General features: G+C 34.7%; 1 protein-coding gene across 1 annotated transcript; it reads right to left on the bottom strand.

Moving 5' to 3' along the window:
- Window positions 1-24,484: 24,484 nt before the first annotated feature.
- On the bottom strand, window positions 24,485-71,553 carry RAB27A_1 (Ras- protein Rab-27A; the record flags this gene model as incomplete). Its single annotated transcript, XM_051212366.1, has 3 exons — window positions 24,485-24,736; window positions 66,713-67,852; window positions 71,149-71,553. The coding sequence occupies 3 exons, from the start codon at window positions 71,551-71,553 to the stop codon at window positions 24,650-24,652; spliced, it is 1,632 nt and encodes a 543-aa protein (XP_051072543.1). The 3' UTR covers window positions 24,485-24,649.
- Between the last annotated feature and the right edge of the window lie 536 nt (window positions 71,554-72,089).

Raw genomic sequence — 72,089 nt, 5'->3', positions numbered from 1 at the left:
GTACAAGTATTTATAAATAGTTCTCTACGCAAGATACTCAACATCCATTGGCCGGATATCATCAGCGACAGTCACCTGTGGGAGAGAACAAACAAGGTTCCAGCTGACGAAGAAATTCGGAATACACGATGGAAATGGATAGGATATACATTAAGCAAATCATGAAACTGCCTCACGACTGAAGCCCTAACTTGGAATGGTGAAGGGAAGAGGAAAAGAGGAATGCCAAACTGCACATTACGTGGGGCAATAGAATCAGATATAAAAAGGATGGATGAGAAATGGGAAGTGTTGGAAAGTATTGTCGAGGGCGGGGTTGTATGGAGAATGCTGGTGAGCAGCCTATGCTTCTCAACGAGGACTAACGGGTGTAAGTAAGCATTAACAGATTTATCTTATTGTATCTTTGATGAAAAAAGGTATATAATCAGACAGCTGAACTTTTGATGTCATATCTCGTTGTTTCCATCATATTTACTGGAAAACCTAAGGGTCTTTAAAACAAAGTTATTGTTGAACTACTGAAGGTAGTCAATAGAAATCCATCTTGAAATTTTTGGGAACTAATGTTCAATATAGAATATGAAACAGTATCTACAATACTTGCAGTTACCAGTGCAGTATACTAATCAAAACAGATGAATATGCATGCATCAGATGTTTATTTATCAGTAACTGTTAACTTTTAATATTGTATGTGTGCTTAATTGACAAACACAGACTAGTGTAGTAAACCACTTAATCAATATACATTGTGATGTCAAGCCACTTAGGATAGTGACTTCAGTAAACTTGAATTTGATCAATACTAGGAAATAAACACCAAGATTCTGAGTACTACACTATGATAAAGCGAGAGTCTAAACTATATTCTTCAAAATTGTGAGAAACAGTGGAAAGTATAGAACTGTAGTAAACAATATAAATTTGTTCCCAGATGTAAGTATTTGTTTTGGGTCTCTCCCGGTCACCCACATTGTACGAACATTCCATGTACCTAAATTAATGGTTGCTCTGGTTGTCAGAATGGAACATCAACCAAGTGACTTCCGAAAGAACTCGGCTTTCATTATGAAACGTCATTACTCTTCTAAATGACGAACTTCTAACTTCCGAGGCAGAGTTTAAATGTTATGAATTATATTTTTTTCTGGTTAGCGTGTTAGATTTTTAATCGGATATGGTCGCTAACCTCGTGCCAAACCCTCATCTTGGGACTGGTAGAAGCACCAGAGGGGCTCCAGACGGAGTAACAGGCGTAATTAAGTTAAGTATTTGTTATAAATTCAAGAAATAAGTAAATGATATCCATGATTATGATTATAAGAGCTCAGCTTCATCAGAAAAGGAATATTGCGTTCAAGTCAATTAATGTTTCAACAACAAAAAATACTAAATCAAATTATATGGTCCTAATGATTAGAAAGATTGTATTTCTAAAGTTTTGTAACTTAATGCAAGCCACTTCTTCAGAGTAAATAAATAACCGAAGTTAAATGGACACAAGTTTAAATATATTGACTATTAACTCTCTACCCAATACTCAATTTATTTGATATTGTGTTGTGTGCTACTAATGTCAACAGATATAAGTCGTATGGTACATCAATCGAAAGCGAATTGCCTGGAGGCAGAAGGTTAAGAATATCGAAAAAAGGAGCAGATAATGAACGGTGTGAAAACGAAGGAACAATGAAGTCTGAGACGATTGATTGATATTTTGAAAATGAAGTATTTATTGTTTGAGATTATGTAATATTCAAATATATTCAATTGTCCCCACTAGTATTCTCATTCACTGCAATACCTATACGCTCTGCTAATATAATCTTGAAACATAGCAACTAGCTATGAGCCAATAAGTGATATAAATTTACTAATCAATTTATTCGATTCAATATAATTAATTAAATGAAGACATTTTAGGCAAATTGATAGCTTATGTCCATTTAATGTATGAATATTTAAGAAAAATATATGATCAACTCTATTCCAACAGTTGTATATTTTAGTCTACTTATGTTTTCAGTCAGTTATTACTACTGTCATGTTTTTTTTCTTCATTTGATAATGTTTATGATGCACGGATTTTAATCTAACCGCAAATCAGTGCTCTAGAGAACAGAAAAGTAGTGAAATATATCTATGAGGGCATTGTTTCCATTTGAATCTTTACATTATGCAGCTTCATTACTAAATAACTTACGCCTTTTACTACCAATCGGGCATAAGCCATCGACTAGCGTCCTCCGAAACACTGTCCTAGGCAATCGTTTATAGTTCTATCAAATTCTTGTTCATTCTTCTCATGTCTGTGTCAATTCGGTCAATCTCTTCTCCTTTGTTTAGCCTTGAGGATTCCATGTAAGGGCATACCTTGTGAGGCAGTTCGGTGCTTTCCTCAATGTGTGTCCTATCTACTTCCAGTGCTTCTTCATCATTCCTTCCTCCACTGGCATCTGGTTTGTTCTCTCCCATAGTAGCTTGTTGCTGGTAGTGTCTGGCCAACGGATGCGAAGTATTTTGTGTAGACAACTGTTAACGTACACTTGTATCTTCTGGTTGATGGCTTTCCTAGTTGTTCAAGTTTCCACCCCACACACAGTATAACAGTCTTGACATTTCTATTGAAAATTCTGATTTTGGTGTTGCTTGACACACAGTTGTTTTGAGTTCCAGATATGCTTGAATTGTTGATATTCTGCTCCTGATTTGCCGATACTCACCTTCACATCTGCATCAGATCCACCGTGTTCATCAATGATGCTGCCCAAATATGTAAATGTTTTTACATCTTCGAAATCTTCCCCGTCAAGTGTGCTTCGAATGTTGCATGCTGTGTTGTATCGGAGAATCTTGCTTTGTGTATATTGAGACCTACTGCTCCACTGGAAACTTATCAAAGAACCTTCGATCTGGCACTTGAACCCTTAAACTTTAAATAAATGGGCCAAGATTCAAATGTGTATAAGTCTTAGTCCCTGGTCTTCAATAATTTCGTGATCTTAGTAAAATTCAGAACAAACACACATACTCTCTCTCCAATGTCTTTTTTCTCAACTAATTAATCTTTTCATTTTAATGTCTCAATGGATGATTTTCATATTGAAAACATGAATGAAATTACATTTAAAAGAAAAGAAAAGGAAAGAAAAAAACGAAGACAAACCACAGAACAATAAACACTCAAGTATTTCATTTTAGACTTCAAATGATAAAATTTATAATTCTATATTGTTTATAAATGACTATCGAATTCCGCCTACAATTATAGTGTGTGTTTAGTCGTTGTTGCTCCTGCTGTTGTTGTTGTTGGTTGTGGTAAAACATTTACTGTCTCAGAAAATTAATAGTTCATTTTGATTTGTTTAGTGTTTACAATAAATAGAATCGAAAGTTTTAATATTTTAATATGATTTTTTAAGAGAATATATTACTGAAATACATATATATATGAGAAAGGGTTTTTTAAACCAGTGATTCCAGGTTTTCCATTTGATTTGTGTGAAGGTTGGGTTACTGTCCGGGTATCCAAACCAAACCAAGTAGTTTTCTTGGGGGGGCCACACCTGGAACCTTCGACCTAAAAGTCTATTCTACATGGCAGTGGAGCAACGTCAAAGGATGTAGTCACATAGTAGCCGGTGAGAGATAATTGTTGCATACATCATTTATTCACTCAGGATCCTGCAGCCCATGTGTACCTTTGGCGTGGAATCAGGGTTTTCCAATTCCCCTAGGTGGATCTTCAATAACCACCAACCCGGTTTAAGTGCCGAACATTCTCTTTTTGTCCACCCGATTTTGTAAACAATACTCTCGCCTCACTGAAGACAATGTAGTACTCATTAGTTGAAGAGTTTATTCCACAAATATAAATCGATTCGCTAATTTACTCTCACATGATAAAAGGGTTTGATTATGTGATTTAATGAGAGTATGTTATTTTATCCTATGTATAAAACTACTTATGCTTCATCTTTATCTATGTAAACCGAAATCCATTGGAGGAAGAAATGAGGAAAAAGCACTGGAAGTGGATAGAACACACACTGAATAAAGCACCGAACTGAGTAACCATCCAAGCACTCACATGGAATCGTCGAGGCTAAATAAAAGAGAAGAGGAAAACCAAAGAACATATTTCACCGAGAAATGGAGCCAACAGACATGAGAAAAATGAACAAGAATTGGATAGAAGTAGAAAGAATGAGCAGTCTAGAATGGGTTGGTGAAGGCTGGTCGGTGTCCTATGCTCGATTGGGAGTAACAGGCATAAGTAGTAAGTAACATAGTATAGATTAGTCATAATTTATGTTTAAATACAATATTGAAATTGTCAATTTTTCATGTGTGAATAAGTGAGCTAAAACATACGAATAAAATTGAACAGCAATGAAATTTCTAAAAACGTGTTATGGTGTACGCTACTGATGTCGATAGATATAAGTAGTATATATCATCAATGAAAGGCCGAATATCTGGAGGTAGAAGGTTTAGAAGATCAATGAAAAGAAAATGATTGGTGTGGAAACGAAGGAACAACGAAACCTGAGACGATTGATTGACATTTTGCAGAAGAAACATTCAAGTTTAAAACAATTAACTGGTATTTTACAAATGAAAAATTTACTGTATAGTTCTCAGGCCTTACTATGTATGTTCTGTAATTTTTTTACACAAATACATTTATTTGTAATAGTTGAGATCGTGAGTCAATTGAAACTAGACCATCATGGAGAACTTAGAACCACTGGACGGCCGTTCCGTCCTAGTGTGAGACTCCTCGACAGTGCGCATCCACCATCCGATCTCGCGAAATTCGAACACAAGATCTATCAGTCTCTCACACGAGTGGTTTGGCATTACATCATTGAGCCGGCCGGCATCAAATGGTGTTAATGTCTAACGTGACGTATCCACCATTGTGTTCAGTGAGTTACTATCTCACAACAGACTCAGTTGAACTCCACTGATCACTGCTTCTCACTATAACTCCAGGAAATACCTCTTGAAACCAGTCAATTCCAGGTTTTCGATGGTGGTCTAGCTTCAATTGACTCATGTTTTAAACTATTTAAGTTACTACAGTCTTCACAAATCCCTTTCTGATACATTCAGTTTGTCTCTCTATGTGATCTCGTTCACTGCAGTATAAATCTGCTCTCATTAGCTAATTGAAAACACAGCTCAGATGGATAAAAGTTTGCCATCACAACTAAATCATCATTACTTAATTACATAAGTTTTATGATTTATGATAACAATAATCAATTAAATGTTTATATATTGACTGTAAATAAAAATAAAACAAAACACGAAGAGTTATGCATGATAAAAAGAAACAGTTTACAAGAATAGAATTGAATTATTTGGGTGGGAACTATAAGTTAAGCAAACAAGTTTAATCAATGTTTGTATGACATTGTTCTCATTAGTTCTCACCTCTGCTGAAACATCAAATGACCTGCTTTACATTATTAATTACACTATTCATCCCAATTGTTGTATTACATTTTATAATTATTTCCATGAATAACATGTAGGTTGTAAATACAATTCGTTGATTGATTAGTTTTATGTAACCATAGATTACTCCTAAACAATCATGATAAATAATCAATAAATTGAATGATAAATGATAAAACATACTTTAGTTAAATTTTAAGAATAAATGATTGATTGGTGTCATGAATCGACATATTATTAGACCAGCATGGAAAACCTGAAAGCACTAGATGGACGTTGTCTTCTAGAGTGAAACTCTTCAACAGTGTACATCCATGATTCCGAACACAGGATTCGAACTCAGGATTTCTAGTGAGAAGTAGTAATCAGTGGAGTCCTGCTGTGAGATAGTAACTCATTGAACATAATGATGGATGTGTCGCTCAATTTCGTGGATGAGTCGAAGTTAGGCATTAACACCATTGTTCTATTGGTTAGGCATTCGCGCGAGAGACTGATAGGTGCTGGGTTCGATCTAATGAGACGGGATCGTGTATGCGCACTGCTGAGGAGTCCCACATTAGGACGAAACGTTCATCCAGTGGTTCCAGGTTTTCCATAGTGATCTAGCTTCAACTGACTCATGATCTCAACTATTAAAATTACTATAATATCCACATGATCCCTTCTGATCTAAAGTTTGATCGAAAATAACTCGGTCAAAAGTATGCTGTTTATTAGTGTGTTGCTTGATATTTTGTGAGATCTTAGCTTTACTGAGATGATAAGCTGGTTAACCGATTGATAATTGAAAATCACTACATAAATCATCTATTTGCTTGATCTTTTTTTAAGCTATACAGGCTAGCCAAGTTGCAGTGATTCGTAGTTAAGTCTCGAATACTATTTAAAATATAATACCAACAAGAGAATAGATAGATAAACATAGTGTAATGATTTTGTTGGGGACGTTAGATCTCCAAGAACTCACTTGGAAAATATCCTAATTTTGTAAAAGCGCTCTTCTCACCTTCATGTCGTATTTCTCACTTGGGAGAATCTAAATGCTATTGGTCCGTTATATATTTTAGTATGCTATTTTGTAACGCTTCCCAAGGACGGTTTTGTGCTGTATATAAACACTTTTTATTTGTTTGTGCTTCTGGCTTTTTGCGGAATATACTTAACCATTTGGAATTCGACTTCTCTCTGTAGTTAGTGGGGCTGGGAAGCAATAGAATAGCTAGTTTATTGATCTTTGGTCACAAGTCTTTGTTCCGTGCTCAGTGTAACTGAACTCGTAATTGCTTCAAACCTAGCAGATTTTCTCCTTCGGTAACGTTATTTCACGATTATTGATATTGGGTTGATCTTGCAATTATGTAACATATAACGAAGATCATAAAATTTGTGTGACTTTAAGTACTGAAATTAGATTAAAGCATTATTTGACGTTTCTCGTGAAAATACAAATTAACTATTCATAACAATTATGATCTCAATCCATATTTCATTAGATGTCAGTCAAAGTAAGTAAGATTGATCTCAACTCGGCTTTTGTGGTGTTGTATAAAATTGTAAAAGAGTGCATATTAAGGTTTTATTGAAGCATCAGTCATACGAAAATTCAAACCCTCTTTATGTATTCAAAAACAGATTGATCTCATTCATAAACATACCCTGGTAGCTTATTATCCAGAGTGATAAGGTTTCACAGTATTTTCTTTATTATCCTTGTCACCTCTTACTCTCCAAGTGAAATGTTATCTAGCTCAAGCTATAGCAACTATCCTACAACCAATTTCGACTATGGTTCATTTCGGTTAAGCCATTTTATTAACTTAACAGACAATGTTATTTGAATAGTAACAATTCACATATTTCTTTATACTGTTATGATCACTAGGGCACATGACAGACTATAGCTAAAATGTTGATTGCTTAAACAACATTTGATGATTCATTGAGATGGTGGAGAAGATTTGTAGCTCAGGTGGATGATTTTGGTGGAGTTTTGTTCAGAGAACAAAACTCCACCAAGATGATTCATTCTCCTCCCCATGTATATATGTACTCAAATCCTATTATTAGTCCCTTCCTTTGCCTTGCTGCGCCGTTATGTAATTTGACTCTAAATTTGCCTATATAATAGCTCATATATACTTATTCTCCTCTCCGCTTCAAATAGGATTGATGTGCTTATAGCTTTGTGATCTACTCTATCCGCTTCTTATTGCCTTCTGATTTCAAACACCGTTAAATTTTATATTATACAATGGTTATCGAGATGATCGATTAACGAAGCAAAACCACTACAAATGAATAACCCATTCGATGATTAAAAGAAAGGTCATTGTGTCTGAATGAATATTAACACGATTATCTTAGATTCCACTGTTAACCACTATGAAACTCTTCTATAAAAATATGAATACTCATGAATAATGTCATTACAATAAAGCTGCAGCACATTATATTATGTTTAATGTAAAAAAATATTAGGTTAACAAGGTTCTTCCTAGTCATTATTTACTTACATGGATCCCGATAGATGAACTTTATATATATATATAGAAAGAGAGAGGGGGGAGGGAGGGAGAGGGAGAGAAAGAGAGAGAGGGAGTTAGGGGGAGAGTGAAAGAAAGCAAAAGTGAGAAAATTATGTCACGCATCAATTTTTTTAAACATTTCCGTTCCAACAATTAATTTCTTTAATAGTCGTGTTAGTTCTAAACGTTTCCCAAGCCAGATCATTTTTATGTAAGGTATAATACATATTAATCAATAAAATGATTGGTGATTACTCATGAAGTATATTGTTGAATGAAGTGAATAATGGTGGAATAGAGATGAATCAAATGTGTAGTGAGACAAGATTGAATCTGATCTCATTCGATTAATATTCAGTAAAGAAATTATCTTTCTCATTTACTAATGAAACTATACATTAACATTGCGTGAATTGTTTATTCAATAAAACATAAATTTCTCTATCGGTCTCGCGTGTGAGCGTTTAACTAATGAGTCGGAATCTAACGGTGTTAAAGTCTAACTTTAACGAATCCACAAAGTTGCGCCACCATCCACTATTGATATCAGTGAGTTATTATTTCACAGCAGACGCGCGGATTGGTTAAAGTTAGAGCTTAACAATTTTGAATGCCGGCCAAGTCAGTGGTCTAGAGGTTAAACGCTCGCATGCGAGACTGATAGGTTCTGTGTTCAAATCTCGCGAGGTGGGATGCACAATGCTAAGGAGTTTCACATTAGGACGAAATGGCAGTTCAGTGGTTCCAGGTTTTCCATGGTGATCAAGCTTCAATTGATTTAAACCAATACATTTACAAATAAATGAGAGGATTGAGTGTATAAAGACAGGGAATGAAAAATATCATATATATGTCTTAATAGTTCGCTGCTCCCAACGCTTTTCCTACTCTTCATGTCCCAGCTTACTAAAGAAAATCATTATAACGAAATTACCATAAACAAACTTAAAGGGGAGAAGTTCTTGTCTAATCAATATATTATCAGAATGGGGGTTTGTGGAGATTGTAATAATTTAATAGTTGGATTTATAAATCAAATTAAGCTGAACTACAATGGAAAATCGTGAAGCACTGAATAGCTGTTTCCTCCTAGTATGGGTGATATGCTTGAATGCTATTACGGGTTCACCTTACTCGGTAAACGGAACGAAGGTGATACGAAAGGCTATTCTGTTCCGTTGTCCCCAGCTCTGCTAACTAGATTAAGAGACTTGATGAGGCGAACAGAATGTATTCTAAAAGCACCCAGAGAATACGAGGTCACTAGCACACAAATCAAGCTTATTTATACAATGATAAAAACGCCTTTGAGAGAGCCACAAAATAGCGTAATGAAAAATCGGTCAACCAATGACAGTCAAAGATTTCCGATTGCGAAATGTAAGCTGGAGGTTAGCTAAGCGCCTCTTGGCTCGAGAACATAAAGTTCGAATTTTCAGAATAAAATTACAAAATTAGGACGTTTTCCAAGTGAGTTCTGAGGATCTAATGTCCTCAACAATGGGACTCCTCAAAAGTGCGCATCCACGATCCCCTGGTTTCCGACTCAGTAATCTAGAGGTTAAGCGTTCGTGTGCCAGACTGTATTTCATAGGTTCGAGTTTGGAATGTATAATCGTGGATACGCTCTGTTTAGCAGTCTAATACTAGGACGAAAAGGCCATCCAGTGCTTCCAGGATTTTAGTGGCGGTCTAACATTGACAGATTTATGATCTTAATCAAAAAAATTAAATATTCGTTAATAAACAAGTTCTACAGTTGGTTACAAACTTTAATGTTAAATTACAAATTTCAGTCCACTGTGATTTTGAAGTGGATTCCAAATATATATTTATGAACTAAAAATGAGATCATATGGGTTGTTTCGTAAAACTGTATCATTATGCTAGATGGTTTTAAAGTTAACAAATCCGACTTATAACGACCAAATAGGTTCTCTACTGTGATACAACACAGCATGCAGCAATCTAATCACACTTGACAGAGATTTCAGTCAGTCAGTCAGCTACAACGTAGGACCAGGCACATATGTGCATCCGTCCAGGTTGCCATACCGCATCAGCACAACAAGATGAACACCGGATTCATAGCAGTGGTTAGGTCAAAGGTAGTAATATGTAAGAGAAAGATTGCATATAGAGATATAGTACAAGAAGAAAGAATTGGTTCGTAGAAAGAAAGATATGAAGCGATTTTAATCTCTTAGTTTAAGGGAAGATAGAGAGTGTATACACCGACGCCATTGTGATCGATTCTGAGCCATGTCACCAAGAGTCTCCAACCATTGGTTACGGTAGTCACGCAGACCCCAACCAAGTAGTCTGCATCTACCAACATGGCTCAGACTAGAAGTTAGTGACTTCAAGCACTGATGCCACGTTTTGGTTTGGCCGCCACTAACTTTCTTCCAACCATTTCCAATACCGGATAGCATTGCACGTCGTGGTAATCGGTGTTCAGGCATACGTAACACGTGGCCCAACCATCTCAGTCGATGAAGATTCATAACCTCATCAACTGATTTACCATCATTCCCTAATACCCTGCGTCTAACCTCACTATTACTTACCCGGTGATCCCAGCAGACGCCAGCAATATTTCTAAGGCATCTGTGGTCAAATACTAGTAGCTTACGAGTGTCTTCTACTCTTAATGGCCATGTTTCGCTGCCGTAAATTAAGACAGAACGGACTGCCGCGCAGTATACTCGTCCTTTTATTGATAGACGGATATCTCGCCTTCGCCATAGGTGACGCAAGTTGGCAAAAGCCAAGCGAGCTTTTCGAATCCGTGCTGAGATTTTGTCCGATACCAACCCATTAGGGCTGATCAGACTTCCAAGATAAGTGAAGTTGTCAACGCGTTCGACTACTTCATTCCCTATCCTTAGTTCAGGTGTTAACGCAGACCAGTCCTGAAGCAACAACTTGCATTTAGAGGGAGAGAAGCGCATTCCAAACATCCTGGCATTGTTGCTCAGTGCTACCAGAAGACTCTGTATTTTGTCAGCGTCTTCACCAAACAGGACTATGTCATCTGCGTATTCTAAGTCGATAAGTGGACCTCCTGGATGGAGATCAATACCCGAGAACTCAGTCGACGAGAAAGTTATTTCCATCAGTAGATCTATGATGAAGTTAAACAAAAATGGGAAAGTGGACAGTCTTGACGGACACCACTTGAGGTTGCAAAAGTAGATGACAGTTCGCCATAAGCTCTGACTTGACTAGTAGTGTTCGAGTAAAGAGCCTTCACAAGGTTTATGTACTTCTGTGGTACGCCTTTCAATGACAGACACTGCCACAGAATCTCGCGGTCTACTGAGTCAAATGCTGCTTTTAAGTCGAGAAAGACCACCATTGTCGGACGCCGATAAGTATGCCTGTGTTCTAAAATCTGACGAATGGTGAATATGTGGTCGATGCAGCCACGACCAGGTCTAAAGCCAGCTTGGTTCTCTCGTGTTTGCAGTTCACGAGTCTTAGTTAGGCGTCTGATAATTATCGAAGCTAGTATTTTAGATATTATATTAGTTAAACTAATCCCTCTGTGGTTGTCACAGGATGATTTTGACCCTTTCTTATATATTGGGACGATAAGTGATTGTGACCAGTTAGATGGAATAACGTCTAACACCCAGATCCTAGCTAAAATATTAGTCAACCTAATCGCTAAAATTGGACCACCATCCTTAAAGACCTCTGGAGCCAATCCATCTGGACCAGCTGCCCTTCCTCGTTTCAGATTAACTATAGCCTTTTGAACTTCAGCAAGAGTTGGGGGACCTACTTCAATGTTCCATTCACACTGTCTGGGAATGGAGGGTAGTTGTAGAGTAGCTGAAGGCCAGCTGAACTGTTCTCTGAAATGTTCCGCCCATCGTTCTAAACGCCTAGACTGGGAGCAGATGAGTGTATCGTCTTTTTCCGATATAATCTCACTCACACTTGACTTATTAATTCTAGTTTCTTTTATTAGTCTGTAAAGTTGTCTTGTGTTCCCTATAGTCGCCGCCTTTTCCATCTCTTTTGCTTTCGTTGCCCACCACTACTCACGGTCGTTTCTTAGACTTTTTCTTAACCTAGATCTGATTCGTTGTCGCTCTTCATCATGTTCAGAACCTGATGGGACGAGTTTGCGAGAATCCATCAGTGTGATAGACTTTGAAGAAATCCACTGGTTCTTTGAAACTCTGTGGTCTAAGTCGCTAATAGATGTCACTGCTGCTTCCACAGCTGCTTGTACTTCATTCCAAGGAACATCTGGGTCAGCCTCGTCTTCAGAACTACCTAATCGTGACCTCAGTTGTTCTTGGAACCTATTTTTGGTTTTCTCGTTACTCAACTCAGTTCTAATGGGCATTTTTACTGTGGCTTTTTTGCGTCCAGTGAGGCGCAAGCAGATGCGTGCCCGTATTAGGGCGTGGTCGGAGTCCAAGCAGGTACTCCAGAATGAGCGATAATCTCCAATGATGACTGATGGCAATATGGTCTATTTGAGTCCATCGTTGGTTTGGTGCAGGCGGTCACCACGTTAGACGATGTCTCTCCTTATGCTTAAAATTTGTGTTTGCTAAAAATAAACGATTGTCTCAGCACAGTTGCAGCAGACAGGTCACCATTATCTGTTCGCTGTGCTGGAATGCTAAAATATCCACCTAAATGCCTTTCTGTTTGGTTTAAGCTACCTATCTGAGCATTAAAGTCACCCCCCACGAGTACTATGTCTGAGCGTTTAGCTTTCTGAAGAAGTTCGGACAGCTTTCTGTAAAATTCATCTTTCACATCATCTGAGCTGCAGTCAGTGGGAGCGTAGGCAGAAACGACGAAAAGGCAACGACGTGTATCCCTATCCTTCCGAGTTCTTACGAAGCCGTTTAACCGAACAGCACATAGACGACTGTTGACGGGGATCCACTCTAGCAGTGCTTGTTCCGCCCTCATGCTTAGTGCTATGCCTACACCTGCCAGTCCACGAGAACTGGCCATCGGGTCACCAGATACACGTAGGGTGTATCTCATTGGCTCTCCGTTTTGCCGAGGTGAGGTCAAGTGAATGACCACACTGGAATCCTGTATGCGTGTTTCGGAGACACAGTATACATCAGTGGAAAGAGACTCTAGGGTTTTAGCCAAGGAAGCCTGCTGACCGATTTGACATAGAGTGCGTACATTGAAAGCTCCAATGTGTAGTTTGGAGCGAGGTTTCAGTAGACCTGGTACAGAGTTTTGAGCACTAGAATCGTTGGCTATGGTGACACTTGAGGAGGAAGCCGAAGGAGGAAGTTTAGGGTTGAAAGTCGATGTAGGAGGAATAATAGGAATTGAAGAGGAAGGTTGATTATGAATACAGTGGTCTCAAGTGCTGTTAGAGGTATGAGGGCGGTTATCACTTCCCGGTTGCCCACACCGTGGAAGGGTTGTTCTGGAGATACCTGAAAAGGAAATTGGATTAGAGGCGGTCTCAGTGACCTGAGAGCGTGACCGCAGTGCCCAAGGGACAACTGCTTGAGGCCGATCGCGCACGGCCTTTTCGTGGGAGGTTTTTGACGTGTTAGTTCCGTTCTTCACAGGGCCTTACCGCCGGAGACGGGAATCCGTGAGGTAAGGTGAGGCGCGCATTTTTAGGGTCGATCTTTTCTAACCTCACCCCTGCTTGTGGGAAGGCAGCATCGCTGTCATGCTGGTTGTCTGAAGGAAACACCCTACTGCTGTCACACCTCTGTACAGTCAGCAGTACGACTTCGCCTTAGGACCTTGGGTTTGTTGCTTTTATTCTTACCTCTCTTCAACCGACCTGTCTGACATGGTAGGACCTTGAGGAACGGTTGTTCCAGCCAGTATAGCTCGGTTGCTTCATCACGATAGGCAAGCCCGACCACCAAGTCAAGGTAGCAACAACGGTCGGGCGACAAAGATTTAGGAGAAGTAAAAACATTTACATATTTGGGCAGCATCATTGATGAACACGGTGGATCTGATGCAGATGTGAAGGTGAGTATCGGCAAATCAGGAGCAGAATATCAACAATTCAAGCATATCTGGAACTCAAAACAACTGTGTGTCAAGCAACACCAAAATCAGAATTTTCAATAGAAATGTCAAGACTGTTATACTGTGTGTGGGGTGGAAACTTGAACAACTAGGAAAGCCATCAACCAGAAGATACAAGTGTACGTTAACAGTTGTCTACACAAAATACTTCGCATCCGTTGGCCAGACACTACCAGCAACAAGCTACTATGGGAGAGAACAAACCAGATGCCAGTGGAGGAAGGAATGATGAAGAAGCACTGGAAGTAGATAGGACACACATTGAGGAAAGCACCGAACTGCCTCACAAGGTATGCCCTTACATGGAATCCTCAAGGCTAAACAAAAGAGAAGAGGAAGATCAAAGAACACATTACGTCGAAAAACGGAGACAGACATGAGAAGAATGAACAAGAATTGAATAGAACTAGAAAGGGAGGCCCAGTCTGGAGTCGGTTGAAGAATTCTGATCGGTGGCCTATGCTGGATTGGAAGTAGCAGGCGTAAGTATGTAAGTAAGTTAGTTCTAAATATTGAGTTATAATGTATTCACCTATTTGGAGATAAACATTAATTAATGATCATTCATTCCATATACCAATTATATTATAATATAAAATAGTCTTTTCCTACATGGTTACAATAGACTATACCATTTACATGAAACATTCAACAATAGAACTTTTTTTATTTTCAACTAATGATTCTTTGTTATTGAATAATTATAAAGAGAACGGTAATACTTATCTATATACTTTAAGAGATAATTAGTTCATTACCATATACAAAGACAATTAAGAAGAAAATAGATATGGAAACAATAAGTAACTTAGTTAACTAATTCCCATAACATACATTGAATATTCAAATATTGTAATCATTAGTTTTTTTTTTCACCACATTATCTCTTTACTATTTGTTATAATTTGTAGATTTGTGCCCCCCTATCAATGATACCTCCAATTAGAGAACAGTGAATTATCAACCGGATCAGTGATGCATAAAACCTTTACGAGCAGTCTAGGGTCTTTATCGGTCCTGCTTCTCGCCTACTCCTGTCTATTAAGTCCAGAACACCAATCTCAGCCTCTGTAATATGAATCATTCATTTCAAACATACTAGGTTTATATACCAGCCAGACAGACGACATCGTACCATCGAATAGGAAACAATATTTGTACAAGATTTAGTCAAAAGTGGTTGTGAATGTAGGAGGTAGTAATTGACAGACTGGGTATAACTCAAGAATGGTAAATCGTCTAATAATAGTCCATGGGTCAAAATAAAGTTCATGATAAAAGGAACATGAATATGATTGGATTCCGGCCGATTCAGTGGGCTAGAGGTTAAGTGTTCACGCGCGAAACTGAAAAGTCCTGGGTTCAGCTGCTGCTGTTCTACTGTAGGTCTTCTCTTCTATGTGTTATTGTGTGTGACATAGAAGAGCTAGATCATCTTCGAAGTCTTGATCGTCTAGCTGCATTCTAGCTGTTCACTGTATCTCATGCATTTCATCCTTAGGTGTTGACGTCTTTATGATCTAGTCGATCACCAGGCGAAGGAGAAATGGTGAGAGTAAGCAAACTTGCTTGACACCAGCCTATACTTCCAACGAGTCTGTGAGCTGTCCTCCATGCACGATTTTGCGGTTTTAATCCATCATAGGGATTCCTTATGATACACATTTAGATGATGATAAACAATTAATCCGACTCTGTTACTGTGATTGATTCTGAGCCTTATCAAAAACTTCTCCAACCACTGGTCGCGGTTATCATATAGATGTCAACTAGGTAGTCTGAATTGATTAATATGGCTCAGATTAACACTTTATGATTTTATAGATTAATGTTGCGTCTTAGTTTGCACACCAATAGCTTTCTTCCAATCTACTAAACAAATGGGCGAATATCTTTTAACAAGGTAGTGTATATTATTTTGTTATCATTTATTGCAACTCACCAACAAACTGTTGAGCATAACGTCATAGCTTACTATGCTTTAGTGTAGTATGAAAGATATCATTTGCCAGTTTAATCTGAGAAGGGTGTTCTGGAGATTGTAGGTGAATTCATGAGTCAATTGAAGCTAGACCACCTGGATGAATCCCCAATATTACTTTTCACTTATTAAGAAAAAGTCATAATTTCCTGTAATTTAATTGATTCACTGACAAATGAACTACTAATTTTGGTAATTTTCAGGACGTCCTTAGAGTCATTTTGTCTATTGTAACCTTATATACTTTTTCTAGTTTAACTAATAACCTCATGCTGAACACTCCTTTGTTATACGGACTCACGACCGTCAGTAACGCTAGAAGAGATTCAGGCAGAGCTTTGTAACCCTGTGAATACCATTCTAACTTCTATTCGCATCCAGCCTCTTTGAATTCTCGAGCTTCCGTTCTCCTTCAGCGTTGAAGTGTTGAAGGTTGAGTGTATTCTAGAAATGGGCTTAGAAGTTAATATTACAAACAATCTTCAAACTCCATTTATTAAAGTAAAACCTTATAGTAAAGTGAGAATTTTCATTCCAACAGTTAGTAAAGAGAGAAAGATAACGATGAAAGCTTACGCTCGATATCTCCATGTTAGTTAAAAATGAATGTCAAGAAAGAAATAGAGAAACTGAAAAATCTCTCAAATTGTCAATTTTCAATATCGTGATTTTGATAGATACCACTGTTGATCAGGTTGTATACGCATGACAACTAAATTCTTACAGGAAAGTAAGTGACAGTCGGTTGTCAAACACTTTCATTGGATGGAGTAAATACGAAATGTTAGGCATGATCCAGCTCTCCTTTTTACTGCTAAAGCACTTTCCACACGTAATCTTTTTTCTAAAATATGGTGTATAATCCAATTACCAGCTTTTTTACACTGATTTTGATTTCATGCTTACATCGAATATCACTCATTTGGCCAAAACTTCAGGTGAGCTGCGCTAAGGTGACTTTGAGAATGTCCACCTAATAACTAGGATCAAATGAGAATTATAAACCTGTGTGAAGAATTCGATTTATGATTTACAGTGGATGGTTAGGTTTGGGGATCAGATTTAGAGTTTTCGTCATGAACTGACATCAGCTAAAAGACCAAAACGCTATTTAGCCATATAGATGAATGAATTTCGCGCCGAAATCTAAGACCTGTTATCTTAAATCTGATTGGTTCGTCCATAAATTCTAGTCACGCCAGATTTATGGTTTGCAAATATGAATCTACTATAATTGAACGATGTAAATTTACACGTTGAATATATTCGTGGTGTCGCCCCCAAATGCACTGGTACGGCCGAGAGTGGGGAGAGTCCGCTTCCCCTCTCCAAATGCTCTCACATGGCCACGCGTATATAGCCTCTGCCAGGGAAGTCTTACTCACTGCCTTCTCGTGACGGAGGTGTTGTTTATGAAATTGAGAGGAAGAAAAGCGAATGTCCGACGCTTTAACCGGATTCCAAACCAATGGTGCACATGGGCTCCAGTATCCTTCGGGAACAAATGGCGCATGAACCAATTGTTGGTCACCGGCTTCCATTGGACTGCATCTCCTTACGATGCTCCACTGCCTTGTGGGTCAGATCTTTAGATCAAAGGCTCAGGGCGTGGCCCCCTAAGAAAACCACTTGCTTCGGTTTGGGCACCCGAGCAGTATCACAGCCCTCACACACGTCGAATGAGATTTCGGTGGTGCATATGTATTTGTGTCCTCTTTGTACCAATATATATGTGTTGAAATAAAAAAAATAATAAATAATTCGTGGTGTCAACAAATATGTATCAAGTAAACATGATAGTAATAGTGGCTATTAATAGGACATTTTAATAGACAAAGCTGCAATTAGCATTCATCAATTTATTTTTTATATCTATTGAGAAAAATCTCCTATATCTCGTACATCCAATATACATCTACAAGTTTACTTGTTTTTTTGAACTAAGGTAAACAGACCATAGTTAGCACTTGCTTACAACTCAAATACAAGAACTTCACTCCATTGCACAAGTAAATGGCTATTAGGACCCAGTAGCGAAGTGAATAACACGATGGTGTTCAAAGCGAACGGTACTGGGTTCAAGTCCCAGAGTGAACATCAACTCTGAGATACAAATACATCAAACTGACAAATCCCAAATAAGACGAAACGCGCGTCCTTAATTTCACTGCTAGCCACTATTCAACCCTATGTCAGTACGGTTCTATAAAAAAATGAGGAGAAATAGGTCAAGTATTCTCTTTTTTGAAGATTTGATAAATTTTATTCATTTTTATACCAAAAATTGAAAACATTAACATACAACTACCCCCACCTTTTTTTTTACTTTTTAATGGAAAATAATGTTTCTAATTAAAATTTGTTTATTTTCATTGATTTTTGTTGTTGTTGATTAACTGATTAGTCAATTTGATAATTATGCAATGAATAATGATAAATAATGATTCAATTGATTATTGATTAATTAAATAATTTCTACAATTGATTCATTATGTTAGAATTGAAGGTTCATGGAGATTGTAGTGATTATAATAGCTGAACTCAATATATTGAAAACCTGGAAACACAAGGCGGATATTTCATCTTAGTATGGAACTTATCAATAGTGCACATCTATAATTTCATATGCGGGACTCGAACCTAGAGTTTACATGCGAGATCAATGTTTCTGGTTTCAAGTGCTTATATTGAGTTATGAATTCGATTCAGATCCTATAATAACTCAAAGAGTGATATTTACTTATAAGAATTTTTAATGACTATTCCGCCTGAAGTCCCTCCGGGGTCTACTGCCGGTCCCATGGCCGGATAAAGGAGGAGGCCTGAGCATGGGGTTAGGGACCCCATCCAATAGAAAACTAACTCGCTAAAAAACGCTAACCAGGAAAAATTATTTAAACCTTTTAAAAACGCTAACCATTCAGTTGTAGCAATCAGAAAAATATTAGAAATCTATATGTTTAGTTGAATTGAAACGGTAAAGTATTTTAATCAATATTGATTCATAACAATGAGATCTGTTTGAAAGAATTAGGAAGTTGAACTATTCTAACTTAATGTTATCAACTTCTGATACAAATAAACAATGATTATTGTATTAACCGTTTGAAATAGAACGAAACATGTGTCCTGGATACCATTGCTAGTCACCAATCATCTATGTGGCTCAAGTGGATGATTTTGAAAACAAAACTACATCAAAATTCATCTCTGCTTATAATTTATTATTATTCCTATGATATATATATATATACGTTTTACGGAAATTGTCTTCACATGTAACTTCCTTTTTTTAAATAAAAAGGACTTTTTTTCAATTTATAGACAAATCAACATATACTAACTAGTGTCTGAATTCCAGAGGTATTTCCTGGAGTTCTAGTGAGAAGCAATGATCAGTGGAGTTTAACTAGGTCTGTTGTGAGATAGTAACTCACTGAACACAATTGAGGATGTGTCACTCAATTTTTTTGGTTTCGTTAAATTTAGACATTAACACCATTGGACGCCAGCCGACTGAGTGGTGTAGAGGTTAATCGTTCACGTAAGAGACATAAGTTCTGAGTTGGAATCTCGTGTGACATGATCGTGGTTGTACACCACGGAGGAGACCCGCAATAGGATGAAATGGCCGTCCAGTGCTCCTAAGTTTTCAATGATGGTCTATAATCAATCGATTCATGATCCCAATCAAAAGCTTAATAATCTTCACAATCCCGTACTGATAATTCTACTATATAGTTAATATGATCCAGTGCATGAGAACAAGACTTACATTGTATGTATATCTTGTAACTTACGAAATATAGTTTTCAATGTTTTCAGTTCAGTTGTTACTTTTAAGTCATACTAATTCGACAAACTTGAAATAATGAAAAACGTTTGTGTTTCTAAACGTTTAGTGTTTTGTTAAATCTTAATATAGAATAATTTAGGCCTTTGATTCATTCATTATAAGCAAAGATAGATAGTGGCTAACAGTAGAATCAAGGACGCGTGTCTCGTCCTTATTGGGGACTTGTCAGTTAGATGTACCTGTATCATAAAGTTGATGTACACTCCGAGACTCGAACTTAGTACCGTTCGCTACAAATGCCAGTGCTTTATCCATTTAGCTACTGATTTCTGATAACCAACAACAATCGGAAAATACAAACAAACAACACCAAGTGAATTCATTTGAATTCCAAGAGTTTGTGTAATATTTATGAGAATGTAGGCGATTTTCAACCTAGACAAAGGATATGTGCAATGGTAGGGAACTTTTTCTAGGAGTTCTAACTATGAATACGTAACCACACTATCAAAGACATTGTGATTGAGCTGCTTAAATAAGGGCTTCTAATATTTTCAATTAACCAAAAGTTATATAAGGAACGTATATGGTAATGTAAAATGAAGGGGACTAATGTCCTTCATAACTGTTGTAATAAGTCAGAAGTTTGTGCTAATGATGTCGTACAGAAAAACGATCAAAGGTCCACAATTAAACCATCCAGCTCACAGAATAAAACTCCATCAAAGTCAGTTATTTATTTGACCCTGATTGTTTGATAATGATTGTTTTAAATATTTACATAAATATTCACTTGTGGTTCAGTTGTATGAAGGACAATAGTTTTAGTAAAGGCCATACCATCAACATACTTTAGTCGTATCCAATTAGTACATTAAATAGATTCAGTGGATTTTAACTTGCAAAACAGATTGTCAATAGTGTTTTACAGTTCATCTGACCTAAATTACTGCCATGATGACATTCGGGTTTGAACTACATTTGATGACTTATAATAATGAATAATAATACGGAAAAACTAACATAATACGGTGAGACTATAATTTATGAACGACCTTTGAGCGACGCTAGAGTGACTTTCAGAGTGTCCACCTACTAACTAGGATCAAATGACGGTTATAAACCTGTGTGAGGAATTAGAATTATGATTTACAGTTGATGGTTAAGGTTAGGAATTACATCTATGGTTTTAATCACGAATTGACATAAGCTAAAATGCCAAAACTCTATTTAGCCAAGTGGATGAATGAATTTTGCGCCAAAATCCGAGGTTTGTTATCTTATACGTGATTGGTTCGTCCATAAATTCTAGTCTCGTCCATATTATTAACTGGAGAAACCGAAGTCCCTTCTGATCTTAAATCTCTTCTCTCATGTAAATTCATATTGTTTTTTGAAAAATATTTTTGTTTAAAAGGAGCAATACTTGATTTCTGAGTAGTTTTATAGCCAATTGTTTTGCTTTACAAAATTCGTTCTCTTAAGAACTCAAAATAATTAGTCAACTTGTCTGGTTTTGAATCATTTCAGTCAATTAACAGTTAACTAGACAAAAAATATTTTAAATAGAGCATTTTTCATGTTAGTTTTGTAGACCAAACCTATTTAATTTTCTGACTGTGCAAAACTAATATCGGTTCATCATCAAGTGATCATAGCCCGCCCATTGCATACACACCAACAAATGCAGATAAACACAGCCAAGGTAGCAGCAGTCTCTGCATCAGTAGGCCTCAATATACACAAGGAGAAAACTAACGTCCTCAAATATAACACGGAGAACAGCAATCCAATCATACATGATGGTGAAACTCTGGAAGATGTAGAACCCTTCACATACATGGGAAGCATCATCGATGAACAAGGATGACTAGATGCAGACGTAAAGCCGACGACTGGCTAAGCAAGGGCCTGGTCCTACAATTAAACAAATAACATATCCAACTCAAAACAACTGTCTGTCAACCAATATCAAAGTCACAATCTTCAATACGAACGTCAACACAGTCAGCTGAAGCTTCCACAACTACTACAACCATCATCAATAAGGTACAAGTATTTATAAATAGTTGTCTACGTAAGATACTCAACATCCATTGGTCGGATATCATCAGTAACAGTCACCTGTGGGAGAGAACAAACAAGGTTCCAACTGGAGAGGAAATTCAGAATAGACGATGGAAATGGATAGGATATACATTACGCAAATCATGAAACTACATCACGACTGAAGCCCCAACTCTGAATGGTGAAGGGAAGCGGAAAAGAGGATGGCCAAAGAACTTATTACGTCGGGAAATAGTATCAGATATGAAAAGGATGAATGAGAACTGGAAAGAGCTGGAAAGGATTGCCGAGGACGGGGTTTTAATGGAGAATGCTGGTGAGCGGCCTATGTTCTTTCACGAGGAGTAACAGATGTAAGTAAAAAGTAAATCATCTGATCAGTTTGATGTTAGGCTCCATTCAAGACCTATTGAAACGAACAATTGAAAACTGGAGATCACTAGGTGATGGTGGATCACAATGTTCTCATTTATCGTAACAAAACTCAACTATTTCATTTTCTATTGTTTAAAATATCTTCCCAGGTCCTACCTAATCAGGATTTAGACCTATCTCATTATTTAATATTTTATTAGAATCGCCGGTTAGTGGCCCTAGTTATATCTGACTCCATTTGATTGTATTAATGATTGTTATTAAACTGTACATGTCGCCTATCCTCGTACACAACTATAGACTTAACTCGCCTTAGTGAATAACGTAATTAAATAAGTCAAATAGAAGAAGGAAGTTTGAATGTGTTGATCAAAACAGACAGCCAGAAAGACGAAATGAAGAAAGAGAAGGAAAGAGAGCGATTCCAAATGATGCGCCGTGGAGAGGGAATTTGAGCCAACTGAATTTATTCAAGAGTTAATCAATATTTATAGTTAGACAAAAAAAGTTAGAGACATGTGACGAATAGGATAAGAAATGTACATCCGTACGCTTACATAAAAACAGTCAGGATTAATAAGCAAATAAATGACAGGGTAAAAGTGTGACTTGAAAAGAATGAATAGATTAATTTGTTCATAGACTAGTATAACCTATATGAGCTTGAAATAATACCAACTCCTACAGTGTGAACAAACGATAATCTCATGAAGAGTTCATCCACAATCATTTTAACGATCAATAAGTACTTGGATTGTCCAGTGGATGACACAAAATCTATCTTTCCATCATCATTGGCGATCAACGTCTATTATGAACTCAGGTCATCCATGATCACTTCACAGAACTCTAATATTTGACCTAATGTAAAAATCTTTTCCTTTAATAAATAAAGTCCAACATTTTGTGAATTTTTCAAAGGTTTTATTTATATATGAATATTTTGAATCTATCGTTAAATCCTTTAGACAATGTTGATTATTTTAATCGTCTTCTTCTCTACAGCGGTCTTGAGTACTATCAGAAGCATGAGGACAGTTATCGCTTCCCGGTTGCCCACAGTGTGGAAGGGTCCTTCTGAAGCTGCCTGAAAACGAGATTGATTTTGTTAAGTTCGTTAAAGCTTGAATGCTATTACTGATTCGGCTTATTCGGAATGTAACGAAGGCTCAGGATTCACAGACTCAATAGGCTATTCTGGTCGTAGTCCCCGACTCAGCTAACTCGAGCAAGAAGTCTTGGTAAGACATAGAAGTGTATTCTACAGGCAACCAGGAGATACCAGGTCAGGTCAGGTCAATCAGGCACACATGTCAAGGGTATTTATACAGATATTTATAATCGATATTGTCATGGTAAAATGTTTTAAACATTAATCAATAAGTTCATCAATCGACAGACATTCATATATTTAATCGATAAGTTCGTCGATTGACTGCCATTCAAATATTTAAACATTTAATCGATAAGATGGAATTACAAATTATGAGTTTTGGGGATCAATCGTCCCCAACAGATTTAGAGGTGGTCTTAGTGACCTGAGAACGTGACCTCAGTGCCCAAGAGACAACTATTTCAGGTCGGTCATATACGGCCTTTTTGTGAGTAACTTTCGCGGCAACTCCGTAATTGTTGGAACCTTACCGCCGTAGATGGATATCTGTGTGATAAGGCGAGGTGTTCATCTTTAGGGTCGACCTTTTCTAACCTCACCCTTCATTGTGGATAGTCAGCATCGCTTCATATCTTTCTACAAACTAATTCTTTCTTCCTGTATTATTATATGCTTATATGCAATCTTTCTTTTGTATATTACCACCATTGAATTAGCTACTCCTATGAATCCGGTGTTTATCTTGTTGTGCTTATGCGGTATGACAACTTGAACTGTCAGAAGTATGAAGGCGGTTATCACTTACTGGTTGCCAACATCATGGTAGGGTTTTTCTAGAGGTACCTGAAAACGAAATTGATTTAAAGGTGGTTTTAGTGACCTGAAAACGTGACCTCATTGCCCGAAGGACAACTGTTTGAGACTTATCACACACGACGAAACCCCAGTCCTGAATTCCACTGCTAGTCACTACCCATCTTTACTTAATATTAATAAGATTTTTTACTGAATTAATGTTCACCCAGTTACTAAATTTAAAAAAAACAATAAGACAGTTATCACAAGAGTTTATATATATATATATATATATATATATATATATATATATATATATTTGTCTGTACATATACAATCATTTTCCTAATCATTTTCATTATAAGCATCTTATAAATTGAGAAATGGGCAAAATAATTGTAAAAATGTATATCGAAATTGTCTTGACATAACACAATATAAAATAAAATTTAATCCATTATTAATTAATGTTAAAAATCCAAGAAATCACCTAATCTTTCATAAACCATTGCACTGAAACATCCACCTTGAAAATTGTTTAATATTAACAATGCAGACTATAAGAAAAGAAGAGAAAAAAACAGAAAAAAAGTTTTTTATCATACATTTTTCATATATAATTAAAGTTAAATGTTTTAACTTGATCGTTAAGTTTTTGATTGAGATTATGAACCGATTGGTGTAAGACCACCGTCGGAAACCTGGAAGCACTGGACGGCCGTTTCGTTTTAGTGTGGAACTCGTCAACAGTGCTCATCCACGATCCCACTCGCGGGATTCGAACACAGGGCCTTCGGTCTCGCGCGCGAACGCTTAACCTACTGGACCACTGAGCCGCCATCCAATGGTGTCTAACATCAATCAATCCACGAAATTGCCCGACCAAATTCCATTGTACTGAGGTAGATACCTATTTCTACCCGACACAGATTAGCTCCACTGATCACAGCTTCTCACTAGAACCCCGAGAATTCCCTCATGAAGCTAGTCATTAGTGAGCACATGTTGGTTACTAGTATAGGGGTTTTGGAGATTATTAAGTTTTTGATTGAGACCATGAACCGACTGATGTTAGTCCCACAATAGGACGAAACGGCCGTTCAGTGCTTCCAGGTTTCCAATGGTAATAATAATAATCTCCACAACGCCTATACTATTGATCGTTAAGATTCGATCTGTACTAAGAAAGATCTGACTTACATGATATTGATCACTATTCAGTGATCAATCAATTATAAATACATCTCAGGTTTACGTGGAGGTCAGTCACGGCTCAGATAACTCAGAGGTAACGTTTTGGACTGTAAAGCTGAATTACACAGGATCAAATCCATCAGGAAGCATTAGTTCCCTCTGGATTACAGGTACACTTTGCTGACGAGTACCGAGTAACACGAAACCTAGATCCAGAGTTTCCCATTGACTACCTTCAACTACCACCTTAATTGTAAAGTTCATTGTAATTAACTAGTAATAATTACTGTTTCAATGAATAAGCGTTCGCTCAAACTTAGATATGCGTAAACGTAAATAACATGAAAGGGATTCTGCAAGTAAATTATATATATATAATTTGTTAAATCTTTTTTATGCTTTAGGAAGACTAAAGAACTCACTGTGTCATGATTTGGAAGTGGACATAAAGGTGAGACTATAATTTATGGATGAGCTAATCAGAAGCATTTGGATAATTTCAAGGTCACGGTGCTAATTTCAGTACCTCATGCTCACGTACGATCAGTTTATAGAGGATTTTAGAGAAGAAATGAGATTACTAAGAATTTCCTTTATTTGTGACTGTATTACTGTGTACAGGCTACAATGATGAGGTTGTCTTTTGATGTTATTTATGTTGAAGGAAGAAGTTTGCTGGAACAGGGACCTTTTTCGCTCGATCTCGATTGAGACTTAGGTAAATCATGATTGAGAATCGGATAATAAAAGCACCAGTCACACTGGCTGCAACCTTTGCAGATGTTATCGAAGCTTCGGCAGTTCAATGGTATGAGTATTGTCAAGATATATGTGCGACAAAAATAACAAGCTTACACTAGTTGTTTACAGGAGTCAGGAGAATCGTTGAAATAGATAGAACGGTAGTCAAGAAACGAAAATTTAACAGAGGAAGTAGTGTTCAAGAAGACTAGACAAGTAACATTTCCATAAGTACACCTCACAGGTCTTTGGAATATACGACAGGTGATCTCAATAGAGACACTTTCAAAGGGTCAGAAACTGACAGGCAACGATGATAATACCAATAAATCCTTGATGATTTTTATTTTCTATTTCTGTTTAAATTCTATCAATTACCTGAAATTATTACGTTTATTTTTATCTTTTTTTAACAAGCAACCATTCAGAAATGTCTACCATGATTTAACTAAAAGTGATTTGCAAGTAGACATGAATTTAGGTTTACTATTGGTTGGCAATTTTCAACAATTTGTATCATCAGTCCGGAAAAAAAGGTATTTGGATCTTGTCACTTAATTATTTAGTCACGATCCTTGATAAAATGTATCATTCTGAGCAAAGATGGATAGTGGCTAGCAGTGGAATCCAGGACGTGCGGTTCGTCGCATTTGGGACTCGTCAGATGGATGAACTTGCATCTCAGAGTTAATGTTCACTCTGGGACTCGAACCCAGTGCCCTTCGCTTTAAAGCGCTATCGCCTTATACACTTAGCTACTGAGTGCTTATGCAATGGGATGAAGTTTAGATTCACTTGTTATGAATAAATTAATATATTTGTAATTTCCCAATGAATAGAAAAGTTAAATTTCCTGACGTTTTGTAACTCAGTGTAAGTCACTTCTTCAGAGAATAAATAACCAAATCAAAAATCAATCCAAGTTTAAATAGTACAAAGTAGCAACACAAGAATATTAGGTGAGATCAATCAAGAAAATCGGGTCTGAACAAATCAATGTCACGTCATTTCGATCAAGGTGATTCATATGAGACATGTTTCTATATTCGTGTAAGTGTATGTATGGTTAGTGGTCACAGTATACGACTTTTGTGGTGAGAAAGGATAGAGTTTAATTTGCATGTATGATAATAGAGTGAAATGTGAATAGAATCAGACATGATAGCTTGGATAGATAGTCTAAGTAGGGTGTATGGTAAACCCTTCGTTTCTGCTGAGAGCAGCAGGATTAAGTATTATATGGAACGATTCAGATACTCTCATTTGTTTGTAATATTTTGATATTTGAGAAATCGATTTGGTGATTGTTGAACATGGCATGAACTGCTATTGCCGATTTAATTTGAAGTTTATCCAGTTATACAGGATTATTAGGAGGTTTCTTTGTGTACCTACTATGTTCTTTGGCGAGATGACTCTCCAGCATAGAAGGCATCACAATCGACACAATCTAATTTGTAGACGCAGCTCTGTGTTGACATGAATGGGATTTTTTCTTTTAAGCGAACTAAAGTATTTCGAAATGTGTTGGTTGTTTTGTAATATACTTCAATTCTGTGTTGTTTTAACATTCTTTGGAGTTCCGTTGTTCCATGAAAGTATGGTAATATTGAAGTACCAATCCATGGTATTTCTTTTGAACAGAACACACATACGCTCACACAAATACAGAAACATGTCTCATATGAATCACCTTGACCGGAATAACATGACATTGATTTGTTCAGACTCGATTTTCTTGACTGATCGCACATAGTATTCTTGTGTTGCTACTTTGTACCATTTAAACTTGGATTGATTTTTGATTTGGTTATTAATTCTCAGAAGAAATGGCTTGCAGTGAGTTACGAAACATCATAAAACTTATTTTTTCTGCTCATTAGGATAATAAAAATACTAGTATAGGGTTGTGGAGATTATTAAGATTTTGTTTCAGATCATGAACTAATTAATATTAGATCACCATGAAAAACCTGGAAGTACTGGACGGCCGTTTTGTCCTATTTTGAGACTTTAACAGTGCAAATTAACAATCCCGCTCTCGGGATTCGAACCCAGTACCTATCAGTCTCGCGCGCGAACGCCATACGACTAGACCACTGGACCGACCGGCATCCAATGGTGATAATGTCTAACCTCAACCAATCCATGAAATCGCGCAACCATCTTCCATTGTGCTTAGGTAGATACCTGTCTCTACCGGACATGGATTAGCTCCACCGGTCACTAATTCTCACTAGAACTCCGAGAATTCCCCCACGATCCCTATACTGATAATTACCATCTGCTTATTAGTGACCGGCTGAAGAGTTTCATGCTAGGACGAAACGGTCGTCCAGTGCTTCCAGGTTTTCAATGGTGGTCTAACATCAATCGGTTCTTGATCTGAATCTACTACAAATATATTTATTCATTATAATCTCTATGTTTTTCAAATGTAATAAACTTTCATGATTATAGAGCTCATTAACCATGACTTATTCTATGGATAAATGTTGTTTTTTATTTTTCATTCAAGTTTTTTGTTGGTCGCTAATTACAAAAAGATTGAAGGATTCTTCATGTTTTTCATTAACTTATCTATCAAATTATTGATTATTTATAAGATGGTGTTTCTTTTATAGGATTGAGAAGTTTTATCTCAAGTGTATAATGAATTTTGTTTCACCTATCTAAAGACACTATACTTGGAAATTTCTATCACAGAATAATAATAATAATAATATTACTTTACTGATTCATGATCTCAAATATTGAAATTACTAAGAATATCTACAAAATCCCTTCTGGCATTAATCAACACATGCTCACTGATGACTGGATTCAAGAGGTAAATCCTGGAGTTCTAGTGAGAAGCAGTGATCAATTAACTTCAGCCAGGTCTGTTGTGAGATTGTAACCCACTGATGACAATGGTGAATGTGTGGCTCAATTTCGTGAATTAGTTGAATTTAGACATTGACACCATTGGATGCCGGCCAATCCAGTGGTGTAGAGGTTAATCGTTCGAGAGTGAGACTGATAGGTTCTGGGTTGGAATCTCGCGAGATGGGATCGTGTATGCGCACATCTGAGGAGTCCCACACTAGGACGTAATGGCCGTCCAGTGGTTCCAGGTTTTCAATGGTTGTCTAGCTTCAATTGACTTATGATCTCAAACATTGAAATTCCTATAATATCTACAAAGCCCCTTCTTATATTATATTTATATGTAATATTAAACAATCCACTAAGTTTAGGCACTTTTCAACTGTGACAGAACAAATATAGTCATGAATTTAAAAAAAGGGGAACGATAAATCCACACCATAATCTATGTCACAATATTGACAATAGTTTGAAAAAAATAAAAGTATTTTACTTATATTGGTTGTTAAAGCAATGGTAACATTCCTACAGTTGAAGAAAATATGCAACTCAAAATAACAGTCTATAAACCAATATCAAAGTCACAATCTTCAACACAGTCAGTTCTACTGTGTGGAGCTGAGACTTCCACAACTACCACAACCATAATGAAAACGGTACAAATATTTATAAAGAGTTGTCTAGGTAAGATACTGAATGTCCGTTGGAAGGAAATCATCAGCAACTGTCTACTGTTGGAGATAACAAACCAGCTTCGAGATGTGGATGAAATTAAGAAGAAACAATGGAGTTGGTGGATCGGACATACATTACAGAAATCATCAAACTGCATCAAGAGGCAGGCGCTTACTTCGTGGAATGATGAAAGGAAACGGAAAAAAGGAAAACCGAAAAACACATCATGTCGGAAAATGGAAGCATATATGAAAAAGATGAATAACAACTGGATGAAATTTCCCAAGAAAGAGTTCGATGAAGAATACTGATGAGTGACTATACTTCTTTACGAACAGTAACAGGCCTAAGTAAGTAAGTAACTGATGTTGGTTGTATATCACTACACTATGACATTTATTTATTGACTTTAATGTAGTAATAAGCCACGTGTTGCGTATGTCTGAACACCGATTACCATGACGTGCAATGCTAACCGGTGTTGGCGATGGTTGGAAAAAAGTTAGGGGCGGTCAAACCAAAACGTGGTATCAATCCTTAAAGTCATTAACTTCTAGTCTTAGTCATGTTGGTAGATGCAGACTACTTGGTTGGGGTCCACCTGACTATCGTAACCAATGGTTGGAGACTCTTGGTGACATGGCTCAGAATCGATCACAATGTCGTAGCTTTATACAGTCTTTGTCTTCCCTTAAACTAAGAGATTAGAATTGCTTTATATATTTCTTTCTGCGAATTAATTCTTTCTTTCTGTACTATGCCCTTATATGCAATCTTTCTTTTATATATTACCACCACTGAATTAACTACTATGAATTCGGTGTTCATCTTGTTGTGTTAATGAGGTATGGCAACTTGGACCGATGCCATTGTAGCTAACTGATAATTTGAAGACACTTTTCACCCTGCCAATCACTATAAATCAAAAGTATTTCTTTAGAAAAGTAATAAAAAATGTTACTTTGTATTAGTTATTAGAAATTAAATTATAAGTTTTCTTATATCAATAATGTGAAAATTTCACTGTTGAGTTCTAAACGTTTTCATGGCCATATGTTACTTTAGCAACAACAACAAAAAAACCCTACTATACTGTCTATAGAATCATAATTAGGAAATTTATTGATTAGTTAGGAAGATAAAGTTGTAAGATATCAATATCTGGATGTCATTGATACTAATCATTATCTCTAATTTAACAATCGTATATCACTCAACTTGATTGATAACTATAAGTAATTAACGCTTTTAATTTATTCCACACTGAAAACACGACACAACAGAAAAAAGAATGAACAATTTATATAGAAATAAATATTGTTATTCATTTCAATGGTTAAGATCATAAGTCAATTGAAGCTAGATCATCATGGAAAACCTGGAAGCGCTAAACAGCAGTTTCGTCTCATTGTGAGACTCTTCAGAGGTGTGCATCTATGACCTCACCTCGCGATATTCGAACTCAGGACCTATCAATCTCGCGCGTGAGCGGGTTTCAATCCCGCGAGGCAGAGTTATGGATGCGCAGTGCTGAGGAGTTTAACAATAGAATGAAATGGCCGTTCAGTAGCTTCAGGTTTTCCATGGTGGTCCGGCTTCAATGAACTCATGATCTCAACTATTAAAATTACTACAATTTTTACAAAACCCCTTCTGATACTAAAATGTTTTAAATAAATGAATAACAGAAATGATAATTCATGGAAGCTGGGAAATTTATATGAATACCAATCAATTGATTATCTCTTTCTATAATACATTCTTACCTTAACTAGATTACACTGTAAAAAAAGGAAATAAACATAACAAAATACAGATAAAAAACAAATATGGTTCGTAATCAAGATTTGATGGAACACTCTGAAACTGTGTCAGACAGAATAATTCTAACTTAGTGATAAGATGGACACCTTTGTATAGGAAACAAAAAATGATACCGCTAGTTTGTAGACTTATCAAAGATATCGGAAGCTTATCAGGGATCAAGACTAGATGTGACTAGCAAAATAACGAGCAGAGAGATGTTTGCAATCTATAACTTCAACAACAGGCGAACCTAGTTAGAAATGAGACTAAACAATAAACTATTAGTCTTTGATGTGTTAACTACTAGAATCAATATGTGACATAGATTAATTGAGGGCTAACGCATAGAAAACAAATTGTACACTGTATTAGAACAATGGACATAATTATATAAAATGATGGGTATAAATCATATTCAAAGTAGTAAGATATATTGAAACGCATCTATAATACGAAGGGATATAGGTAAGTACTTTGACGTTGTTTTTATCAACTCAACTCTACCAGAAAATGCTAACAAACTCATCAACATAGTTTAGTGAACCTGTTACTCCTCGTGGAAGAGCATGGACCGCTCACCAACACTCTCCATTCAACCCTGTCCTATTCAATCCTTTCCAGCTCTTTTCAACTGAAACTCATCAACATGAAAAATGTCAAATATAAAAACTAAAAAACAAACGGATTATCTATTACTTGAAGGGAAAAACGTCGAAAACTATAATCAGATTATAGAATGCGTTAATAAGGGGTGGGGTTTATTTGCCAGTAAAAAAAATCATTCAAACCAATTTCATAGAATTTATCATAGAAACAAACTAATATCCACTTAGAGAGGGAGAGGGAGGGAGATTAAAACAATTCACATTATTTAAGGATCAAATTTTACTAAAGAAACTATGGTAAGGATCAGGTATAATGAATAAATAGTGGAATTTCAAGCAGAAACTTTTTTTTGTTTTATAGATTAAATTCACATGGTATTGTTTGTTTGAAACTTCCTATTGATGTTTAGGCTTGTAATTGATTAGTCTCTTGTTGGCATATCTACATTTTGTGAGGAATGCCTCGATATTGCCTTCGGTCACAAGCTTTAAAAACGAAAATGGATGATGACTAGCAGTGGAATCCAGGACGCGCGTTTCGTTCTATTCGGAACTCGTCAGCTGGATGTGCCTGCAGTGATTGCACAATTAAGTAGCTATCAGGACTCAGTAACTAAGTGGATAACGTGATGACGTTTGAAGCGAACGGTACTAGGTTCGAGTCCTAGGGTTAACATCAACTCCGGTATGCAGTTTATACCCAGCCGACAAGCCCTGAATGGGACGAGATGAGCGTCCTGAATTCCACAGCTATCCACTATCTATAATTAAATACTTTATTTTAAGGAAATAAGTGTTACATGAATTGAAACACTGAAGTAGTTTATAAAAGATTCGAAGATTTTCTTAATATACATTCGTCATTTTTTCAAAATTTATGTTTGCATGTTCATATCACTATCTGGTGCCTCAGTTTGAAGATTGAAAACAAAATTCTGTTCTAAAAACAATTTAATGGATGTAATTATCTGTTTGATATTAATTACAATTGAAAGATACTTTATTAGATTGACAGATATAAGTGACCAGGACAAATGAATATCTTTGTTTTAGCGTATTCTATTTAAAACAATTTATATCCGGTTAACCATTGAGTGACGATTGAAGTCATTTGTGCAATGTTCTTAATAGCACTGACTAAATTCTATCGTTCAAGCTACAATGTAGTTACCAGTCTATGTGATATGTTGAGAAGTAAAATGGTGTTTGGGGGTAGTAGACAGTAAACCCTGTCCATGGGTTTTATGCTGTTTGGAATTTGTCAGCAAAGTTTACTTGTAACCATGGAAAAAATTATAATTCCTGGTGTCCCTGATCTCATGTCATCCAGCTTCACGATGAGATAAGTTAGAGCTGAGCTACTCGAGTAGCGATTGGTAAAATGAGTGATTGGGCACGGTGGGATCAGTGTACCTTGATCGATAGAATCCGATCAGTTCAATATCGTAATGGAAAAAGCATTTTATAATTCTATGTTATCGTATGTGTTTTATTGGAATTTGTTTTAACGTGTGGACTGCAGATTAGATGTGCAGCGTTTTATTGACCGATTCAATGACACGGAAAACACGTAAGAACGGCCTAGGGTTCTGATTTGTCCTACTTCCCTGTCTACCCCATCCCCGTCGCCAGAAGTTAACGCATTAATTCAGACAAACAAAATTGCCAGCTTAACAGTTTACCGTTAGTAATCATTCAATTCATTTGTATAATTTCTGGTTTGTAATTTGAAACTGTTCGACTGTTGTTAGTTCATCAACTCACAACGTAACTACTATCTAACTACACAGTTAGATTATCATCAAAACATCAGTATTTTGCCATAAGTGTTAATGTAATTCCTATATTCACATTATTGAGTCACTGAAGTATCAATTTCACTTCAATTTCAGTTCAGACAAACAAAATTACCAGCTTAACAGTTAACTGTTAGTAAGCCTATTCAATTCACTTGTATTATTTCTGATCGTTAATGTTAGAAATTAGATTTGCGATTTTTATCATGAACTGATATCAACTATAATCCCGAAATTCGATTTATTCAAATGGATGAGTAAATTCCGCGCCAAAATCCGAGACCCGTTCAATCTTATATCTGATTGGTTCGTCCATAAATTATAATCTTGCCAAAAACAAAAATAATTTCATTCCAAGTAGATAAGGAAATTTTTTTAAAAAAAAACGGTTTTTTGTTTACTATTCGTCAATTGTGTGTCTTTTGCCAATGAGAGGAATATTTTGTTATTCTAATTGAGTAAATAAACACTTGTAAATAAAAGTAAATATTATATAAATAAAAATAACCAATATTATTTGTTCAAAGACGATGGATTGATGATGTTGACCATTTCCCTTTCAATCTTATTCAACTGAGATATTTAGAATTGTGGAGTGTCAATATAGAATATCATGTTACTTTATTGTTGTAAGCCAAACATAGGATTATGGAGATTATTAAGTTATTGATTGAAAGCTTGAACCGATTGTTGTTAGATCATCACTGAAAACCTGGAAGCACAAAATGGCCATTTTGTCATGTTATGAGACTCCTCAGTAGTGCGTATCCACGATCATGCTCTCTCTAGGTTTGAATCCCGCAAGTGGGATCGTGAATGGGCACTGCTGAGAAGTAACAAAATAGAAACATTTTAACCAAACCAACCAAAAGGATTATAAACAGAGAAAGGAAACTCCTTTAAAGCTAATTCTATTATATATAAATAAACTGAATTGGAGGTCAGAAACTTATAGACAATCCCAGAAGGATATGAGTATTCATTGTGGTAACACACGATTTCCACCGTCCATACGATCTTGTTTAATTCATATGAAACAAACTTCTCTCGTCACTGTGTCATTTCTATAAACATTCCTATTCATCTTTTCAATATCGTTATGATAATTTTGTTTGACCGACCTCTTCCGTTGACTTCTAATAAAACACATAAGATAACCTGAACGCATTTCCCATTACGATATTGAACTCAATTGAAATACATTTACAAATAGATATACTGATTGGTAAGTAGACCCGTGTTGTTCGCATCAGTCAACCACAAACAATTGTTTACAATACTGAATGAAAGAGAGTCGGCCATACTATATTAATAATAACAGCAATATGACTGAATCCAATGATCACTTGAATGCATTGAAACACACCTCAATTAATTGAATTTCCAGTCACTATAAGATTGACCTGAAATTGTACTTTCTGGAGAATGTTCTATAAAATTGTAGGAATGGTAGTGGTCTGATACTATGGAAACACCTACTAGTTATCACTGATTAATGCAGTAATTTGGATTTGAACTTTTTGCATCCATTCGACTTAATTGATTTTCATGAAAATCAATTTCCATGAAATGACATGAAGCAGTCACTTACAATTAACCAAGTATTTTATACGTGATTTATGAAAACGAGAGAAATGTGTGTTAGTAGATAGAAAACATTGAAGTATTGAATGACTGATTGTGCATCATTCATACATATTGAGAAACACACATCAACGACTCGAACATTCACATGATTACAGTTGATTGGTAACTGAATAATCGGTGTAATGGAAATCCATGTTAGGAATTCATAATTATCTTGAGTAAGGCAAATTCGCTAGAGTTCTCGTTATATTCATGAATCAAACTGTTGATTTCTTATCAATTTTTTCTTCTATAGCTGTATAGAGTGATGCTCAAAAGAAATCTTCAACATAATCTGCTCATCAGTGGTAAAGTACGCATTAGTGTGTCCGAAATCTGATATTTCCTCTTGATACGTTTGTAATTTAGAATTTGACTAAATATTTTGCCACTAATTATATAGTGTTTAAAAACGACATAGAAGTATGGAATAAATGTATATCATTGCTGAAACTGTTGGTTAATGTTCATGTTTTTAATGATGATTTTCTTTTATAACGAAAGTATTTTGTAGTTAAATTGATGAGGCAATTGAAGCCAGACCACCCTGGAAAACTTAGAAACGCTGGACATCCGTTTCATCCTAGTATAGGACTACTCAGAAGTGCGCATCAACGATCCCGTCTCGCGATATTCCAACCCAGGATCTATCAGTCTCGCGTGCGAGCCTTTAGTCTCGACACCATTGAGCCGGCTGGCGTCCAATGATGTTAATGTCTAAGTTCAACTAATTCACGAAATAGAGCGACACATCCACCATTGTCATCAGTGAGTTACTATCTCACAACAGACCCAATTGAACTCCACTGATCACTGCTTCTCACTAGAACTCCAGGAAATACCTCTTGAAACCAGTCACTAATGAGGTATTTTGTGGATAATATAGTAATTTTAATAGTTGTGGTCATGAGTCAATTTTCTAGTTAACACCACGGATCACAATTAATTGTTAAAAGCTAATAATCTCTTGAAGAGTTGTTTCCTTAAATTACATGTCTAGTCAACATTGTGAATCCACTTTAAGACAAGGGATCAAACTCACGATATTTAAATCATATGGTGAATGATTAACCAACAGGTCACTAATCCAGAATCTAATATTCTGCCTTTTTCAATTGTTTCAATTTAATGATATTCACTATAACAAAAGTACTGAAAAGAGCTCAAAAGGATTGCCCAAGACAGAGTTGCATGGAGAATGTTGATGAGAGGCCTATGCTCTTTCATGAGGAGTAACCGGCGTAAGTAATAAGTAATTAATAACGAAAGTAATGATTCATCTTAACAATTATGCATTGTATATAATATGTTTCTCTCTAATGTTCCAATCTCTTCTTTATCAACCCTAATCTATCATAATACTACTACTTGTAACTTAAAGTTGTTTACATTGGATAAGAAACCTTTAACTACATAGTGAATTCATTATATTTAATGAATTTTGTTATTCATTTCAAGGATATCATTCTTTATTATAATATGATATTCCATTGAATAGATGAACAATGTTATGCATCATGAAGATAATATTTCGTTTATAAATGAAATATGAATAGGTTCCCTAATATATTTATATATATGTTAGACTTGTTTTGCTGTTATTCAACATATTATACAGTATACATCGTTTTGTTTTGGCATAGTATTCGCATTCATATAAGGTCATATTCAATCATGCTATAATGATGTGACATTATATATTTTGTCAGTAATATGCAAATAATTTTCATTGCCTTAGGCAATATCATGCTCCTATATATACATATATGATTAGTAGAGTTACGTTAACATAAGGGATTAATTCCGCCTGGAGCTCTTCATGGACTACTGCCGGTCTTAAGCCCGGATAAATGGGGAGGGTTGGGTATGCAGTTAGCGAACCCATCCCGTATACATATTATAAAGTGATAATATGAAATTGATATTGTTTATAAGTATTATATGCTTGTAAATATCGAAATCATAATGAAACTCTGATTACAAATGAAGTTCTTATGAAATAACTCTCTTTCTCTCTCTTAACTATTGTTCGATTTCAAGTTGAAAATATATCAGTAGTATATTATGCATAAATCTAATTAATCACTGGTAATAGATGTCAATAAATACAAATAAAGAAAATTCATTGAAGAAAGTTTACTTCGCTTAATAGATCAGTTAAGATGTGATTTAATGATTGGTGGAGTTAAAATAACGGAAAGAAAAAAGAAAGAAAAAAAACAGATGAGTCTGAGATAATGGTTGGAGATAGTCGATAAGATACCTTGGACCGGGGTTTCATGTTGTTGTTTGTCACTCGTCAAAAAGGTGTACCTGTAATCTTGACTGAACTAATGCGTCCTGATGGATTGGATCCCGTGTCACACAGCTTCACAGTCAGAGACGTTACCACTAGATTATCAGGACGACAACTGACCTCCTGTAAGACTGAGAGGTATTGATAATTGACTAGTCACTGGGTAGTGATCAGTGTCAAATATGTCAGATCATCCTTAGCGCAGATCGAATTCTATCAATCAAGTTGCAATGTAGTCACTAGTCTAGGTGACTGGACATTACCTTCACTATGCTCAGATAAGATGGGGTTTAGAAGCAATCAACGGGAAACTAAGGAGAACCTGATACACTGGTCATAATTCACTACCCAGGGACCAATCAATTTTAAAGACGAGTTTAATTTGGAATCTTTAAATCAAAATTACAAAACACTACTGGAAGTTTAACTCAGTAGTAAGGTTTTTTAGGTTTTATCAACATAGAAGATATACTTAATTGCTTTGTAATCTGTATCATGTTTACTAAACTATACACTTAATTTTATTCAACGCATGAGTATTATTTCATAATTATTAAACTCAGTGTTATTGTAGTGAACGAGAACACAAGTAGGAACAAGCAAATGTATTTGAATACAAAATTATAGAATGTCTTAGTAAAATCTGAGTACCATACATTAAATATGAGGAACATATAGAACTTAAAACAACTGTCTGTCAACCAATATCAAAGTCACAATCTTCAATACGAACGTCAACACAGTTCTACTGTATGGAGCTGAAACTTGTACAACTACTACAACCATCATCAAGAAGATACAAGTATTCACAAATAGTTGTCTACGTAAGATACTCAACATCCATTGGCCGGATACCATCAGCAACAGCCTTTTGTAGGAGAGAACAAACCAGATTCCAACTCAAGAGGAAATTTGGAATAGACGATGGAAATGGATAGGACATACATCACGGAAATCATGAAACTGCATCACGAGTCAAGCACTAACATGGAATGAAGGGATGCGAAAAACAGGAAAGCCAAAGAACACAATACATCGGGAAATAGTATCAGATATGAAAAGGATGAATAACAACTGGAAAGGATTGCCTAGGTCAGGGTTGGATGGAGTGTGCTGGTGAGCGGCCTATACTCCTCGACGAGGAGTAACAGGCGTAAATAAGTAAGTAATACAATAAATACTTCATTTGCAAAATGTCAATCAATCATCTCAGATCTCATTTTTCCTTAGTTCTATTCTCAATCACTTTTCTCCCATTTTGTTAACCTTCTGTCTCCAGATATTTACCTTCTGATTGATGATACATACTACTCATATATGTTGACATTAGTAGTACAAACCACAGTATGTCGTTCCTTTTGGATATTGTTATTTAAGATAAAACTTATATTATTACGTTGTTGAACTAATCATAGAGAATAGATTACTTCGAATAATGTTATTTTAAAACTTCACTATGTATGTGATAAAGTATGAACAAATAGGGAGCTTTTATTTGAAGATAGGCTTACCACATCTAATGGTTCATTATTGATTTATGTTGAAATGATATCAGATGTTTTAGAGAAAATACAACTGATATAACTCAATGATGTATAGAGTTTGGCAGTTATCATCAATAGGAATGAATGGTTGTTGCATCGTATCATTAATTACCTAAAGCATATCACATTTAATTGTTATAAATTCAATAACCTAAATAGATCTTGTTCATTGTAAAACTTAAAGATCTTAGGTTCAATTTCTTATTTAAGTATCAGTATAGTGGTTGTGTAGATTGTTAAGTTTTTGATTGAGATGATGAACCGATTGATGTTAGACCACCATTGGAAACTTGGAAGCACTGGATGGCCGTTTTGTCCTATTGTGGGACTCCTTAGCAGTGCGCATTCACGATCCCGCTCGGGAGATTTTTATTTAAGTTTTGTTCATTAAAATGATGTAGAGTTTAAAAGTACAACACAACCCTTATCTTCTCATTATTACTGATCTTTGATAATAATCGGTTGATATTAGTCTCTACGCAACAAACAAAAAAGAATATCTGAATACCTAGTAGGAGGACTATGACAAATTAAACAATATCGAAATATTAAAAAAACATTTTTAAAAAAATCATATATCAACTAAGGTAATCTGAAAAACAAAAACAAAAGTCTACAGACACTCTAAATGAATGATGCATCAATGTTCCGAAAAATTGATTAGATTTTTTATGATAAGGAATAAATAATATAGATTTAAGTAAACCATACGAAATAACGCTAGACCACCATCGAAAACCTGAAAGTACTGGACGATCGTTTCGCTCTAGCATGGGACTCTTCAACAGTGCTCGCTCACGATCCCACTCTGTATGATTCAAATCCAGGACCTATTGATCGCTCACACAAAGGTTTAAAGTTTAGACCACTGAGCCTGCATCCAACGGTGTTATTATCGAACTTCAATCAATCCAAGAAGTTGATCCACACGGATACCATAGCCTTTACTGACTGAGTTTAAACTTAACCGCATTGTACAAGTACGTGACTACCAAGACTTAGTAACTAAGTGGATAACACGATGGTGTCTGAAGTGAACATTATTGGGTTCGAGTCCCAGAGCGAACGTCAACTCTGGTATACAGGTACATCCAGCTAACAAGTCTGAAATAAAACGAAACGCACGTACTGGATTCGATTTCTGGCCACCATTCATCTTTGTTTATAATACTAGTGATTTAGGATAATATCAAGACGGTCCACACACTATGCAAATAAAGAATATTAAGTAAATTTAATAACTGAACAATTTTTTTAATAGTTGAGATCATGAACCAATTGAAGCTAGACCACTAAGGAAAAGCTGGTAGAACTTGACAATGAGGCAGGATCGTGGACGTCCACTGCTGGGGAATCCCACAATAGGACGAAATGGCCGTTCAATGCCTATAAACTTTCCATGGTGATCAAACCTCAATTGACTCAAGATCTCAACTATTAAAATTACTTTAATATCCACACAAAGAAACCTATCTGCTACTAATGAATATATGCTTATTAGTAACTGGTTTCACGAGGTAAATCCTGGAGTTCTGGTGAGAATCAGTGATCAGTGGGTTTAACCAAATCTGTTGTAAAATACTAACCCACTGATAACAATGGTGAATGTGTGACTCAATTTCGTGGACTAATTGAAGTTAGACATTAACACCATTGGATGCCGACCAACCCAATAGTCTATAGGTTAAGTGCTTACAGGCGAGACCGATAGATCTTTGGTTCAAATTTTGCCAGACAAGATCGTATATATACACTGTTGAAAAGTTCCACAATAGAATGAAATGGCTATCCAACGGCTATCTCAACTAATAATAATCACTATAACATCCACATATATCCATATACAACACAGCGTGCAACAATCGAATCATAATTCACGGAGAAGATTTGGAAGATGTAAAAACATTTACATATTTGAGCAGCATCATTGAATAACATGGTGGATCTGATGCAGATGTGAAGGCGCGGATCAGCAAAGCAAGAGCAGTATATTTACAATTGAAGAACATCTGGAAATCAAAACAACTGTCAACCAACATCAAGGTCAGGATTTTCAATACAAATGTCAAAACAGTTCTACTGTATGGGGTGGAAATTGGAGAACTACTAAAGCCATCATCCAGAAGATACAAGTGTTTGTTAACAGTTGTCTACACGAAGTTCTTCGGATCCGTTGACCAGTCACTATCAGCAACAACCTACTGTGGAAAAGAACAAACCAGATCTCAGTGGAGGAAGACATTAAGAAAGAGAGCTGTAAGTGGATAAGACACACATAGAGGAAAGCACCAAAATGCATCACAAGTTAATCCACCACATGGAATCCTCAAGGCCAAAGGAAAAGAGGAAAACCAAGAAAAAACATTACGCCGATAAATGGAGATAGATATGAGAAGAATGAACAAAAATTAAATGGAGTTAGAAAAGAAGGCCCAGGACAGAGTGGGTTGAAGAATGCTGTTCGGCGGCCTATGCTCGATCGGGAGTAACAGGCGTAAGTAACTAAGTAAGTAAGTATAACATTAACAAAAAAAATAAATTAAACCATAAAATAAACCGGTTCCATGAAATTTTATTTTCACAAATTTCAATGAAGTTTTTCTTCTTTTTTGCTTGTCTTCATATTTTTTCTTTTATAAAACTAAACTATAAAAAAAAATTACTGATTGATTGATTGATTGAAATATTGATTGATTATCAATTCTATTCAGCAACGACAACCAAAAATTTAAAAAAACTTGTTTATTATTTTTTTAAAATTTTTATTCTTTTTTCAAATTGATCTACTCAATAAAAATCAACAAACAAAAAAGAAAAAAACAAAAAGAAAAACGGGAAAAAAATAGTTTCATTTTAAGTTAAAATCATACATTGAATGTAATTGATTGAATGATGAAAGAAACCGATAAACATTTATCATTCATTTAATTCATCTGTCTATTAGATAAATGAATGAATGATGAATGAAGTTGAATGTAATTTATGATTTATAAAATGTATGATAAGTAATTGGTTGAGATTATGAATTGATTGATGTTAGACCGTCATTGAAAAAAAAACTGGAAGCACTGGACGGCTGTTTTGTCTTATTGTGGGACAGCTCAACAATGCGCAACGACGAGCTTGTGTGTGGGATTCGAACCCAGGGTGTTCAGTCTCGCGTGCGAACGCTAAACGTACTAGACCACTGAATAGGCATCCAATGGTGTTAACGTCTAACCTTAACCCTATAGTGATGAGTATTATAAGTAGTATGATTAATAATAACTAATAATGAGTTTGATGTTAGAAATAATTACATGTAAAAATAGATGGTAGTTAAAAGTGGAATCAGAAATGGTTAGTTTTGTTCTATTTAGGACTCATCAACTTGTAGTGTTGGTTATATGTTGAGCCCATATACATTAGTATGGCTTTCGGACAGGCTAATCTATTCATTCTATTTGAGTCACAATGTAACCTTAGTAATTGTTTGTTTAAATCATGAGTCAATTGAAGCTAGATCACCATGGAGAACCTCGAAGCACTGGATTACTGTTTCGTCCTATTGTGGTACTCCTCAGTACTGTGCATCAAGGATCCCGCCCCTAGTGAGACTCGAATCCAGGACCTATCAGTCTCGCACGCGAGCGCTTAACCATTAGATCACTGAGCCGTCATCCAAAGGTGTTAATGTCTAACTTCAACCAATCGTAGGGCGGGATCATGGACGCACACTGTTGTGAAGTTCCATACTAGGACGAAAGGGCCGTCCAGTGCTTCCAGGATTCTTATGATGGTCAAGCTTCAATAGACTCATGACTTCAACTATTGGAATTACTAAAATCTCCACAAAAACCCCTACTGATAATTATTTCTTTATTAATCTTCACTGTTTTTATACGAGCGCATATATCTGTGTGCACTCCTTATCCTACTCATCACATATTTGTAGATTATTTTTGTGTGACTATAAATTTTAATTAATACTTGATTAATTCGAGTTAGCTCACTTGCCTTCTCCACAGCGCATCATTTCGATTCGCTTCGCCCCTTTGACCGTCTGCCTGGATCAATGATTGCAGAAAATATACGTATTCGAAGTTCATTCTCGTGTTTGACTTATTATTATTCCGTTATTCACTAACGCGATTTAATTCGATGATTATATACAAGCATTAACGATAGGTATACTTCAATAACAATCATCCATACGATATTATGGGAGTTAGATATCGGGCCACTAAAGTGGTGAGCCCGTCGACAACATCGTGTGGTCTATTTGATGTCAAAGGGAAGAGCCCCAGTAAAAGCTGGATGCACTTGCATCCTAGAGTTGATGTTCATTCTAGTACCCGCATACAATATTTCGCTTAAAACGACATCGCATTATTCACTTAACTACTAAGTCCTAATAGCAACTTGGTTGTGTAATGGGGTCAAGTTTAAATTTATTTGATATTGTGTACTAGAATCTTCCCATTGATATTTAGAACTGAAATTGATCATTCTATTGTTGACATATGCATCCTGTGCGCATTGTCTAGATTTAGCTTTAATTCACAAATATTATAAGAAAAGATTGATAGTGGCTAACAGTGGAATCCAGTATGTACGTTTCGTCCTATTTGAAACTCGTCAGCTGGATATATCTGCATCTAAATATTTGTAACACGAATATACATTGATCTGATAAGTTGTTCAAAATTTTCATCATTCTACTAAGTTTTGATAAATTATACACGAAATTTAATGAAGAAATTAAAATAAGCAATGGTTTAGTTATGATGACTATCAAATCTGTAACCTTAATAGTTAGATCCAACTGTGACTTCGTAATAAATAACCTAGAATACATGCTTTTGAAACTCACTCATATTTACCAGTTCATTATATAACTCAATAACTAAAATCCAAATTATATTGTCTCTTTATAACCTCACAACATTTTATGAACCACACAATACTGAAACTTTTGTTATCCCTTAAAATATTTAAGCAGTACAAAATTGCAACTCAACTCAAAATCGGTTATGCACGCAAACGCTTCATCTGTAGACCAGTGAACCAGCATCTAATGTTTTTTTGATGTCTAACTTCAACTAATCCACATACGTACAAGACCAATATATCCTGGGTGGAATGGTGGATACGCACTGCTGAAGAGTTTTATAATAGGACAAAATAGCCATCCAATACTTCCAGCTTTTCTATAATGGTCTAACTTCAATTGACTCATAATCTCAACTAATAAAATACACAATACTCTTTAATATTAACTATTGAAAAGTACATCTTGTTTCTAGAATATGTTTCCTCTTTTTTCTTTTCTTTTTTTAAATAAGAAAAGGATAAAAGAGAGAAAAACAAAAAGAAAATTTTTTTAAAGAAAAGAACCTTTTCTCAATCAATATTGTTATAAACTTCGTTAATTAACTGTAGAAATAAATGAATAATCTTTGAATAAATAATAATAAGCAAGGCTTACAAATATTCATCTATCTATATATTACTTATTTATTTTTAATCTTCTCTTTATGGATCTTTACTAATTTACTATTCCAAGTTAAGCTTTCAATGTTATAGAAGTAAAGGTGAGAAGTTCAATTTGTTTTTTTTTGTTTTGTTTGATTATTAATCTCAGCAACAACAACAAAAAGAAAGGATTTATTGGTGATAGTAACAAACGTTTTGACTTTATAGTAACAAATCAACATATTAGTAATCTTTGATTATAATGCTTATGGATAAAGGCAATATCGAGGCAGTCCACACAGGATGCATATGTCAATAAGAGGCTGATTAATTAAAGTTCTAGTTATCAATGGGAAGATTCTAGTAAACAATACCAAACGAATTTAAACTTCATCCCAATTGCACAAGCAAGTGGCTGTTAGGACTTAGTCGCTAAATAGATAACACGATGGCTTTTGAAGTGAACGGTACTAGGTTCGAGTCCTAGAAAGAATATCAACTTCGGGATTGTAGGTACATCTAACTGATGAGTCCGAAATAGAACGAAATGCACGTCAAACTGGATTTCATTGTTAGCCATTATCCATCTTCGCTTAAAAATGCTTGTGAATAAATGAAATATCGAAGCCATCTGTACAGTTTGCATATATGCCAATAAGAGACTAAGCAATCACATATATATTTGGTTATTTTAGCTTATCCTATTCTTCACAGTTATCAATCATTCATTACTTATCACAAGTGAGCAACGAAATGTTTAATTCGAATAGAGATTTGGACAATCCTGACACTAATTAAACAACTCACTGATAGAAATAAACTAGTCAATTCAGTATATTATACTTGATGTGACTATGTTAGTAAACAAATATTGTGTAGTGTCGGTTATTCAGTTAAGCCCATATACACTATTCTGGGCTTTCGGACAGCTCAATCTATTCATTCTGCTTGAGTCACATTCTGACCTTGTTAATTATTCGCTTATCAATCTTGACTGTTTTTATATGAGCGCATAGGTGTGTATACACTTCTTATCCCATTACTCATCACATGTCTGTACTTAATTTTGTGTAACTTTAACTATTGATTAACGCTTTGTTAAAAGGGAGTTGGGTTGGCTTACCAGTCATCTCCACTGCTCGTCATTTTGCTTTTCTGTTATTCCATTCGCTTCATATACAAAATATGTGTATTCCAAAGTCCATTGTCACTATTTGACTTATATAAAATGCCGTTATTGACTAACGCGTTTTAAGTCTATGATTATATACGAGGATAGACGACATATACATTTCGAAAGAAATCATTCATACGATCTATTTAGAGTCAGATCTCGGGCCAATAAAGTGGAGGGCCCTTTCAACAACATCATCCGATCTAAATGACGACAAAATTAAGGGCCTCACAACTACATTAACACTGCCATGTAAAATTCTTTTTTTCTAAAATCGATAAACTGACAAGACACTCATTATTTGGAAGATTCACATTTAAAGAAAAAACAATGAAATGATGAAAGCGTCATCTAATTAGTACAATTGTAGTGAACAAGACCACTAATGGAAACAATCGAATGTATTTGAATACAAAATTACATAATCACTTAATAAGATCTGAGTACCATGCAGTAAATACTTCATTTGTAAAATATTAATCAATCGTCTCAGATTTCATTATTAGTTCGACTCCATATCAAGCATTCTCTTTTCTTCAATCTTCTCAACCTTCTGTCGTCACACTTTTCACTTTCGATTGATGATACATACTACTTATACTTATCGAGATCAGTAGTATACACCACACAACTAGTGTATAAATTAGTAGATAAGTGTCTCAATATTGTAATCGGATATATATAGTCACCTAATTTATTTGCAGTCTAAGAGATTAGAATAGACTATAAAAATTATCATAACTATATTAAAGTTTCTTTCGGTAATAATGAATATCTATTTATTTATAGTTACAGAGGTATTTAGCTATTTGTATTCTAATAATTACCTCATCAAATATTCAATAGAATATACATTTCCAAGCATTTATCCCACCTACATAAATGAATCAATTATCGGTTTTGATCATCAAGAAGTGTTGTTTTCTTTTTACAAAATCTCTAATCAGTAGTAAATGGTTAGTTTAAGTTAATCGATTGATTATGTAATAAACTATCTTGTGGTTCATGTAGATTTCTATATTAAAACTAAAGTCTCCATAAAACCCCTTTTTGATAATAATCAACATATGCTCACTCGTGAATGGTTTCAAAATGTATATCCTGAAGTTCTAGTGAGAAGCAGTGGTTAGTGGAGTTCAACCGGGTCAGTTGTGAGATAGTAACTCACTGATGACAATCGCAGATGTGTGGCTCGATTCCGTGGATTAGTTGATGTTAGACATTAACACCGTTGGATGCCGGCCGACTCAGTGGTCTAGTGGTTAATTGCTCGCGCGCGAAACCAGTAGGTCCTGGGTTTGAATCCCGCTCGCGAGACCGTGGATGCGCAACGCTGATGTGTCTCAAAATGGGACGAAATGGCCGTCCAGTGTTTACAGGTTTTTAATGGCAGTTTAGCTTCAACTGACTCATGACCTCAACAGCTGGAATTACTAAACTCTCCACAAAACCCCTTTCTAATAAAACTAAATCCATTTACCTAAATCATTAAAGAGGAAGAATGTATTTGCAAATTTTTATCGAAAGAACTCGGCGTCAAAATACTATGAAACTATTTGATCAAGTTAAGAAAAAAGTTTTTATTTACCTAAACTATGTGAAGTAAACTAATAGGTTAACACTAGGATGAAATGACTGTCCAGTGCTTCCAGGTTTTCTATAGTGATCTAAATTTAATTGCCTCATGAATTCAACTATTAAATAGAAAAATAGTAGATAAATTAAAACCTATCATGATTTGAAACGGTTGGAGACAATAATGGAATCAAATTGTCTTCAACGCTATTGAGTTGAATAAAAATATACAAGTCTAAGATGGTACTAATACAACTTTATAACACTTAGTGGTTTGTTAAATGTTAACATTTACAGCTGACTGAATTAGTCAAATATAAAATGGTGAGATTGACAAACCAAGAGCTACATTCCTACAATTGAATAAGCGAAATATGCAACTCAAAACAATTGTCTGTCAAAGTCGCAATCTTCAATACGAACGTCAACACAATCAGTTCTACTGTACGAAGCTGAAACTTCCACAAATACCACAGTTATCATCAAGAAAGTATAAGTATTTATAAACAGTTGTCTACGCAAGATTCTCAATATCCGTTGGCCGGATTTCATCGGCAACAGTCTGCTGTGTGAGATAACAAACCAGGTTCCAGATGAGAACGAAATTAAGAGGAGACAATCGAGTTGGTGGATAGGACATACATTACGGAAATCACAAAACTTCATCACAAGGTACTCGTTTACTACCTGGAATCGTGAAAGGAAACGGAAAAGACGAAGGTCGGAGAAAACACACACACTACATGGAGAATTGGAAGCAGATATGGAAAGGATGAATAGAATGTGCAAACAACTTGAAAAGATTGTCCGGGATAGAGTTGGACGGAGAGTGCTAGTGGGCGGCCTATGCTCCTCCTCAACGAGGGATAACAGGTGTAATTAAGTAATTATATAAGAAATGGCTAATTATTCTATAGAATCATTATATATATATATATATATATATATATATATATATATATATATATATATATATATATCATAATACCTACAAGGAACTTTTAATCCAACATATGTATTTTAATGTTTGCTCTATGGATACCGTAGATGGACATTTATTATCCAGTCAAACAATCAAATAGAAATATTATAAAGCTCTATTATATCTGGTTAAACTGTAAGAGTTTTCCTAATGTCTAATAGGTTACATACAAGAAACATTATTTCACTACTAATTAAAACGTAAGCTTAAGTGTTAACAAAAGAACAGTTTAACTACGACAAATACGAAGGGGGGAGTGTCGTTTCTTTAATTCATTACCATTAATTCTAATACCTGTAATTCATCATTATAAATATCTCCATTCCCCTTAATTATTTTCCCAAGCTCTGTGGTTTCCTTAAGTTTTTTTATTGTTTCTGGTAGATTTTTATGGTTTTACTTCGCATCTTTGTATAAAATTCATTTCATCGTTATTTTGTTATAGAATAGTTTCGTACACATACCCAACTCTGTCTCAAGCCCCTCTGGGGTTACTAACGGTCCCAAACCCGTATAAAAGAAGAGAGTTGAGCATATGGGGTTAATGACCATATCCCATAGAAAACTAACTCACTGAAAAGAGAAAACGCTAACCAGAAAAAATATAATTCAAACTATTTAAACTCTCCTTAGCGAGTTCGAAGATCTTTATTTAGAAGAGTCATGATGTCTTATGACGAAAGCTGAGATCCTTCGGAAGTCACAAGGCTAATGCACCATTCTGACAATCACAGCAACCATTGAGTTAGGTACATGGAATGATCTTACAATGTGGGAGACCGGGAAAGTCTTCCAAATTGCTGCAGAAACCCAACAAATTAACATAACTTTATGTTGTCATGACTTTTAGAAAATGTTTTAAACTTACAGTAATTCGAACTAGTAAGTTACCATGGTCTTTTACTCTGTACGTTTCTTCATGGAATCAATATGTATATTATACGGAAATAATAACTCTCCAATGAATTATTGCGCACAAGCAAAACAAAGGTTAAAGCGTTTTAGACAGTTTCATGTATCTCCTTGTTCAAAAATATAGTTAGAGAGTGATTTTGTGGGCATTATAATAATTTAATAGTTGAATTCATGAGTCACTTGAAGCTGGACTACTATAGAAAACCTGAAAACACTGAACAACCATTCCGTTCTAATATGGGACATCTCAGAAGTACGCATCCGCCATCCCACCTCGCGAGATTCGAACCCAGGACCTTTGGTCACGCGTACAAACAGTTAGGCTCTACACCACTGAGCCGATATCCAACGGTTTTTAATGACTCATGAACTAACTATCAAATTACTATAATTTAATCATCATACGCTCACTAGTGCCTGACTTCAAGATGTATTTCCTGGAGTTCTAGTAAGAAGTAGTGATCAGTAAAGTTCAACCGGGTCTGTTGTGAGATACTAACTCACTGATGACAATTGTGAACTATGGCGCAATTTCATGAATTAGTTGAAGTTAGAGATTAACACCGTTGGATTCCGACTCGGTGGTTTAGAGGTTAATTGTTTGAGCGCGAGACTGATATGTCCTTGGTTCGAATCACGCGTGAGAGATCGTACATGCGCACTACTTAGGAATACCATACTAGGATAAGACGGCTTCCCAACGCGCTTCCAGGTTTTCCCTAGTGGTCTAGCTTCAATTGACTCATGAATTCAAAAATATAGTGTTTTACTTACTAAAATGCATTTAGTAATTCAGTTATGTCTTATATTTAGTAATTATGTTGAATTGTAAAATCATTTCATTTAGACTTATATTCGTTTCTACTCCTTCATGAAAAATATTCCGTTACCTTTATCCAAGTAGCTGATGTTGAAGTTATTAATCGATATCATTTTCTTTTAGATAGATTAACCTAGATTTCATACAATTATCCCTTTGCAGTTTTTATCAATATGATTTTGTCTATGAAATGTAATGCCCCCTACACTCATTTCTGGATTATATCTGATTATTGTTAGTACGATTGTTCTCTTCTCTTACACTTGAAACATTATTTTAGTTATCTTGAGAATACTCATTCAATTGTTTTTTTAATCACCAACTATATTTGACAATTTAGTTGATGATGAAAAAAATTGAATGAATCAAACTGTAACACGAGACAATCGCTTACTACTTGGAATCGTGAAAGGAAATAGAAAAAGAAAATTGTCAAAACACACACAATACATGAAGAATTAGAAGTAGATATGAGAAGGATGAATAGCAACTTGAAAGGATTTTTCAGGATAGGGTTCGTTGGAGAATGCTGATAACTGGCCTATGCTCCTCCATGAAGGGTAACAGGCGTAACGAATTAAATGAGTATATTTTACAATGCAGCATGGATACTAGTCTGCTTCACCAGGAATGTTTCAGAACTTTTTTCAGCTGTACATATGTATTACTATATTGTTTCACCAAAACTGTTATAAAAAATCAAACGTTTATACCTAACTCCGCCTGCAGCCCTTCAGGAGCTACTACTGATCCCAAACCCAGATAAAGGTGGAGGGTTTTGCATGGGGTTAGTGACCCCATCCCGTAGAAAAATAACCTCCTAAAAGAACGCTAGCCAAAAGTAAGTAACCTAAGTTGTGAAATCACTCCTTAAAATGAAATTACATAACATAGAGAATTCAAAACAATCATTTCTATATGTTTTACTTTAATCAATTAAGAAGCTGCTCATCATATCACCTTACAATCTATGTTATATCACTGTTCAATATTCTATTATAAATGATACATTATTTCATTACCATTACATTCATTTCATTTCACTAAGGTAAACATTACCAACATTTTAAATCAACTCATAGTTTACAAGATCAAAAACAATTATTTGTTGCCAAAAAAAGACATTATTATTTCCCTCACCCTCACCCCTTTCATCCCCAAATTTTATCAATGTCATGGTTACTGCTCACCTTTTCTATGCATGTTTGTTTGTTGTTCTTCTTTTTTCTAGTGTTATTGTTGCTAACACTTTAAATTCCTTAATTTATTGATTATTGACTTGAAATTTATTTCCTCATCAACTATAATCTCTTGTTATTCATACTTAATTAGGTTTATTTATTTTCTTTTTTCTTTCTTCTAGTTTCTTTTTTTCTTTTTTTACTATTATTTCAAATCGAATTTATCGAAAACAACGTTGTTTATAACAGTCATTCGTGGATTATTATTATTATTATCATTATTATGGCATATTTTGATATAACCCATAGTGTAACTTCTCCACACCAATATTGTTTGTTACGATGTTACCAAAAATTACAGAAAAAAAACATCAGTCACATGTTTTTTTTCTTTTTTTTCTTTCCTTCTGTTTTTAGTTTTTTTCTTTCTTTTTCTCTCTCACTCTCCTTAATAAAATAGTTGGCAATTTGTCAAATTAAATTAAAGTTACTAGAAAAAGTCAATAGATTGTTAGAAAGTTTGGTAGTTTTTTTTTGTTCTTTAAATTGGATGGTTTGATCGTGGAGTTTTCATTGTTCTTCTGATGATGTTGTTCAAAAGAACGTGAAAGTTCCATGACCAAGTCATCCAGTTCAGAGAACAAAACTTCATCAATATCATCCACCTAAATTACAAATCTTCTTCATTATCTTAAAGTCATATTGTTAAAAATAAATAAATGTTGAAATTTTGATGGAGTTTTGTTCTCTGAGCCGGATGGTTTAGTCGCGAAGCTTTCATCGTTCTTCTAAATGGCATCATCAGCACAAACTTCAGATAGAATTGAAGTGTTCGAATTTCTCCATATGCGTTTCGAACATTTTACTTCTATTTGAAGTTTGTGCTCATGATGTCATTCAGAAAAGCAATGAAAACTCAACGACCAAACCATCTAGCTCCGAGAACAAAAATCCATCAAAATATATCCACCTAAGCTACAAATCTTCTCCACCATCTCAATTGTTGAAATTGTTGGAAACAATCATAAATAATCATCAATACAGATAGTGTCATTTTGATGTCTAATGTAATCAACTTTAAAAGAAATGTAGTCTTCACTGATTAGTAAATTTGAAGATATAACTGTGTTGTTTTGTAAATTATGAAATTCATATCAAAAGGGTTTTGTCCCATACTAGGAGGAAACGGTCATCCACTGCTTCCAGGTTTTCCATGGTGGTCTAGTTTCAATTGACTCATGATTTTAACCATTGAAATTGCGAAATTATTCAAAATAGTTCTAATTTTATTGGTAGAATGATGACTTGGAAGTTAAGATGGTCGATGTTTAACCAGTAAATTCTAGGTTCGAACCCAATGCCTTGGTACAGCCCCCAAATGCCTTGATACGGCCGAGAGTGGGGAGAGTCCGCTCTCCCTCTCGAAATGCTCTCATATGGCCACGCGTATATAGCCTCTGCCAGGGAAGTCCTACTCACTACCTTCTCGTGGCATTACTGTTGTTTACGAAAATGAGAGGACGAAAAGCGAATGTCCGGTGCTTTAACCGGATTCCAAACCAATGGTGCACATGGGCTCCAGTATCCTGAAGGAACAAATGGCGTATGAACCAATTGTTGGTCACCGGCTTCCATGGGACTGCATCTCCTTACGATGTTCCACTGCCTTGTGGATCAGACCTTCAGGTCGAAGGCTCGGGGATAGGCCCCCTAAGATAACCACCTGCTTCGGTTTGGGCACACGGGCAGTAACACAGCCCTCACACAAATCTAATGAGATTTGTGTGGCGCATATGTATTTGGTGCCTCTTTGTACCAATACCTATGTGTTGAAATAAATAAATAAATAAGGTTCGAACCCTATTCTACCTAGTTATGATTATATAATCGAGTAATATCATTAACCTTTACTTATACATCTTTTCCCCATACCCATGAACTTGATGAATAGGTTAATTTATTGATTAATCTTATTGTGTAAACGCATACTGTTATTGAATGAATATAATTTTATATAAATTATTAATACTACAAAATTAAAACGAAGATGCTTTAGTTAAATGATTCACTGAGATGAATATTTTCAAAACTCTATAATATAGTATAGTGTGTGCTACTGATATCCACAGATATAAGAAGTATGTATCATCAATCGAAAGTGAAATACCTGGTGGTGGAAGATTAAGAAGATCGAAGTAAAGAGAACGAGAACAAAGAATGATTAGTGTGGAAACGAAGGAACAATGCAGTCTGAGACGATTGATTGACATTTTGCAAATGAAGTATTTACTGTCTGGTACTCAGATTTTACTAAGTGATTCTGTAATTTTACATTCAAATACATCCAATTATCCTTAGTGGTGTTTTCGTTCACTACATAAGTACAATATGTTTCGATCAAGTTGATTACACACTAAATGTCCGGAATGGTGTTGTTTGTATTATACCCCTGTGTTCCAATTATCATACTGTACTTTGATTCTCATTATATAAGTATCTTAACAAGTTTATGTTCCATTGAATTATCGTTCGAAAAGTATTGGGCTAATTTATGTCGCATCAACATGATAAACTTCTCATAACATTATCTAAATTTACCAAAGCGATTAACTAATTTCAACCTCCGTTAACAAAGTTTTTGTCTTGTAACATTTTAATAGTTGAATTTATGAATCAATTAAAGCTGAACCACCATAAAAAAACCTGGAAGCACTGGACGGCCGTTTCTTTCAAATATTGGACTCCTCAGCAGTGTGCATCCACGATCCCGCCTGAAGAGTCTCACAATAGTACTAAATGGCCGTCCAGTTCTTCCAGGTTTTCCGTTGTGATTTACTTCCAATTGACTCATGATCTAGACTACTGAAATTACTATAATATCCACAAAACCCTACTCTAAAAGGATCTTAGTGGCTGAGTTTATTTAGTTCCAAAGTTAGACTACACGACAACGTACTTTATGGGTTTTTTTCGCGAGAAAATAATCATGAGTTCAATTATCCGAGATAAATAGGATCAAAATAACCTGTTACTATCCAATCATATACAAATGCTGGATATCATGTTTAATGTGATAAAAGTCATTTAAATTGGATTGTATTCAAATTATGCCATATAATGATGTAAGTGTATTTTCATGTTATTTTGTCTAACGCTCAGTGAATGTGAATGATCTAGACATTCATTAGAATCATATTAGTTACTCTTCTATAGTTATTAATAAACTGAACTTGTCAGAGCATAAGTTAACTGAATATCTACAAGCAAGCGTATTTATTTATTTCATTATGTTAGTAAAATGTTGTATCTAAACATTATGATTTACTATACAATTATAAATAAATTCACTTGGACAGCAATCCAATCACTCTTGATGGCGAAACTCTGGAAGATCTAGAATCCTTCACATACATGGGAAGCATAATCAATGAATAAGGAGGTTCAGATGCAGACGTAAAGCCCAGGATTGGCAAAGCAAGAGGCGCATTCCTACAATTAAACAAACAACATATCCAACTCAATACAACTGTCTGTCAACCAATATCAAAGTCACAATCTTCAATACGAACGTCAACACAGTTCTACTGTATGGAGCTGAAACTTGTACAACTACTACAACCATCATCAAGAAGATACAAGTATTCACAAATAGTTGTCTACGTAAGATACTCAACATCCATTGGTCGGATACCATTAACAACAGCCTTCTATGGGAGAGAACAAACCAGGTTCCAACTGGAGAGAAAATTCAGAATAGACGATGGAAATGGATAGGACATACATTATTCAAATCATCAAACTACATCACGACTGAAGCCTTAACTTGGAATGGTGAAGGGAAGCAGAAAAGAGGAATGCCAAACTGCACATTACGTCGGGAAATAGAATCAGATATGGAAAGGATGAATAACAACTGGAAGAAGATGAAAAGTATTGCCCAGGACAGGGTTGTATGGAGAATGCTGGTGAGCGGCTCATGCTCCTTCACGAGGAATAACAGGCGTAAGTAAAGCAAGTAAGGTATTGTTTACATACAAATACATCCAGTTGACGAGTCACAAATAGAACGAAACACACATCTTGGATTCCATTACTAGCCACTATCCATCTTTGTTTATAATTGTAAATAAGATATTTTTAATATTCTTAATGTTAGACATGATATTGTATGCCAAAGAAAGATACAACGAATTTACTATTGATTTATATATCAATCAATAACTTGAGTTCTGTAACTAATTACATCTCGTCTTATTTATTTAGAGTGTTCTAATTCGATAACAAATATGACACTATGTCTATTATATTCTGTCATAAAACCCTAGAACATTTGGAATGATACTCGATTCGTAGAAATCAATTTCATCTCATGTTTTTACTGTCAATTCTTAAACTTTCTCATGTCATTCGTCATTCTGTTGATTGAAGTCCTTATATCCTTCATCGAATTGTATAAATTCACTAGACTGTATAATTACACCATTTGAGCTAATTATTTTTAAACATTCTCAAATGAAATAATTAATCTCTTATATGTTCTCTCTTATTATGTTCTCACATACTTTAATAAAAGGAGTGTAAACGAAAGAGCTGACAACTATTACATAAAAAAAGCAAATATACTTCAGATAGTTCATCCTTCTGTATGTTGAAGCAAATAATCAAGTTTTAGACATACTAAATGTAAAATAGATGATCTGTGATACCTTATTGAGGACATAAAGAATATTGTATAGATAGTGACTAAAAATCACTTTGACTGATGATGAATGAAAAATATCCGGTGCAACACATCATGCACTAATCAAATCACACTTGACGGAGAAGATTTGAAAGATGTAAAAACATTTACAAATCTGGACAGCATCAATGATGAACACGGTGGAACTGATGAAGATGTGTAGGAGCGGGTTGGTAAAGCAAGAACAACATATGTACAATTGAAGAATATCTGGAACTCAAAACCACTCTCTGTCAAACAATACCAAAGTTAGAATTTTCACCACACATGTCAAGACAGTTCTACTGTATGGGGTGGAAACCTGGAGAACTACGAAAGCCATCATCCAGAAGATACAACTATTTATCAACAGTTGTCTACACAAAATACTTCGGATTCGTTGAACAGATACTATAAGCAACAATCTACTGTGGGAGAGAACAAACCAGACTCCAATGGAGGAAGAAATGAGAAAGAAGCACTGAAAGTGCATAGGAAACACATTGAGGAAGGCACCGAACAGCATCACAAAGCACTCCCTCACATGGAGTCCTCAAGGCCAAATAAAGGAGAAGGGGACGGTCAAAGAACACATTAAGTCGAGAAATGTAGACAGATATGAGAAGAACGAACAAGAATTGAATAGAACTAGGAAGGAAGGCGCAGGACAAAGTGGATTGGCGAATGCTGGTCGGTGGCCTATGCTCGAATGTGGGTAACAGGCGCAAGTAAGTAAATGAAAAATATTCAGTTATGTAAACACTTTCTTAATCATATATTTTTGGAATCTTTACAACTTAAGTTAATGCAGAAGATAAATTTTAGTATTTTATGCTGAAAGATTTTGATTGCTTACTCATTGTTTATCCTCTAATTTTCTCTATTATTTTTCTTTGGATTTCTGTTGAAAAAAAAGTTTTGTTTGCTTTGCTTAAAATTTTGAAAAAAGAAATAGGTGATCGTTCTGTTATTAGATTCAAATTACCCAGTTTTTTTAATTTCAATAGTTGAAATCATGAGTCAATGGAAGCTAAACCACCATGAAAAACCTGGAAGCACTGGATGGCCGTTTCGTCCTAGTATGGGACTCTTCAGCAGTGCGCATCCACGATCACGCCGGACCAGTGATCTAGTGGTTAAGTGCTCGCGCGTGAGAGCGATAGGTTCTGCTTTCGAATTTCGCCGGGGGGATCTTGGATGCGCACTGCTGGAGAGTCCCATACTAGGACGAAACGGCCGTCCAGTGCTTCCAGGTTTTTCATGGTGATCTATCTTCAACTAACTCATGATTTCAACTATTGAAATCACTAAAATCTATACAAAACCCCTTCTTAAATTTTCATTTGCTTATCTTTTGTCAGAATCCAAATTAAGGTAAATTAAAATTCATAGACATTAACAAGAGTGCGAATAATCTACATTATTGTTTTTAGCATATAGATTATGAGGTGAAAAGTTTTTAAGGATTGAATTAAATGAAAACATGTACCTTTGAACAACAATAATGTCACCTGTAACCGTTCTGTGACTATTTCTAGTCCCCAGTCAGGTTAAAGGAGGAGGGTTGGGCATGGCATTGAGTTAGCAACCCCATCCTCTACAAAACTAACTCGCTAAAAACAACACTAACCAGTAAAACTAAAACTTTAGAACATGGATCTTTATTATTGACTATTGAGCAGATTTTCTTACCCATATAAAAATATTCCGTATATAATACATAAATACGTATATATGATGTCGTCTTTGAACAATAAATGGGTTTTTGCGACATTATATTCTATGAATTCCACGTAATATCAAACAAATAACATTAAATAGAGCGATAATTTCTATCATTATAATAATTAAATAAATAATGTTTAGGACTGCAATTGATCAGCCACTTACTGGCATATGTACATCCTGTACGGATTACCTCAATATTACCACTAATTTACAAGCATTCTAAGTAAAGATAGATGATGACTAAAAGTAAAATCCAGGACGTGCGTTTCGTCCTATTTCGAATTCATCATCAGAATGTACCTGAATCTCAAAGTTGATATTCAGTCTGGGGCTCGAAACCAGTACGGTTCACTTCAAACAACATCGTATTATCCACTTAACTACTAAGTGCTAATAGCAACTTGCTTATGCAATTTTAGTGAAGTTTAAATTGATTTGGTATTGTACACTAGAATCCTCCAATTGATATTTAGAACTGCAATTGCTTGTATATTATCTTAATTCACAAGTATTATTATAAGTATAGATAGATAAGGACTAACAGTAGAATCCAGGACATAGGTTTCGTTTTATTTAGGACTCATCATTTGGATATAATTATATCCCAGAATTGATTTCATGTCAACTCCTAATCATCATCCAACTTACATATATTGTTCATTTATATCTAGAAAGTTATGTCATGTAAACCAATTCATTGATTCTAATAATTAAATTATTTCAAGTAGATACATTATTTTTTTCTATTCTATTATTCAATTAACTATCAATAGTGACATTTTTCCCTTGTATACTGTTGACATGAATCACTAGCATTGAAATCTTTAAATTTGTCATTTATGATTCCAATAATAATCTCTAACAATAAAGATCACTATGACTGATTTCAAGATATCAGTATGATGGACATATTGAATACTACTACTATTACGACTACTACAACAACAACTACTACTGATGATAATAATAATAATAATAATAATAATAATATCAGCTGTTTTAATCTATAGATGTTATACATTTCCATTTTAACAACGATACCAACAACAACAACAACAAAAGAGAAAAAGGAAAAAGAGAACAAAAAAGAGAAAAAGAAAATAGAAAAGTTCAATGTGTTTCTTTGAAGAAAAAAACAAAAGAGAAAGAGAAAAACAAGAATGTATTTTGAGATAAATCACTGTTTATAATACTAATTACTTTTTTTTTCTTTTTTCAGTAATATTTTGTTATAATGTCAGTAAATTAGAAGTAAAATAAAGTGAAAATGTTGAAATATTTGGTTTAATTATAACTAGGGAAAACTAGAAATGATGTACACGTAATGTCAGTCAGTTAGTCATTCAGTCAACAACGTAGAATGTCGTACGTACATACATCAGTTCGTGTTGCTATACCATATTAGCACAGAGGTACAATTGTTGATTCAAATCCCATAGTGATAGAGGTGGCAAGAGTAAAAAAACAGTAATCGGAAATATTTTACATAATGATGCTGTTGTATATGTGACATGTGTATTCTTTTTAATACAAAGATGTCTACATAAGTTAAGTAGTCAACAAGAGAGATTGTGATATTCCACATAGATTGATTTAGTTTATAACACAGCTATCAGTATATTTCAATAAATGATAGATAGTCTTGATAGACTTCTAACAGAATTAATCAGTTTGAATATTGTCAGCCTGGTCGGTACAGTCAATCACGCCACCAGTAATTATCATCACAAAACAAAAGAATAAATATCGGCTCATGATCTCAATCAAAAACTTAATAATCTCCACAACCCCTATACTAGCAATCAACATATGCTCACTAGTGACTAGCTTCGTGAGGGAATTCTCGGAGATCTAGTGAGAAGCCGTGACCAGTGGAGCTAATCCTTGTCGGGTAGAGACAGGTACCTACCTCAGTACAACGGAAGTTGAACGCGCAATTTCGTGGATTAGTTGATGTTAGAAACTATCACCATTGGATGCCGGCTCAGTGGTCCAGTTGGTTAAGCGTTCGCACGCAAGACCGAAGGCCCTGGTTTGAATCCCGTGAGCGGGATCGTGGATGCGCACTGCTGAGGAGTCCCACAATAGGACGAAACGGCCGTTCAGTGCTTCCAGGTTTTCAATTGTGGTGGTCTAACACCAATCGGTTCATGATCTCGATCAAAAACTTAATAATCTCCACAACCCCTATACTAGAATAAATATACTTGAATATAAATACTCCACCGTTTTTAAGTCATGAATGTAGGTTTGTAGATGGTAATACAAAATACTGTAATAAATATTCAGGTTTGAATGTACTGATAAACCTCAAAACAATAATCAAACTACAAGTAAAGATAGATTATGGCTATCATTATAATCTAGGAGGCGCGTTTTGTTCTGTTTTACTTTTGTCCGCTGGATGTACCTACACCCCAAAATTGATTTTCAGTCCGGGACTCGAACCCAGCACCATTTTCTTCAAACGCTATTCCATTATCTACTTAGTTACTGAGTCCAAATATCTATTAGTTTATGCAATGAGATTAACTTTGATCTATCTTGCATTGTTTATTTTCAAACTTCCCATTAATGTTTAAACCTATAGTTTATGTATCCTGTGCCAATTGCCATAATATTGCTTTAACTCATAACTATGTTAAGCACAGATAGATAATGATTAGCTATAGAATCTCAAACTGATAGATTACAATTTAAAACTTCAATAGTAAGATTCAAACAATCAACGCAAGTCGAATTTGGTTTATTTATGTTGATATTAAGTTGCCGTTTTTGTTGTCGTTGTTGTTATTGTTGTTGTTGCTGTGGTTGTTGTGGTTGTCGTTGTTGTTGCTGTGGTGGTTTCTTTTTTGTGGTTGTGGTTGTTGTTGTGTTTAAATGAATGAACATTTCCATTTAGAAATTTTAAAAAAGAGGTACAAAATTTTGACAAATGATATTGTTTAGTACTTTGTATTGGTGATATACAATTATATAGTTATGAAATATTCCAGTCTTAAATTAGACTATGTTTTTCTTCTATGGAAATAAACATAAATCACTGTTATGTCATAAACAGTGTTTCAAAAAGAAGAAAAATAAAAGAAAAAAGAAAATAGACTGATTGTAAATGAATGTGAAACATTTAAAGAACTGACTTATTTATTAATAAATATAAAATGTAGTAGTTGAGATCATGAATTAATTAAAGCTAGACCACAATGGTAAATCTAGAAGCACTGACGGGCTATTCCTTATCAATATGGTATTCCACGATCCCGTACGCGAGATTCTGTTAATAAATGAACTCATCAGTCAACTGAAGCTAGACAACCATGGAAAGTCTGGAAGCACTGGATGGCCGTTTTGTCCTAGTATAGGACTCCTCATCAGTGCACATTCACGATCACGCCACCTCGATATTCGAACCGAGGACCTATCAGTCTCGCGCGCGAACGCTTAGCCTCCAGATCACTGAGTCGGCCGGCATCCAACGGTATTAATGTCTAACTTCAACCAATCGACGAAATTGCGCCACCGTACACCATTGTTTTCGTGATTTCAACTATTGAAATCTTCACAAAACCCCTTCTGATTCTGTTAATAATCATCATCTGGTCACTAGTGACTGACTTCAAGAAGTATTTCATGGAGTTCTAGTGAGAAACAGTTATCAGTAGAGTTTAACCCCGGTCTATTGTGAGGTAGTAATACACTGAAGACAATGGTAGATGTGTGGCTCAGTTTCGTGAATTAGTTGAAGTTAGACATTAACACTATTAAATGTCGGCCCACTCAGTGATCTAAAGGTGTTATGACGGAATGAAAAGTCAAAATAAGATTGCTTTACTCATTACGATTGTTTTGCAACATTAAATACGTTTAATTCAATTTGATGATTACCCAGTATAATATTGTTTCGTTTTCCCCTATGACATTTAATTCTGTATAACGAACGATATTCTTGTATGAAGTATCTCTCATATATGCGATTTATTCTGATTACTAATCAAAAATTGGTGTACAAACCGACTGGACTTGTGATTGCTCTTGCTTCTGGCTGCTTGTGGAATATATTTCCCCACTCGGACTTGGACTTCTCTCTCTAGTTAGCGGGGCTGAGATGCAACAGAATAGCTAGCTTATTGGTCCTTGGTCAGAGAATCTTGTTCCGTTTGCAGACTAGATGAACTTGTGATCGCTTCAAACATATCAAGAGGTTAAGCATTTGCGCGCAAGACCAATAGATTCTGGGTTCGAATCTTTCGGAGTGGGATCGTGGACGCGCACTACTGAGGAGTCCGATAATGGAACGTGTTGTGAATGCAGAGGAATAGACCAATAATTATCATGTTAAGTCCAATGGTGTCCTTGGACTTTAAATGGACATTTCCTATTGGTCGATATCTGTTCACTTGTTGAATATTGTACAAAATGTTGTTTTCTATTTTATGGTACGATGTGGTATGCATGATTGGTATATAAACAAAGTATGTTTGAAATATAATGATTCATATCTCAGAGGTTGTGACTTGTGTTCTGGACTCAACTGGCTGGGCTATACAGGGGAGTGGGACCAATCGAGACTCTAGGCCGTCCGTACGTGTTTACGTGTCATTGAATCGATCGATAAATACACTGCTCTCTAATTTTCCAGTCAAGTACACAACAATTAGCACAGGGTAAAAATCGACCGCAACCTAAAGCCATAACAACGAAACTGCCATCCAGTGCTTCCAGGTTTTCTGTGGTTGTCTAGCTTCAATAGACCCGTGAATTCAACTATGAAATTACTAAATTCTCCACAAAAGCCCCTACTGAAAATATTACTAATTTTTCAGGATGTTCGTTTTGGTGAGACTTTACGACGAATAGTAAGTAACATGGTTAGGTATTCATTTGACAGATACAAAATAAGGTAGGGTGAAAGGGGGGTATAATAGTAATAATAATAATACTAAACAGTAAGGAAAGTATGACTAAAGCGAAAAAATAAACGTTTGTTACCTAATTTAACTTTTTGTATTTCCTGGCCTATCATATAATATATATATATATATATATATATATATATATATATATATATATATATCAGGGAGTTAATTCTTCTTGATGGGGTTTTGTTCTCTGAGCTGGATGGTTTAGTCGTGGAGCTTTCATCATTCTTCTGAATGACATCATCAGCACAAACTTTAGATAGAAGTCACCATCTCACCACCATCTCAGTTAATACTTCAATTCACACGTTATAGACTGATGCGCTTTATTGAATTTTAAAATGCATAGTAACTAAATGATATTTCCTGTTTTATAATAATGTAGTTGAGATAAATCTCAACAATATTATAGAGAATAATGCAGGTAAAATCAACTTGGCTCAAATGCCTTTTCATCTTACAGTGATATTGATATGCACATCTTATTACGTAATCTAATGATTTTCTATGATTGTCATTTCAGTGTCTATATTTTCTTCTAAGCATTGATCTGTTACCCATCATGTAACATTGATTGAAGCCTTTTACATATCACAACTAGTACACTTGTCATTACATTAACAATTTGTGCTTTCCAGTTATTATGTTTAGTTATGTAATCTATTCCATTTTTTACACTTAGTTCCCTTTATTATCTTAAAGAGAGCATGGACGAAGATTGGTGCAGAATAATAAATGGATTCATTTTATTTCGTTAGGTTCTCATCAGCTGTTTACAACCTAAAATATTTGAAAATCAACGTTATTACAGATATTGACATACTTATACATCAGAGGGCGATGAAGGATGAATATATGTAACATAATGTGGTAAAGATTTCGTTAGAGTTAATGAGGTCATAACATTTTTGTTTCGAATATATAGAGTTTGGGAGGGAAGGTTCCAGAAAATTGAAATAGTGATTAGAAATCATGGAATTAACACACATTAGACGATTATGTAATGAAGTAACTGAAGATAGATTAATGTTAATAAAGAGAGATCTGAATTGAAATTGGTCAGTTATGAATGATGTAATTATAAAATTCAGAAAGAGTTGGAATGACGTAATAAATAAAAGGGGGAGGGGTTAATGTCACCAGGGCAAAGAAAGATTTATTACTGTCTCTTTTTGTATACATAGATCTGGTTTTAAACGTTTGATTGCTATCGCTTCGGCAAATTTCAAAAGGTATGAAAATGATTGTTTCTTAATCACCTTGAAGGACTTCAATATATCGACTTCGTGTCCTGTGTCAAGGAAATGTCTTGCGATGGCGCTGCCGAATGCTTTTACTCCGTTTGATCTCAAACATATCATCCTTCATCACCCTCTGATGTTTAAGTATGTCAAAATCTATAATAACGTTGAATTTCAAATATTTTAGGTTGTAAACAGCTTATGAGCACCCAACGAAATAAAATGAATTCATATTATTCTGCGCCAACCTTTGTTCATATTTCATTTTTATTCACTGTTATGATGTCTCTTAATAATATGTTCTGAAACAAAATTAATGGCAATATTGTGGAATGTGTGTTACTTAGATCAACATAAGTAGTATACAATGCTAGTTGGGAATAGAATGTCTGCCATCAGAATGTCAAGAAGATCGAGAAGGAAAGAATGGAAACATAAAGTAATTGATATGCAAAAAAAATGAACGAACAATAAAGTCTGAGACAATGAATGGACATTTTGCAAATAGTTCTCAGATTTTATTTGATATGTTGTGTAATTTTATGTTCTGATACAGTCGACTAGTCCCTATTTGTTTTCTCGTTCACTGATGAATGATATTCATGGGAAAAAGTATTGTAGTTAAATGTAGGTAAAATATGGTCAATGAACGGTAATAACGCTATAAATCTATTGTGAATATTTCAACTTGAATGAGAAATTCATGAGATTTATGTTTATTCCTGTTTTAAAAAAAGTCGTTTGTTCAAGTCATTCAATTGATTTATGTGATTCATAAAAAAGGAAAACACACTTCAGTATGTTCTGCTTCTTTTAGATTACGTTTCCTTGTAGTTAACTAATTCATTAGTTATACAAATGTTCATTATATACACAGATTGTTTTTTTTCTGAATTATGTTACTGTTTCAGAACCATATCTTAATTAGTAGTTGAAGTAAGTCTGAGATATCCTACTTCTTATAAGTATATTCAAATAGTTGGGATCATGAGTCAATTGAAGCTAGACAATCAGGGAAAACCAGACATTCTATTCCTGACAAGCATTATATGCTACTTATATAGAGACAAGTAGTACATACCACAAGAGAACAAAATTTCATTGATAACTTAGATATTTTTTAGCAATATTACATAGTTGACGTTGTCAACTGTTGATATTCTATTTAACTTTCTATTAATCTGAAACATCATTTCGAATTAATTGTAATCACCTCATCTTTATTTAAGTAATATTAGTATTTCGACAGTTGAGGTTATGAGTCAATTGAAGCTAGACAACTACACCGATTTTAATCTTCATTTGGTCCTAGTTATTAGGTGGATACTCTCAATATCATTGTAGCATCCCTCAAAGGTCGTCTAAAAATTATAGTCTCACTGAATGAACATTATTCAGATGTCGTTTCCTAAACTTCTATCATCGAACTGCGGATCAGTCAATATTTATCCTCAAGATCAATCAAGGAATAGGCAAAGGTAACTTGTTGAAATACTTTCTTCTGAGAATTATATTTTGTACGAAACATCTAATATTGAATAAGGCCATTCATCATAATAATCATAATACACTTAAGAATCATATGCCAATAAGAGACTGATCAATTTCAGTCCAAAAACATCAATGGGAAGATTCAAGTAAAACAATATCAAGTGAATTAAATGATGAATAGTTTAGTATAGTATAGTACAGATTTCTTTCCTAGAGTTTTATCCTAATTGACTTCAATTAGTGAAGCCGTTATAGAAAATTTTGGAGAAATAGCACAAAAATCCCAAAATCTCCCCAAACTTTAGAGAAACTTATTGAACTTTGGGGAAAACCCTAAAATTCCCCAAAATTGAGAGATTGGGTATTATACAAATAACAAAATAGTAAAAAAACAGACTATTTGTACAATGTTATCATTTAATCAGAAAGAGTTTTGCGAAAATTATAGTAATTTCAGTAGTTGAAATCATGAGTCATTTGAACTTAAGGAGTCACACAATAAAACAAAACAATCTTCCAGTACTTCGACGTTTTCCATAATAGTCTACATTTAATTACTCATAATCTCTAAGACTGAGATATCAATCTAGTTATAATATAACATTTTTGGTTGAGATCATGAGTCATTTGAAGCTAGACAACCATGGAAAACCTCAAAGCACTCGACGGACATTTCGTCCTATTCTAAGACTCCTCAGTAGTGCACATTCACGATCTCACCTCGCAAGATTCCAACTCAAGATCTATCAGTCTCGTGTGCGAGCGCATAACCACTAAACCACTGAGTCGGCCGTCATCCAATGGTGCTAATGTCTAACTTCAATTAACCCACGAAATTGAGCGACACATTCACTATTGTCATCAGTGAGTTACTATCTCACAACAGACCTGGCTGGACTCCACTAATCACTGCTTCTTATTAGAACTTCAGTATATACCTCTTGAATCTAGTCACTAGTGAGTATATGTTGATTCATATCAAAAGGGTTTTATGGATACGTAACTATTAAATAGGAGATAGATATGAGAAAAATGAACAAGAATTGGATGGAACTAGAAAAGAAGGCCCAGTCTAGAGTGGGTTGGAGAATGCTGGTGGGCGACCTATGCTCCATTAGGAGTAACAGGCGTAAGTAAGTAACTATTAAGTAGTATATTGTTTAAATAAATCTCTAAACTTACTTGTGGTAAATATGTAAATATATATAACAAAATAATAGTAAGTAACATATATGTAGTTTGATTTGCACTACGTCCACCAGAATACGTTTCAGGATGTGAACTGGATTTGTGTTTTGAACGTTGTACTGTCATTGATTTATCATTATCCTCATTATTATTATTATTATCATTATTATTATTATTATGAATAAAACTTTCAACCCGTGTAGTTTCTATTGTCATTTGAAAATTTTTACAATGATGATATCTTCTTAATATACGATAACGTTTCTCTGATTCTCTTATGGATAATATTAATGCTGTACTTACTGTTGTCATAATTAATATTGGTAATGCTTTAACAAGTATAGCTGAATTCCAAAATAATATTATTCTTAAATTTATATTAGTTGTATAATCAACTTCATATAATATCATTGTATCTGATTGATTATTGATTATATTATTAGTATTATTATTATAATTAGAATGATTGAATCTGATTGTATCTGATTGATTATTGATTATATTTTGATAATTCATCAATAATAAATGATCATTTGTTTTAATACGTACTTGATGTGCAATCATAAATGGTATAGTTAATAATATAGAACTAATTAATACTATTATAATAACAATCCATGCTTTAAGCATATTACAATAAATAGCAGCTCGAACACCAGTTTTAATATAAATTAAACGAAATATAGCTACAGCAACTATAATCCATGCAGAGAATGTATGAAATAAATTTTGTAATACAATATTAATTAATAATAATTGAGCATATGATTTAGACATACCAATAATTAATCTTGGTGTCATTAAATAAAAATAATCAAATATAATATAAATAAACATCACAAAACCATCACTAACAGCTAATACAGTTAATAATAAATTCGTTGGATTACGTAAACGTGTTTGACATAATACAATTACATTTAATGTATTAGCTATAACACCAATTGGACATAATATTAAACATAAATAAACATGTATACGTTGATAATATTGATGAAATAATTCTAACCATTGATAATGATCAATACATGAATAAGTATAATTATCATATTGATGAGAACTACTGATATTCATATAAGTAGTTTTAGTAGTTAGATCATTATTTCTAAGTAATGATAGTGAAAAATTATTCATCTTTTAATATAAATAAATAGGTTAATAATGAAATATCATTTATATACAAGTGAAATATATATATATATATATATATATATATATATATATATATATATACATATATATATATATATATGGTGATAATGATTTATTAAATAATGAAATAAGTGTAATATGATTGGTTAATAATGAATAACCAATGAGAATAGAGAGAAAATGAATTAGCTTTCACAGTTATTTAAGTAGTATAAATAGTTAAGAAAGAAAAATAAAATAAAAAAGAAAAAAGAAAAAAGGAAAAGAACACAATCTTTACACATGAGATCACTTATCATTTAATCGAATAATAATACGGTGCCAAAAATAATAAATTTTTTCTAAAAAAGAGAAGAGGAAAGAAAAAAAGAAAAATATGTATCTTAGTGATGCAAAAATGAAGTGAGGTCAAATGAAAAACTTTTAAAAATAAATAAATAAATAAATCTGAGAGCAAAAAAAGAAGAAAAAAAAGAATGAGAATTAGTTGAATAATTAGAGAAGGTTCTATGTGAAAGTATCATCTGACAATATGTGAAAAGTGATAATAGGAAGATCAGTTCTTGTTGAAGTTGTCATAATTCATTCAGATTAAGGTAAACAATAAGATTACGATTCATATTGCAGAGGTTAAGATTGATGTTCTGGACTTCATTGGATTGGCTAGGTGGAAAGCAGGATTAATCGGTATTCTAGAGTGCTATTATTGATTCGATCGATAAGTCACTGTTCCCTAATTGGCAGCATATATATATAAACACCATTAGAACCTGTATAGCAAACATGAAGCCGTAATCTCTAAACTTTTATTCATCATAGACAAAGAAAGGAAGTGAACTTAATTTGCTTAAATACATTTATTGAATATGTCACGTAATGTTGTGTACAGACCGGACCCGCCCTCCCCTCCCTCTCCCTCTTCCTCTCTCTCTCTCTCTCTCTCTCTCTCTCTATATATATATATATATATATATATATAAAGAAAATAAATTTTGTAATTTAATTAAAGGCTAGATATTAGTCCTCCAACGTATAAATTGTAACATATATTTTGAGTTTATGAAAGATCAAACTAATATGAAAGCTATATTTGTGGATTATAAGCAAAGATGGACATTGCCTAGCAGTCAAATATGACGACGCGCGTTTCCTTCAGTTCGAGACTCAACAGTTAGATTTACCTGTATTTCAGAGTTGATGTACAATCTCGGACTCTAACTCAGTACCGTTCGCTTAAAACGACATCGCGTTATCTACTTAACTAATTACTCCTGATAGCGACTTACTTGTGCAATGAGGAGAAGTTTAAATTCATTTGGTATTATTTACTTGAATCTTCCCATTGATGTTTAGAACTGTAATTGATCAGCCTTTTATTGACATAATTACGTCCTGTGTGGGCTGCCTCAATATTGCCTTAAGTCATAAGCATAACAAGCAAACATGAATAGTGACTAGCAATGGAATAAAGAATTCAGTAGCTAAGTAGACGACGCGATGACGTTTGAAGTGGACGGTGCTGGGTTCGAGTCCCAGGGCGAACATCAAGTCTGAGATGCATGTACATCCAACTGATGAGTTCCCAATAGGAAGAAATGCGCGTCCTGAATTCCACTGCTAGCCAGTATTCATCTTTGCTTATAATACTTGTGATATAGAACAATATCGAAGCAATCCGTACACTATGCACATATGACAATAAGAGACGAATCAATCTCAGTTCTAAGCATCAATGTGAAGATTTTAGTAAGTAATACTAGGTGAATTTTTACTGTGGAATGACCGAAATTACAAAAATTTAGAGGCATAAAACCTATGGTATATTGTATTCTATACTAACACCAATATTATTACTACTATCATTTTGGTATTTATTGTAGAAATTGTAATGTGATATACTGATTTTATTGATATGCATGAGTGTCATTTTCTTCATTGCTAGTGGACTGATTGATCGATAAGCTAATAAACCAAAATATGAACATGCATATGAGAGTACATACCGTAGTGTCCAGTACTATGTAAAACGTACATGGATTATTCTAACTTCCGTACAGACCGATTTATTCATTCTTTTCAAGTCACATTTTGACCTATTCAGTTATTCGCCTACTAACCTTAATTGTTTTGATATGAGCATATGTGTGTGTAATGCTTACCTTATTCATTACGTGTCTCCAAGTTATTTTTATCTGACCATGAACATCAAGTCATGATCGATCAAATCGAGTTGACTCACTCGCCTACTCTATTTCGTTTTGCTTCCTACCTTTTCACTCTGAATGTCTGTCTTAATAAACAAGTGCTTGAAATAAAGTTCATCCAATTCAATCCTTAATTGGCTTCTTATTACTGCTATCATACAAATGAGGTTAATCTACGTAATAGATAAAGTTAAAATGCAATACTTATGTGCATAACATTTTGACTGATCAAACTGGAGTCAGATGCAGAGTCACAAAAATACCCACAAATGAGTACAAATATACTTGGTGGTTAAATGTTTGAGCACGAAAGTGATAGGTCCTGGGTTCGAATCTCGGGAGGCGAAATCGTAGATGAGCACTGATGAGAAGTCTCATACTAAGACAAAACGGTCATCCAATACTTCGAGGTTTTCCATGGTGATCTAGCTTCAATTGACTCATGAATCCAACAATTGAATATTCTTTATTTGTATCTATAAAGATATGGTATTGTGCAAAACTATCTTTATAATCAAAATAGAATAACATTAAAACTAGGGTTTACATTTTTATTATTTATAACACCTCCCCTTCCCCTATATCAGTGAACAGTTTTTCACACCTTTATTATTTATACTCCTCATATCCGTAGTTCATTTACAATCGTTGTTTTAACATTTATCTGGAAATCAATAATTTGTGTAGTGATTCACTTGTTAATAACAATAAGCTTTAATATTCACTTTATCACTAGTTTAAATTCAAATTCTAACATGGTTACATCTATAGTTTACATATTTCTCAAAATATATGAAGATACGAATGAAGAAGAAAGTGTTCAATCTTTAAAATGAAAACCTGTAGTTTACAATGTTGAAATAACTTGCACATTTTACTCGGATGAATACAATCCGAATATTACAAATATATATATATATAGTTTCTTGCCTCTAGATAACCCTCGTGCTATTGATAGCAGAAACCAGACAAGTAGTGAATAGATCTTTATTTTTTCATCTTCGCGCAGTGACAGTGTTGGAAGTAGCATGGGAGAGCTTGTATCCATCCTTGTTTTAGGACTGCTTCACCCACTGTGTTATCACCCATCAAGACTTGAAGGTGACGTAAAAACTGTGACGGCGACCTATCACCTAGTGTTTCTGCTTGAAAAAGCCGTTGGATTATTTGACTGCCTGATAATGATAAACGGTTCATTATCTCTCGTCTTAAAATGGTGTATGATTGTGGTGATGGTGAACTTAAAATCAAATCACGGACTTCTTTGGCGACTAAATGAGGAATGATAGAACATAAGTCTCTATAGAGAATTCTTTCAGATTTGATATTTTGTCTCGTGAAATAATGCTCTAGTTGAGCAAACCATAACTCAGGATCACTACGATCAAATTCTGGAAGTCGAGATTTCGTATTCATAAAAGTGTCTATCTCCACTGGTGACAAATCCTCCAGGTTTTTGGTTTGTATTGAGTCTGACATGAGATATGTGACCAATATAGCAATAAAATTAGCACGAAAAATGGTTACTACAACACGAATACCTTAAGATAAAAAAAATAAACTATGTAAATACCCAACTTAGTTTACGGATTATCAGAAGGTCTACTTTTACTACTAAGTCAAAAAAAATAGTATTATTAACAAAAATTAGGTTAAATTGTGCTCAATAGGGCTCACAAGTTTCAGTAATATATATATATATATATATATATATATATATATATATATATATATTAAGAATATAAATAAAAGTAATCTATTTGCAATAACCTAATGAGTAGAAAAATTAGATTTCCTGATGTTTCGTAACTTATTGTAAGCCACTTCTTCAAAGAATAAAAATTAAGAATAGAAATATTTCTTAAATAGATAGAATGTAAAATCTTAACGAAGAAATTAAAAGTAGATTCAACGTTTCACCTGGCAACCTAGTTCAAAGATTTTCAAGGAAATATAATCAAATCATATTCGAGAAATTTGATGTTTTGATTATATTTCCTTTAAAAAGCTTGAAC

The sequence above is a fragment of the Schistosoma haematobium genome, chromosome ZW (assembly GCF_000699445.3).
Source record: "Schistosoma haematobium chromosome ZW, whole genome shotgun sequence".
NCBI classification, from domain to species: Eukaryota; Metazoa; Platyhelminthes; class Trematoda; order Strigeidida; family Schistosomatidae; genus Schistosoma; species Schistosoma haematobium.
The sequence above is the reverse complement of the archived record's forward strand: the minus strand, read 5'-3'. Positions and strand labels throughout refer to the sequence as shown.